Here is a 72,089-nt window from a genome sequence, read left to right as displayed (position 1 = left end):
AGGTAAGCGTTGGGGACATGTTTACGTCCAGTGCTAATTAAGCGTCCAGTAAACACCTGAAGGCTGAGAGATGGGTTTACAATGGTCTTAAAGGGTAGCTTACGACATTTAATCCATGTTTATCCTGGAAACTATACAACCAGCTGGGACACGTGGCTGTGCTTTACCATTATCCACCACATTATGAATGAGTGAATACATCGCTTCATTTCAAAGCACGGTATACAGTTGTTTTCTTAACAGGAACCAGCACCAGGTAAGCCGGCTCTCAATATCCCTCCAGGGTGGATCAGTGGCCTGTCAAGAACTATAGCTTCTCTGACCTGAATATTAGGTTCACTCGACATTTATGTACTGTATATATATATATATATATATATATATATATATATATATATATATATATATATATATATATATATATATATATATATATATATATATATATATATATATATATATATATATATGTGTGTGTGTGTGTGTGTGTGTGTGTGTGTGTGTGTGTGTGTTTGTATGTATGTATGTATGTACAGTATGTGTGTGTGTGTGTGTGTGTGTGTGTGTGTGTGTGTATGTGTGTGTGTGTGTGTGTGTGTGTGTGTGTGTGTGTGTGTGTGTGTGTGTGTGTGTGTGTGTGTGTGTGTGTGTGTGTGTGTGTGTGTGTGTGTGTGTGTGTGTGTGTGTGTGTGTGTATGTATGTATGTGTGTGTGTGTGTGTGTGTGTGTGTGTGTGTGTGTGTGTGTGTGTGTGTGTGTGAATTTCAGACTTTGCTGCATCAACAGGCTTTCCTACTTTGGGGGAAAAAATCATGATCACAAAAGTGTCCACATACCAGTACAACAAAAACTACGTACACAGAAACCCACTTCTCATACAATGACTTCTTTTTTACCGCTGTTGAAGTAAATGTCTGTTTCATGTCAGATTAAATGGCATGTGTGTGTTCAGCAGCAACAAATTCATGATCCTCGTCTCCAGCGAGTGTTATCTTGACCCTGATCCCGTCTACGGCCCGTTACGCTGCCGTTGACACACCTTGTTGCTTACTGTACATGAACAAATATGCAAATACAAAAGTGAAGCTGCCAGCGTGCGAGCTACCGGTGCTGCCGTGATCAGCCTCAGTCATGTCTGAGGGCGGCCATTGCGTAAGAATGAGCAGGAGCCAGATGCAGGCATGATTCGGAGTACATGGGGCGGAGGTTACAGGAGCAGTCTCTAATTTCCGTGTGTGCGTCATGGAGGCACCGTGTCTTGTTCTGCTTAAAATCACAGCCTTGCCTGTGCTGTAGCGCCACACATTGCGAATAGTGAGGCAGTGAGGGCAGGCTGGAGCAGTGTGTGGTGTGCGTGGCGGCGGCTACTGTGTTTACAGTCTCGAGATGTGATGTGTGCCTAGAAAACAGGTTTTGGCCCCCGCCGCTTGTATCCTGGTGCAGCTCAGCGCGATCCCTCGCTGCCTCCTTCCCCATGTCAGAAATGCCTAATAAAGTTTCATTATATCAACACAATGAGTAAGTTAGTAACTTACAGCTGCCTACGGCTAGGTTTAGTAAAAAATCATACAACTGCGAGAGGGAGCGGAGGGTCAGTGTTCCATCTCAACAAAGAAAAATTAATAGCGAAAACATTTAAGAGTGAGTCAGTTTTTGCTCTTGAAAGGCTACGGCCATTAATATTCTTTTTTCTCATGTAATGTACCATTCAACTAAGTAAATTTTAGTCATGGATTTACTTGAGTGTGTGTGTGTGTGTGTGTGTGTGTGTGTGTGTGTGTGTGTGTGTGTGTGTGTGTGTGTGTGTGTGTGTGTGTGTGTGTGTGTGTACCAGGTAGACTGTGACATGCAACACCTAAAATATTGTTAAAACTCAATGAAGAGCACAAAATCTTTACATTGTTGCCCTCCAAGCACGGTGACGTAGCCAAGGACTGTAGGAAAGGGGAGCCTACCACCCAAAACCTATTCAAACAACTGGGAACATTGATACATCAGAGAAACGGCTTAATATATTTATACACCGAAAGTTGAAAATACACGAAAGGTCTAAGCATTGCAGATAATATGACTGTGACGATAGTACCATCACAGTTTAATGTTTCGATAGGTTTCACCCTCCCACCCACTTATCCCCCCACAATCACTTGTAAACTCACCTCAATAGGAAAAATCCTGGCTTACGTCCCTACCCAGGCATTGTTAAGTGATATATGAGGCCCTGTTATGTTTTTCTAACCCTGTACAGTAACACCCCGGGAGGTGGGTCCCATAGTTGGTGCTACAGTTGTCTACTCGCCTCTCACTGATACCTGACCTCCTCCCTATTGTTATTATGGCTTCAGACTTACAGGGAGTCCCGGCGAGGATGAGGGAAGTGTGCTGTTATCTTTATGGGCAGCCGAGCCACACGCTGCGACCAGGCTGTTACCACCACCACCTGGACCAGTGACCACTCCGCCCTCACAACCTAACCTCACCACTCTCACCAGCCCTACCTCAATAGCACTTTCATCGCCACCTGCTCTTAGTGACGAACCTGTCTCATCAGCACCACCATCCACACCGTAAGAATAACCATCTTTCCCATTCATTTTCAGCTTCCGTAAGCATCTGTTCTACAACCACTATGCCTTGCTGTTCTGCAGTCTAATAAACAAATTCTGAGCATGCACATCTCTCCCTTCAATTTTCACATCACTTTTCTTCAAGTATATCACAGAACTAAATTATTCGTAAAGAGAATCGCGAAAGAACCTCGAAAAAAAGAACAAGAAACAAGAGAATATCCATTGAATTTGTGAAAGTGTCAACGTGAGGTGAAGGCGGTGAGTAAGCAGAGATGTGAGTGAAATAATTCTCTAAGGAAAAGGTGAAGTACAGAGACGATGGACGTAATGAAAGTGCAGGTGAGGTTGAGTGGAGTGGAGTGAGGGTGTAGGTGAATGGAGTCGAGTGGAGTGGAGTGAAGGTGTGGCTGAGTGGAGTGAAAGAGTGAAGGGGTGGGTAAGTTGAGTGGAAGAGCGAAGGTGTAAGTGCGTGAAGTGCAAGAGTGTAGGAGTGAGTGAGTGGAGTAGAAGAGTGACGGTGTGGGTGAGTGTAGTGGAGTGAGGGTGTAAGTGGCGTCGAAGAGGGAAAGTGGGGATGAGTGTAGAGGAAGAATGAAGGAGTGGGTAGGTTGAAAGGAACAGTGAAAGTGTGTGTGATTGGAGTAGAAAAGTGTGTGCAAAAACATGAGTGAATGAATGTGTGCAGAGTGGATGGGTGGTGTTGGTGGGTAGATGTGATGAATAGGTGATACTCTGGGTGTATTACTGTGTAAAACTAGTGAATGCAGAGAAAGATGTGGTAAATTACTGGACCTGTAAAGTCGAATGGATGTCATGAGGAGATATGGATGGTTGACGATGCAGTGAATGGGTTTTGAACATGTGAAAGGGATGTGACAAATAGGTGTGTGTGTGTGTGTGTGTGTGTGTGTGTGTGTGTGTGTGTGTGTGTGTGTGTGTGTGTGTGTGTGTGTGTGTGTGTGTGTGTGTGTGTGTGTGTGCAATTATTGAATTGAGTGGAGAATATATGTATGTGTCCATGTATGTAGTATGTTTTTATGTATGTGTGTAATATATGTACGGGATATGGATTTAGTATGTGGGGATGAAGGCAGTATGTGGGTATGTGGTTACCGTAGTCTGTGTGAAGGTGTGGTTGGAGTATGCAAGGGTGTGGATGGAGTGTATAGGGGTGTGGGAGTAGTATGTGGAGATGTAAGCAGATTATGTAGGGGTGTGGGTGGAGTATGTGGGGGTGTGGGTGAAGTATGTGAGGGTGTCATTACAGTACAGATTATATAATGAGACTGGATGTCGATCAGATACAGACTAACCAAAACCTGGAGCAAGCTGAAATATTTTTGGAGATTAGTACAAACTAGTATGCTGAAAAGAAAACTGCATAACCTATTTATGTTCATGTGAAATTGATTAATGATGATGATGATGATGGTGGTTGTGGTAGTAGTAGTGATGATGACGATGATGATGGTGATAGTGGTCGTAGCAGTAATGATGATGATGATCTGTACTGCCATGTTATCCTTTTCTTATTTTCATAGCACAGAAATCAGTCATATCCCAGCCTATTGACATGCAACCATATAAGGACCCACACACTTGTTTGATTACCTATGTAGCCTACTAATCACGATGGCTTACGTTTTTCTAAATAAACCCCCTTCCTATGAGAGGTCTCCCGTGTGCTGAATAAAATTTTCTGGGGATAATGAAGAACAAATCAATTTGGAAATAACTTTAAAAAAATAAGGGGGGGGGTGTTACTAAGACGGTTTTTGACCTCTTCACCACGAGATACGTTCCTAAATATACGGTAAATAATCAGGTGGCAGTCAGGATAAAAATGAGTAAATATGTTTTCAGTGATGACATTTTATCCTTTTTTTCAGTCATCCCGAGACGACTTCATTTAAGAGAATTTCGCACCGGAAGAGTTAGATTTGGCTTTCATAAACACTCACTACGAGGTGCTTCTCTCTAGGTTATCAAAAGAGAATGGAGACATAATCCTAGTTATGGGACAAAGAAAGAAACGATAATCAGTAGGGTAGGTTTATATGGTCACCGTATGCATGGGGTATTCACCAAAGAGCATGGAATAGCACATCCTCCTCCACAACGTTAGACGGAATGAGAGAAAACGTGATCGCCTGAGGGAGGAGACTGTGAAGTTTGCATCAACGAATCTCTGCTGAGAGAGAGAGAGAGAGAGAGAGAGAGAGAGAACTAATGAGTCTCCATCACTTATTACCGTGATATGACTAGGTAAGCACTCGAATTTTACCTCAGAATATAAACCAGTATTAATCGTTTTATACTGGTTAGTTATTCATTGTTAAATAAAGAAAAACCTAGATCTGGATGACAAGGAACTCGACTCTTCACCCAGACTTACCACATTATGCTAACTAAATCTTTACTAAAGAGTTAGGGTCAGATGCTAAAGAGAGCTGAAAAGATGACAACTGTTACATGGTCAACTAACCTGAATAGGCGACATCCTGTGTAATGAGGGGCTGCTTCTGACCACACTCAGAGATTCCTGATCATCGTCCTCATGTGCCTCAGGACGCTCGAGCAACTCTCCCAGTACCTGTCTCACTAACTAGGTCTGCGATTTAAGACGATGAATAACGAGGGCCGCACTGTCACCAACTCACTCCTGGTCAGTCATCGAGTTTGGGTGATGAATGACGTGCTCAGTGCTCGTGAGACAGGCGCGAGGAATAATTAATCACTGAGTTAAGTTTTTCACTCTTTGGCGAGACTCTCGGAGCCACTAGTCCCACAGCTCACCCAGCTGCCACACCTCCACTCAGCTGTGCTCCAGGAAATTCCTTTGCCGATGGATATGACTGCCTCCAGTGGCCGCACGACGTGAGAGGAATAATATTATGTGATGTCACAGAATTGATAGTTAGCGTTTGTTTTGTAAGTGTTGTGTACACACCTCTGTATGACAGATGCATAAGTTTTGCTTTAAATCAAGCCACAGTAGTCACTTCACTTCAGTAATATATGCTAAGGAGTTTAATTACTTTTAATTTTCCGTTATATAGGGACACTAATTACTAATCCACAGAGCTGTTTTACTTCAGTTTCTGAAGTTTAGTGATAAGATCGACGCTGTCAATGCTCATTTCACTATTGAAATGTGTCAGGAGGTACCGGCGCCGGCAGCAGAGCTGCGATGGTGAGCAGACACGTGTGACTGGCGAGAAGCGGCGGTGGACACAGCCAGGAGCCGCGTCCTCCCTCCAGCGCGAGCGATGAGGGACTGTGAGCCAGAGCCCTCTCAGCCCAGGTGAGAAGACGCGACCAGTCCTGCCCAACACTGGCTCAGGCAGGTCCACGTCCACCTGGCCTGGCCTTCACTGCACTGGAATTTCTTAGTCAGCCAGATGGCATATCACGATTATGTATGTTTAAGCACTAAAGACATGTGTGACGTTATGCTAAGTAATAATGATAAAGTTTAATGTTGAACGAAATTAATCATACCATATTATCTATCCTCGTATTTCCAAACATCGCCCACCCCACTAGGTTCATACCAAACAGTGAGGCATCACAGTGTCTTTGAGTTGTGTGACTCAGTAACTCATTGGTCCCCTCATTCTACAGTACCTCATCATTCTAACGATCTCTGACCGTGTCTAACTTTACCCATCCATCCATCCATCATCCAATCCTACGTTGCCCCATGAGGAGCGTAGGAGCCCGGGGCTAGGCAAGTTGGTCCTGATATTTAAGATGAGAGTGACAAGCCTCATTCATCCCTGAGTAGCATTATGTGAGCAATAAACCCCAACCACCCCTTGGATATAAACCTACACAGGCTCAATCCGATTGGAGTGCTTTAATTACCCACTAACCACCAGGCGCCACAATTAATGGTTACCACCCAGCGCAGTAAATGGTTTCCAGGTGTACAGGAAACCATTTGGCTTGTCACTCAGTGTAGAGTCTCCCATAGGCAGAAGGAAGAGGAAAGAATGAAGGAAAGGAAGACAGAAGAGGGAGTGTAAAGTCACCTGTAGGCAGAAGGAGGAGGAAAGAATGAGGGAAAGAAAGACAGACGAGGGAGAAAGGAAGAGAGCAAAGGGCAGGCACCGGAGAGCAGCACTACATCGAGTGAGTGGATGGTGAGCCTCCCTACCAGTCATTGTTTTCTCTGAATAAATGGAGTCTGATGGTCAAGTGGGAAAAACGTCCCATTTTGAATGACGCCCTACCAGCTCGCATGGGTCTGTCTTGAGTCTGCCTGGGCAATACTGCACGCTGCAGAGCAAGAGAAAGATTATTTGTCCATTTAGATCAGTTGATCGGAGACCAGCCAAAACATTCAATATGGCAGAAGCCGCACTCTTGCTTGCTGGGAAGGCACTGGCTGAGGAAATCATCGAAGATCCATTGTTAGATGTCGTGGGTGCTTTTGCAAAAAGAAATGCAGTGTGTGTGTGTGTGTGTGTGTGTGTGTATGTATTGGGGTACGAGAAGGTTCATTACACACGACTTTTCTAAGTACTGTAGAATGGAGTCAAAGATTTTGTTTCATCAGCTTTCCTTCTCTTACTGACTCCCTTCAGCATCTCTATTTGCTGCATGGGCGGCCGCTCTAACAAGCATAATCTAACCGGAACGATCGCTTGTGTGAATGTTAGAATGAGTGTCAGTACATCATGCTTTCTTGCAAGAGCCCATGAAGGAGAATAATCCCAGCACATGGGACTACCTTTCTTTCCTCAACATTATGGTATGTAAACGACAGTAGGAGGAATACTGAAGCTTCATGCACTAAAGGCCTCAGAACAAATATGAACGCTTGCGGGAGCGTATGCCATGAACGCGAACATTTGTGACTGCGCTCGCTCGGCAGCGTTCGCGTTCTCTTTCCATACATTATTAATATATTCCGTGATGAATAAGCTGAAAAGTTAACAAAATTTTCCCGAATACATTTTTATTGTTAAGTTATAATTAAATTATTGAGCATTTTATTAAGTATTTAGACCCGTGGTCTCTATTTTCTTCTCGTCTCGCAACATCGCCGTATTGAGGTTAGGCGATGTCGCTTATTTACTTATATTTTTCCTTTTTGTGTGTGTGCACTCAAACAGGTGGAGTACTTATACGTATTTCAGGAATTCTGCAGAATATACTGTATTTGGTAATCTTTATATACCTGTGATTTTTGAGTACGATGACAACATATTGTAGGCTTACACTTGGGAGGTAAATCAGTCCACAACAGATTGCATTTCTAATTTTGGTGCTGGAGAGGGACGCCTTCTTTTGGTAACACTGATATTACCGGGAGATGGATCAGCCTGGTTATTCAAGCTTCCCGCAGGCTTCTCCCAAACCCTGAAAAGAGGAGGAGAACAACTTTGGCCGGCAGATCAGCGTATCACTTAAGCACGACTAATTAATATACTGCCATTAATCAGTTGATACAGCTCAGTATTCTAGAGCAAAATGAGAACTACGTCATAGAGAGAAAGGGTTATATATCTAGGATGATAGGGGTTTAATGATTCTGGCCGTGGGTTCTCTTAAAAAAAAAAAAAATCTGATGGTGCTCTTTGGCTAGTGATTAGTTGTCCTTAAATGACTACTGAACAGTCCACTCCCCAAGCCTCTACACTCCTGATGGGGTACTGAATGGTTTAATCATGTATGGATGGATGAATGAAGTTGTTTATCCACAGTGGATTTCCTCCCTGAATATCACATCTTAAAACTCTGCTTTGCCTTTGAAGATATTTGTTTTATGATGTTTTTATTTATAGCTACAGTAGCTGCCAGTATTCATTTCAGATTATACCATGATGAAGGTGTGTGTGCAGTATCACCAAAGTTTGTAGTTGCATTCATACATATGGCAGCAACATAAGACAGCTACCAACAGCTCTGTATATATATATATATATATATATATATATATATCCTCATGGGGCAACGTAGGATTGGATGGATATATATATATATATCCTCATGGGGCAACATAGGATTGGATGGATATATATATATATATATATATATATATATATATATATATATGTGTGTGTGTGTGTGTGTGTGTGTGTGTGTGTGTGTGTGTGTGTGGAACAGCCCTGTAAGGATGGTTGCTTGCCTGCGGTTGGTGGGTCTTTGACCGGACAGAGTAGGGTTGATCAACAGCAACAACAACAATGTTTGTTTCATTTGTAAAGGCTTGAGCATGCTTGCATGCATTGGCCTTGGTCACCAAATGGCTGCTCTCCATGCTGCTCAGTCTTTGGCAGCCTCCTTATTCAGTCCCCTATCCTAGTGGTCACATTATGACCTCATTCCAGGCCTTTTATGTCCTTCCTCTTGTAACCCCATCCCCAACATTCACACCTCTCACTTTCTGCACCCAGTTGTCATTCTCCAAACTCTCTACATGCCCAGACCATCTCAGTCTACCCCTCCTCATCAAAACATCACTACACTCCAGTCCCATCCTTCCTCTCAACATTTCCATTGTAAACCCAGCCTCCCCAGGCCACGCATCCAAGGACGCACTGCACATCCACCTAATCATTGTCATTTCTGTATGTTTGAGCCTTTGAGTATTCCCTTTACAGCCCAGGTCTCACTACCATACAGCATTACACCCCTAACATGCTGCATACAAAGATCCCTTAGCATGGAGTGAGAACCCTCTCAATGTCAGGAGGGGCAACAGCTCCCTGAACTTCTTCCAACCACTGCTCACTCTAGCCACTAGCTCCAGCCCTGCCTCCAGCATATAAGAGGTCTCCCAAGTAACAAAATTCTTCCTCACACTCAAAAGACAGCAAGAGCAATCCTTTCATGCCTGACAATCTCCACTTGACCTCCCTGGCACACCAAACACATGAAATCAGTATTATCTTGGAGTCTACATCTAATACTGCAACATCTCTTATGCACCCAGTTATCACAAACACTGCACAGAATGGAAGTGTTTCCCACACTCTTGAGGCAAGCCACACATGGCCACTTTCCCCCTTCCTTGACAGTACCACCACCAACCCTAGATACCATTACATTTGCCTTATCTGCATTTGTTTTCCAGCCCTTGTGCCCCATTATCCCATACCATCTCTCCACTTCCTAAATCTTTTCTCTGCCCACCTTCCTTTCATTCTCATCAGTCAAAACCAAATCATCAGCATACATCTTCCATGGGAGTCCACCTCTGAAGTCATGTTAGAGGGCTCGAAGCACCATGATAATAAGAGACTTAAGACTGATCCCTGATGCACACCAATATTATTGGAAAACTCATCACTCAAATCTCCATTGACGCTCACCTGGGTGCAAGCACCCACTCCACAGTCTCAAGCCACTCCCAACAGGTATATAGAAATAGCACTGTGGTAGTGATTTTTCTTTACAAGAATGAATATCTGCAGTTTGAATTGGGTGTGTACTGTACACAAGTATGGTATACTGTATTTTATTCCCTGATGTAGGTGAAGACAAAGATAACATAGATACCATGTACAGTACTGTGTAGCTTTCTCTTTGCCTCATCCTTGTAAGCCAAGCATGTTATTCGTAACTTTGTGTTTGCCATGTACTGAGGTGAATGTTCCAGGTAGTGTCGCAAGAGGTGGACTGAGAAAGACTGGACAAGGTCATATAGTGTGAGCTCATGGATGAGGGACTGATTAGAAAGGCTGCTAGATATTGAGCAGCTTGGAGAGCTGCCATTTGGTAATCAAGGCCGATACATGCCAGCATGTTAGAGGCTTTATAAACAAAACAAATCAAGGAGAATTTAATTATTCTGCAATACCTGCATAGTTTTTATAAGTACAGTGATCTTTGGGAATTGTGCACTTGGTTATAGCAGTATGCATTAACCACTGCAACATGAAAATTTGCACTGCTGCTGTTATCACACATCTGAGCTTGTTTCTGCCGACAGTGATGGTGCAGTGTCTGTGGTTTCTGATGGCTTTAAGGGATTCAGAGGTTAGGTCCTGCTTAAGTGATGGAGGCCACTATCTCTCCACCCCGTAGCCCCATATCCCTTTACCTCGAGCCCATCTCAGGTTTCGCTGTGGTATATGTTTCTTCCTTATTGTGACCTTTTCATCACTTTCTGTTAATATAATCATGCCAACGTGTGTTCCTGACACTTACCATGACAGTATGTACTGATGTGTATTTTTGTGTCTGTATATCAGTCTGTTGCCAGACGCTTTAATCCCACAAGGGATAGCCACAAACAAATCGCCTCCATGGATGCCCTGTCTCCTGCAATTTCACTGCCCTTCCCCCAACTTACACCCCCCTCTCTCATATACTTTTCTTCTCCAGCCCTCTGTTTCATTCTTGGTCTCCCCCTTCCTCTCCCCCCTCCCTACCTCATTCACATACCCTCTCCTAGTTAGTCTCTCCATCCCCTCCACATGGCCAAAACCACCTCAGTGTGTTTCTGTAGATATTTTCTATCACATACACAGTGGGTCTAAATTGTTATAAAAGGGAAAATTTGGGATTGCACTGAGGATGCCCGGTACCAACTAAGATAAATCCCCTAGGTTCTGTGCCTTTGTTATCATGCAGTTTTGTGATCATGCATCATGCTCAGTATCAGTTATTTTCAATTCATGCACCATTTACCTTCAGTGCACTAATGAAGACAACCCTAACCAACCGTTTTTCAGAGGGGGGCATGGAATAGAGAGGTTTATGAGAGAGGGGGAGTGTAAGTAAGGGGAAGGACAAAGAAATGGCAGGGGACAGTGCAACATGGAGGCAAGTGTTTGTGGCCATCCCTTATGGGATTAAGGTGTCTCACTGTAAGTACATAGATAGACCTATTTCTTAGGCTACATCATGGAAGGAGTGCACATTTTACACATGAGTAAGTGAATAAGACTTGGGTGGTGAAGAAGGATATTTATCTTTGTAAAATTGATGATGGGTGAAGATGTACAGTATTGGCGAAGAATATGGCATGGTGTAATGAGTGACTGAGAACTAGAAATAAGCTGTGGGAGCTGATGAAATAAAGGAAGTAACAAACTATGGACTAAAGAAGAGTGTGGTTCAATGCGTATAATGGTAATTATGTGAAAAAGGGAGTACAGTACTGTTATGGAACTTGAGAACACAAAAGAAGTAACAACAGAACAGAACTTGATGAATAAAGTGCAGTGCTATACAGCAGTAGATGTACTACAAAAGCTTCATACATTTTTAAAAAGTAGACTTAATTGAATGATTTAATGCATTAGAAATTTTATGTGGTATACTGTCAGATCAAGAATGAGATGAAGGGACAGAGTAGAGAGGTATATGAGAGAAGTAGATGTAAGTTGTGGGGAGGGCAGCAAAACTGCAGGGGACAGGGCAGCATGAAGGTGATTTGTTTGTGGCCACTTCTTACAGGCTTTAGGGCTCAGGTGTCTGGCTGTAGATAGAGAGATTCTGTCAAATGCCTTCCTCAGATCCACTTAGACACATTCTACTCAACCCTCTCTCTTGTGTGTAATCTCCATAACTCTCTTGTAGAAACTTAACAGGTTAGTATTGCATGTCAATCCTTCTCTAAATTGAAATTGTTTTGTTGTTATTAACATATTCCTTTCTAGAAACTAAGTCCATCTTTATCTTTTTTTTTTTTTTTTCCATAGATTTAATAAACACCACTAGTAATGGATGCAGGCTTATAGTTCAGTGGGTCTTCTTTGTGTCCTCCTTTATGTACTGTAATGGAATTACATTTGCTTTTTTTCCATTTTACTGGTAATTCTCCCCTTTAATATGTAAAGAGTTGAGAGGAAGGATGGATCTGGAATGTATTAGTGCTGTGATGGTGAGGGGGAGATTGAGATGGTTTGGGCATGTAGAGGGGATAGAGGATGACAGTTGGGTGAGGAAAGTGCGCATCTGAGGTAGGATTGCAGGAGACAGACAAAAAAAGACCTGAAATGAGGTTGTAGTGTGTCACTTCAGAGATAAAGGACTGAAGAGGGATACTGCTAGAGATCAAGCTGCCATTGGGTGACCAAAGCAGATGCGCCATTGTAAACGATACAGGATGATGATTTAATGTAAAAACTGTAGCCAGTTTATGTGTAGGATTTGTTTTTGTGGCCTCAGGATCATCTGAAATGTGAACTCAATGGGCTACAGACTGGTGTTTCCCTTATGCTGTCCACCATTCTCTGGGGATGATAGGGAGGGAAGTGAGGGATGCATGTACAACTAGGCAGCCTAGCTATCCAGTCATTTGTGCCACCACATGAAGGCATCTCTCCACCATCATTCTATGTATTGAAAGGCAATTATGTTCAGCATACATATATTTTCTTTTCATTCTTTTTTGAGGAAGCTTTATATCATAGTTGCTGGTGACAAGTGATAATGCTGTTTATTCCCACCTTAATATTCTTACAGTACTGTCACCAGAGAATGTTACGGAGCTTAAACCAGGTTCTGAAACTGAAGGGTTCTATCTATCTATCTATTCCCAGACGCCTTAATCCCGTAAGGGGTGGCCACAAACAAATCGCCTCCACATCACTCTGTCCCAGCCATTTCACTGCCCTGCTCCCAGCTCACACACCCCTCTCTCATATACTCCTCCACTCCATCCTTCCATCTCATCCTTGGCCTCTCCCTCCCTCTCCCCCCCTCCACCTCACTCACATACACTCTCCTCATCAGTCTCTCACTCTCCATCCTCTCCACATGGCCAAACCACCTTAATGTGTTTCTGAAGGGGTTAATATATAATTTTTATTTTCATGTGAGAGTTGGCTGAGCCATGGAAACTGCCTGAAGAGTGTGTGGAAAGAGTGAGAAGAAACCCGGCTACCTTTCTTGACTGTCTTGTAAGAACCTGAATGTGATTTGCATTTGTTGTGGTTCCAGTCCTATATAGACAAAATCTGGTGATTAATAGGCTGAAATTGACCCTCTGCAGTCCACCATGTTTTTATATTGGTGCCACTGCACTATGGCATGCCTCTGCAGTATCAGATTGCTGTTGATTCTCCATATCATTGGCTCTGGTGCTCATTAGTTCACTTTATCATATTTTTCTCTCTTCCTGCATTCTTAGTCCTACCTTAACCTATCTTTGGATAGAAATAGGTTGGGATGATGGTTATTCTTCATTGATAACATCTGCCAAAAATCTTGTCACATCAGCTATTATGTTAGAAGGAATACCAGACCTGTATCATGTATCTATATGTAATATAAGCCACCATTTTCACCCATCATTTCTCTAGCCCCATCAGCTTCCATGCCTTGCATTCTTACATGATCATCTATTGTATCCATCATCTTGTCTTACCATGCCTCCTCCCACTGCTAAACCCACTATATCCTTTTCACCACCATATCTGCATCCATTCTCTCCATGTGATTACTTCTGTGTAATGGCACTCTCATAAATACTTATGTCTCCAGATTTCCTCACGTGGTATATAATTTTTACCTTAGTTGTTGGCTACTCTAAGAAATGTTGTCTAAGCTCCTTCATTGCATTTTTTTTTTAATTGGCTTTTCACCACTTTTTTTTTTTTTTTTTTTTTAATGAAGACTTTAAGACATTCTCAGGGTCAGTAGTGTGTACTGTAGCAGTGTATTTAAGAAGAGAAATGGTAGAACACTTAAGAGTAGATAGGAGTTAGGTCAGATCTTCTGTCTACGGGTGACTCTACACTGAGTGACAACCCAAATGGTTTCCTGTACACCAGGAAACCATTTGCTGCACTGGGTGGTAACCATATAACCAAATTATGGCACCTGGTGGATTAGTGGGTAATTAGGGTGCTGCAGTTGAATTGAGCATGTGCAGGTTTATGTCCAAGAGATGGTTGGGGTTTATTGCTCATGTAATGCCACTCAGGGATGAGTGACGCTGGTCTCTCTCTTCTCAAATGTCAGGACCACCTTGCCAAACCCTGAGCTCATACGCGCCTCATGGGGCAACACTGGATTAGGCAATGAATTAATGAAAAAAAAAAATGACTCCATGTAGGGTAACTTCCTTGGGTCTGTTGTGCAGCAGATCAACTGTGCTGCAACATACTGATAGTCAGAATTATAAATTGAAGACAGAAAACTTATATTTATGCAGAGGTAACCGGTACCCATAAAAACTAAACTATTAGTGAAGATACACTGTTGAAAAACTTAGCCAGTAGGTGGTGTGACTCATTTGAAGCAATCTTGTTTTGTGATTGAAAGTATTAAGAGAAATACTTTCAGATGGTTTGGTCAAGAGTTGAGGATAGAGAATGAGAGACTGGCTAGAAGAGTGTATGAAAGTCAGGTTAAGGGGAAGGGAATCATGTGGAGATCAAGGACAGTATGGAGGGATGGAGTGGAAGATATTGTATATGAGACAGTGGGGTGTGCATTAGAGAAAGACCAGCCAAATAGTGGAAGACAGGGCAACATGGAGATTTGTTTGTGGTCACCCTTCATGGGATTAAGGTGTCTTACAATCAATAGATAGACATCAGATGTGCTAAAGCTAAGGACTGTTGTAACCCTCTGGTGTTCCACAAATGAACCTCATTTTATGTTGCAAATTTTCAAGATATAGATAACTGAGAAAAAAATCTTGCTGTATAAACACATCAGCATGCTGCAAATTTTCAGGGTATAGATAACTGAGAAAAGAAATCTTGCTGTATGAACACACCAGCATGCTGCTTTAGTTGGCTAAATAATACCCAGCAAATAGATATCAAAGTGATAGTTAGTTCTGCACATACTAAGGAAATAATATAGAAATAATAATCGTCATACTCAGTCTTTGAATGTTCACCATGCCATAATTTGGGAGTTTTTGTTTTTATCATGTAAGTTGACTAATGTTGCAACAGGAGGTAGGGTGTAAAAATATACTATATGTGACAACATTGTTGTAATGAGGATTGGTAGGTTGAGATGGTTTGGGCATATTGAGAGGACAGAGGATGACATTTGGGTGTGGAAAATGATAAGTGTAAATGTCGGGGATAAGGTTGTGAGAGCAGACTGAAAAAGACCTGAAATGAGGTCATAGTGTGTGACCTCAGGGATAAGGGACCAAATAGGGAGACTGCAAGAGATCAAACAATGTGGAGAGCCTCCATTAGGTGACCAAAGCCGATGCATGCAAGTATATTTGATCCATTATTATTTATACAATACGATATGAACTTATTGCACTCGCACTTATCCATATTATTAATATTATATGTGATTAAAAGAAGTAAAATAAATGAGTATTTTAAATTTAGTCATGAAGAGTCATGAATTGTTTTAATCATGAAGAGTCACCTAAATAATACAGGTCTCATGTACTGGTAGTTGTAGTTGCAACCCCAGGTTCATCAGAGCATGAACCCAGTGGACTGCTGGCTGAGTTACGGTACCCTTCTGTAGTCCACCATTATCTTGTTGAGGTATAGGGATGGGATTGAGAAATGTTATTATAGTCAGGCAAGCTGTCCCTCCCATCCTGTTATTGCAATTAAAGATCTATACTGAACTCCTCCACAAACAGAGGGTTAAATTATCAACAGACCTGAGATAATCTCCTAAAAACGTGCCATATTTTCAGGGGCTACCTGTGCTTATCTCCTAAAAACGTTCCATATTTTCGGACTATCTGTGCTTATCTCCTAAAAATGTGCCATATTTTCAGGGGCTACCTGTGCTACTTGTGCTGCTGTTATTGGTGTTCCTGATACTGCTGTGTTGGTGCTGCTGCTCCTGTTGCTAGGATTGGTGGTGGTGCTGCCATCACTGGTGCTGCTGCTGCTGGGTGTGATTTATGCTGCCGCTGCTGTTGGGTGTGGTTGGTGCTGCTGCTGTTGCAGGGCGTAGTTGGTGCTGCCACTGCCGCTGGGTGTGGTTGGTGCTGCCTCTGCCTCTGGGTGTGGTTGGTGCTGCTTCTGCCTCTAGGTGTGGTTGGTGCTGCCACTGCCGCTGGGTGTGGTTGGTGCTGCAGTTCTATCTACTCATCTACTAGTACCACTGCTGTACTACTGCTACTACTACGGCTACCTTTCTGAAAAATGTGAGTTAGACATTTTTTGGTTCGTCCACCCTGACTTTGTGGAGAGTTTTGTCCTTTTACAGCCTAATCCCCAAAGCTCAGAAGCAGAGTAAGACAAGGGTAGCAATACTGTGGCTCTGCATCATTTCCAAATCACTTCTAAGCCAAGTTGAGGTGGACAGAGTATGTTAACAGCTGCTTCCCTACTTACAAAATTTTTATTGAGGATTCCTTACCCTATCCTTAGGTGGGAAAAAGCATTAGAACTGATGATGATAATGATAATGCCAAATGATGATGATAATTATCCACAGCAGCGGTGCTAGGCTCCATAGCTAGATTATTTCACCACTAGGGTAGCTATACAAAGCTAGTTAACTGAATGTAGGTACTCAGTTTACTTGCTTGCTAATCAACGTCAATGATGGTGATGATGATGATGTTGATGACGATGATGATAGGATGATGCCGTGCCAGGAATCAGTCCCTGGCACTGTGGCTGGCAGTTCATAGGAACGCTGCTAAGCACAAGGCCTAATATAATCTCAAGCTGGTAAGTCTTTTTATTCAATAATAATAGTTTGTAGCTTAAATGTTCGTAAGTGGGAGAGCAACTGTCTTTATTCCAGCTAACACCAGATGGTTTTATGCAGCTGAGAGTAATTCATGGGGTCTAAGGATAATAATGCTCTTCATTTTTAACTTATTTATACAAGTCTATGCTCAATTGTCATAGTTCTTGCACTTCAACTTGTCCCAGGATTTGTCCATTCACCAGATTTTTTCTGGTACCGGTAGCTCAGTGGTCGAATAACACAATACCACAGGTCTACATCCAGCCCATTGCACTTCTTCATGACTAGCATTCTTCTGTTTGGTTAACCATTGCTGAGGTGGTATTTAATTTTAAGCCATGTTAGAGTGACGAGAGTGTAGTAAGAAAATCCCCCAAGTATACCAGTGACAGGTAGGGCTTAGTTTTGCAACCTCTCCATAGCTTAGCAAGGAGACATGATTAACATGTCTCCTTGCTAAGCTATTGCATCAACTCAGCAATATTTCCAAGTTGATAGACAGGTAGATAGACAAGTACGCAGATAGATAAATGAACTACAGATAAACGAATATTAGATAGATTGCTAGATAGACAAGTACACAGATAGATAAACATTACAGATACACATAGTAAATAAATTGCTAGATAAGTGTTAGCAAGATAGATATATTGCTAGAAGTCTGAGATAGATAGACAGGAAGGTTGACCAGATTTTTTATTATCCTTTTGACTGCTAGTACAGTATTTCCCTTAGTTGGACAGTGTCTGGTGTTAGTTAAATGAAAGTGGCTTGTCTTCTTTGTGGCTGTGGTGATTTCCTATCATAATTTCTTAGCAAGCTTCCTATGCCACCACATCCCAGTGAATTATGCATGTGATTATTGACTGGCTATTATTATTATGATGTTTGTATTGTAACTGTGCTAGATGAACAGTGGACAGATTTTTATAGCCTGTGGTTTGCCTAGTTGTTTCATTTAAAAAGATTTGCATACTGGATTATCATACTATACCAGTGTATATTGCAAGGTCCCAAATCTGATGATCACTTTTCGAAAACCTCGAATTACCAATTATACTTTCCCACTCACATTTCCCTGCATGTGTTATCTATGTTTGAGATTATTCCCTGAACTTTCTGCGGTTGCTGTTGTGTTTTCCATTTCACTCACCAACATCTTCAGACCCTGCGATCTCAGCGTTGCTAATTGTTTACTTGGGTCCTATCGATTCCCATATACTGTATCTGTAATTAGCCTTATTGTTCCATTAAATTGAGTGTGGCTGGAAAAGTGATTGTATATGGTATTCATAAAATCAAGAAGAAATTGGACGTACTTTTATAAATGTGCAAAAAGTTTGAGTAAGAGTAGTAACAAGTGGGATGTAAAAACAACTACCATTTACGACATAAGGCAGCTGAGTAATATATGAATTATTAAAGTTTTATGCTGGAAGTTTGAACACTAAGTACACATGTAAAAAAAAAGTGCCAAATCAGACTTGGAAGATTAAAGTTTAGTTTTACGGTGGCAGTAAATGAACGAAAAATAAGCATCTTAAAAATAAACTAAAAGTTTTCTTATTAAATTATATGCTGTATAACTGTATAGCTTGCCCTCTCAATAAACTATGTAGCATGGCCCCACATCCCTTTGCTACCAGTGGGGTTTTGGGGGATCAGGGAATGAGTTGAGGGGGGTAGGGGGTAAATCACAGGCTATAAAATGTATACCAAGACCCTGTCCATAGCATGAGTAAAAGTATGTAGACATTTCTCTGCCAGCTGTAGCAATGGAAGGTGTTGTTTGAAATATGTGGTATGGACTGCAGACCAAAGTTACTGTTCTTTCATAGTCCACCATTCTCCTTTAGGGTGATTGTAAAAGAACTGCAGGATGTTAGTATAATCTGACAACTTCAGTATCAGATCAGTGCCATATGAAGTGTCTGTTCCAAGCATCAGTTAAATAACAATACGAGAAGGAATGATTCTCACTTGTCATATGAGGAAGAGTGATAAATGTGAATTACAAGTTAGTGCTGGTAGAGTATTGTTGGCATACTTTTGCACATGCCTGTGCATCACAGACATATACAGTAAGTCCTCATTATATGCCACAGGTTCTAAAAAATTCAGGGTGGTCCATATATAACATGTCTGATTTGCCCTTGATGTTTGACTCCATCCTTTGGTGGGAAGAAGAGGTTAGGATGATGATGTTGATTGCAGTGATGAATATAATTATAATGACTCTGATGTTGATTATGATATTATAATGATTATGATGATTATATTGATGATGATGATGATGGTGATTGATGTGGTGAACGGCTCAGTCAGCGTTACCATTGTCAGCCCAGCATCATTTTGTTTCCTATAACCCTTTCATACTTCATAGTGATTGCTTGTTTGCATCAATTGTTTGCATTATTTTTTATAAATATCTCCTCTTGCATTTGCTTCCAGTAATTGCATAGTTAATTCATGTTGAGTAAGAAGATATTTTTGTCCTTCTCTGTCTTTTTATTTATCTATTCCCAGCTGCCTCATTCCCATAAGGGGTGGCCACAAACAAATAGCCTCCATATCACTCTGTCTTCTGCCATTTGACTGCCCTCTTTCCAGCTCACACCCACCTCCCACATATATCTCCATTCGTCTATCTCAGCTTTGGTCTCTCCCTCTTCCTCCCCTCCACCTCACTCACATACACTCTTCTAGTCAGTTTCTCATTCTCCATCCCCTCTACATGGCCAAATTTTCTCAGAGTATTACTCCTAACAGCACAGTACTGGTACGTCTACTTTCTCATTTGTCTGTCTGTCTGTCTGACCATAAAACCCCACACATTCCTCCTTCATTTCCACTGCTCTCACTCTTGACTTGTGTCCTTTCATCAAGATCCATGCTTCACTTCCATGTTCACTTCCACCCCCCTTCCTCATATAACTTTCAGCTCCATCCTTCCATCTCATCACTGGTCTCCCCTCTCCTCCTTTTCCCCTCCACCTCACTCACATACACTCTTCTAGTTAATCTCTCGTTCTTCATCCTCTCTACATGGCCAAACCTTCCCAAAGTATTTCTCCTAACAGCACCACAATGCTTCTTTACTTTCTCATATGTCTGTGTGTTCATAAAACTCCACATGCTCCTCATTTCAATTCCACTCCTCTCACTCATGACTTGTGTCCTTCCAACAGGATCCAAGCTTCACCGTCATGCTCACTTTCCTATTCATTATCATGGCCTTCAGTAATTCAGCAACCTTTCTACTCTGCTGTACTCTTTCAAGCACTTCCACTCATACTCATCACACTACTGAAGTACAGTACTTGGATACATGCTTATTCTCCATTTGCTCACCATCCAGTCTCATAGTGTATATACCCTCAAAGACCATAACCTTACTCCTATCTACATTCACTTCTAGATTCTGTTTTCTACGTACACCCACAAACTCATTCACCAAGCTTTGCAGTTCACAGTCTTCCCCACTTTACAGTATCATCAGCAAACAACAATTCAGGAAGTTTCCACACTTTACCCTCTCTCATCAGATCTATCTATCTATCTATTGCCAGACGCCTCAATCCCGTTTGGGGTGGCCACAAACAAATCGCCTCCAAGTCGCCCTGTCCCCCGCCATTTCACTGCCCTGCTCCCAACTCACACCCCCCTCTCTCATATACCTCTCCACCCCATCCCTCCATCTCATCCTCGGCCTCCCCCTCATCAGATACTCCAGTATATTCAGTTCCCTGCATATTATGTCTCGTATAGCTCCATTCATATACAAAATGAACAACCACAGAGACATAACACAAAAACGTGATACAAGTTGATATGACATGCAAAAAACATAGAAACAACACAAAGAGATATGACACACACACACATACACACACAGAAAGATTTTTGTCCCTATGCAGATTTATTTCTCTTACCTCACTGGCAGAATACTGTGGCTCAACATCCTTTCCCTAGCACATCTTCATGATTAGCACTGTATTACAGTAGCTATTGTTTCAACTAGCATTTCCAAAGGAAAGATGATAATTTTGTCCCCAGTTAAAGAGAACGTAGTTTCATGGCTGTTGCTGTTTTTGAAAGTCATCAAATCACCAGCTGCCCCCATACCAGGAGACTGAGCCGACAACACAAGCTATATGTGGGCAACCCTGTATTGCATTACAGTAAATTGTGGGTTGTTGCTGTGGTCCTGTATTCCTCTGCAGTAGTGCTGTAACCAAACCATTTCCCTGAACCAATATAGTGTCAGTTTCAGCATTTTTGCCATTACAGTATTTGTTCTCTGACTAAGCAGAACAGTGTCGCTTGTTTTTATATCTTATCTATTTGTGCTGATCATCTAGCTTCTTGAATGAGATGTTGCAAAATGAACTGAGAAATTTTCTGTCTATATGCTATATACCCAGGCTTATTCCCCCATAGGGGGATAGCTTAGAAATTTTGATATGGATATATGCATGTCATTTTCCAAAGTTGACTGCTGTTTGTAAGATGCACACATGTGTCTGGAAAGATTTTTAGAGGATAATCCATGGTGTGAGGGTAATTTTGGAGCTTAACTCTTGTATATTTAAAGGTCATAGTGCCTCATTTCTTTCATAAAATTTCAGTATTTAGTTTCTCTAGCATTGTGATTCTGTGGAGTCATTAAATTGAGCCAAGGACCACCACGACAGCAAGTATTATCAGCCCAAAATATAATAAATAAATGTGGCATATAAAAGAACGTACTGGTAAAAGCCACTGTGCTTTTTTACCGAACATTAAAAATAGACGTTTGCATGTATTGCCTTATCTTACCTGAAGTATTGATATTGGTTGTACTACATTTTCTTGTGCTGATGTGTTATTTTTGCATTTGTATTGGCATGTCATAGTTATTTACTGTACAGTCTGCCACAGGAAAAAATGTACTGAAAAATATGCACCTATAGTCCTTGTTAGGAAGGTTGTGATTGGTAGCAGGTCGACTATGATTTTGTCTTCCTCAGTCTGAATTTTCCTCTTTCTGTAACCTTCAGTCATTTAAATGCAACGTCTTTCTATCAGTCTATTGCCAGACACCACAGTCCCATAAAGGGTGGCCATTTGACACTGAGTTAGTTGTTTTACAGGGAGGTGCACCAACCCTCCACCAACCCACTTGACACATAGGGAGCACGTATGGTTTGGTTATATGGTTACCACCCAGCATTGTAAATGGTTTCTTGGCTTACAGGAAACCATTTGGCTTGTCACTCAATGTAAAGCCACCTGTAAAGGAAAGAAAAGGAATAAGAACTGACAGGAAAGATAGGAGAAATAGGAAGAGAGGAGGGCAGGCACAGAAAAAGAATGATAAAAGCTAAGGAAGTAGGCAGCACTACATCAAGTGAGTGGATGGTGGTCGCCACCACCTACCACAATGTGATCTAGAAATTAACGGATCTTTAATTTGAATTTCTCGTTTATATATATATTGCAGCTGTCAGTTTTTTTCTCTGCATAAAAAAAAATTACTGCCCTGAACTGCACTGAGAAATTAAAAACTTTAGTAAACATCTGATTCACTTCATTAAATATCCCCAGTTGATTCCCTTCATTTATATCAGAGGTTAATGAGAATCTTGTTGTTTCCCATCATTTATACAAATATTTTTCGTTATTGTGCTTTACGTTTTTTGTTAATATCTTTGTTCCTGTGGTCAACTGTACGTTTATATAGTGACGTGGGTATGATTTTGTGTGACTTTTTATTTCCATTGATTTATACTGTAGTCAGTTTGCTTTCACCTGACAGAGATTCACAACCTCAGAGCTTGGTTGATGGCCAAATGCAGTCAGAATGGAGAGTTGATTTGACTAGTAACCAAGGAGTCTTATCCTTGCCTCATCACTAAGGTGTATTGAATTTATACACCAGTGATTAAGTACTGCAGTTATAAAAATTGCCTGGTTTTGTCAGATGAAAACACACTGCATATAGTTATGTGTTTCATGTTTTATTTCTTGTTACATGTAATACAGTATGTTCTTTATTTGTTCATGTCTATTTTTATTTTCAATGATGTTGGAAAATGTGTCTTTGTCTTGTCATCTTAAGTTGTGTTAAATTGTTAATTGATCTTGTGCGTCACCATTGGCCTGACATATTCTCAGATATTATGTGAGTTCCAAATCAATTACGTTGTAGAAATTCCTTCTTCAAGTTTAATGTTTGCCATGTACTGTATATATTTTTAAGCTTGTGAAAAAACTAGTTTGCCAGTCACATCCCTTGCTATGTTCTGTTGATTCTGGATAGCTCAGAAATCTGCATTGATATGTTTAGCAGAGTATTTTATGTAGCTAGGAAGCAGTATTAGGCAGAGCATACTTTATAAAGCTAAGATTTGTAACAGCACAGGCAATTGTTTTTATATTTTAAGAGTTATCATCATCATATATGTGAGGAAGAGTAGGATTCCCACAGCTGTTCACTGCATACTGGGTATGTTGTTGTACTTTGTTGCTTTTTCTTGGTTTGTGGATCTTAGGTGTAGTAGTAATAATAATAGTTGTTCCCTAGGCAGTCTGGCCAAACGGCCCCGAGTCCTTAAGGAAGGCCATGGCCGAGACCAGGCTTTCTCACAGAGCACTCAAGGAGTGTATGTTGTGTTGTTGGCATATGTGATTGTGTGCAATGCAGTTTTCCATAATGTGCCTAATAGTAAGGGGTACTGTGTTACATTTTGGACAGGCATCAGCGACGGAGTCATCCAGCCTCTTCTGGTAACTTGAGAGGGCTGGATGATTTCCACATCTCAGCCTGGCCAGGTGGACCCTGTACTCACGAGGGAGGATATCAGGAGGCTGTGCATGCAGCTGTGTGTTGTCTTTAAGTGACTTTAGCAGCGAGTGATCTGAGTATGGATATGCTTTTGGAAGCTGGTCTGAGGGAGAGATGACAGTATTTGTGTATGATATCATGTGCTAGGTGTTGTTTTGATGTTCCTTGGTGTGTGTGGATGTGCTGCCATGTAATGTAGTGGCTGTTGTGGGTTTGTGGAGGCTGCAGCGAGAATTTGGGTGCCTCTCATGTGTAGATGGTCTTTGACTTTGAGGACTGGTTTCTTGATGTAGGTGGTCTGTAGGTGTAGTAGCTGTGCAGCCTGTGATTATTTTTAGAGCCTTGTTCTGTATGATCTGTAGAGTGTTGTAGCGTGTTTTAGTGAGGTTAGAAGCCCAAACATTGGCTTGCATAATTCATCACTGAACATATTATATTGTTTGTATACTGTGGCGATGATTTCTTTGTTGTGTCCAAATGTTGTATAGGCAAGTGACTTCAAGGCATTTAGTCTTGGTGTTGTTATTTTTAATGTTTGTGATGTGTTGCATAAATGACATTGATGTATGTTACACCAAGAATTTTGGGTGTGTGTTTGTGTGTGGTAGGGGAGTGTTGTTTATGGTGAGCTGTGGAATGTGACTGTGTTCTGCTGTCCAGTTTGTGAGAAGAGTCACTGTAGATTTGGGATAGTGGTGATGTGTGTGTGTGTGTGCGTGTGCGCTTGCTTGCATCTGTCTGTCTGTCTGTGTCTGTCTGTTCATCTGTCTGTCTGTCTGTCTGCTGAAGATTCTGGAATTTGAGTGGTGAGAGAGTGAGTGTATGAACCATTTCTATGGCTTGCAGGTGGCTAGTTTCTCCCTCTATTGGGTTTCCTCTTTGCATTATGACCCCTGTACATTTCATCCATACCAGTATGTACAAAATTAAATAAATAATAAAAAAAAGGAATGGTAGTGGTAATGAGTGCTTGAAAAAAAAAAAAAAAAAAAAGGGGGTTATGATGATGATTGAAAAAGAATTGGTTACAATGATGATGGTGGTGATGATGATCATGATGATGGTGATCATGATGATTAGTCCACTTCACTGGGCATGGCACTGATAGTTCTCCCACTTGAATGCTTGTTCATTCTTTGTTCCTGGCTCCTACCTCAAGTGGTTCTAGTTGGAAATAAAGGTGGAAGAGAGAGAGAGAGGGAGAGACCCTAATACTAATAATCATCACAGGCCTCTGACCTTCACTCAGCTTTACTGACAGTCTTTCCCCCCACCTTCACTTAAGACAGACAAATTAATTCTTACAATATACTTTATTCCTTTGTCACAAGATGATAAACCTATTAGATCAAGACTATACAGTTCTCAAGAATATTCGCTACATATTAGTAAATATTGGCTTGGTTTGTGGGTCTACTCTGGGCTCAGGCTTCTGTGTTTTGGCACCATTAGCATCCCCCTCTCCTGAACCCTGGATAAAATAAATGTAAATTGGATGATGGTGGTGGTGGCAACTCCAGGTTCTTCTAGACATAAACCCACAGGACTGACTATAGAAATCCTGGCAGTCCCAAAGATGTATGTTGAAGGATTGTCTGTTGTGATTGTGTTGTACATGAGGTGAGTGTGTTGTGGTAGTGTGGTGTGATACTGTACATGTGGTGATTGTGTTGTGATAGTGTGGTACACATGGTGAGTGTTGTGGTAGTGTGGTGTGATAGTGTGGTACGTGAGGTGAGTGTGTTGTAGTGTGGTGTGATAGTGTGTTACATATGGTGAGTGTGTTGTGGTAGTGTGGTGCGATATTATGGTACATATGGTGAGTGTTTTGGTGGAGACACTACACTGTGGTACATATGGTGAGTGTGGTGTGGTGTGGGAGGAGGCATTACACTGTCAGCATAGTGGATTGTCTGTGAGTTGTATTTTATGTTGACACTGAAGCAGAGAAAGGTGATGGTTTTGTTGGAGTCTGGTTATACTCATTTAACATGGCACAGATTTTCATGTTTTTGCTGCATGTTTCACATTGCTCAGTGGTAGAAAAAGGAAGTGTTACAGACCTGCATTCTTTCCATAACATTTCTTCTTGACAAGCATCATATTTTAGTGCATTTGTACTGAATTCATACAACTCAGCATTCATGAGAGAGCATAAGGCATTTTTGGACCAAGTAGCCAAGAGAGAGAGAGAGAGAGCATAGGTGTATTCATGTTTCTCAGGGTAGGGTTGTTTGTGAAGGATGGATGTCTATTGATGGTTTTTGAAGGCTTCAGTGTGGCAGGAGATTTTGGGTGGCTGTTGTGGCTTGTGTGGGTAGGTAATGGCTAAGTAGAGTCTGAAATAAAAAGAATAAATTAAAAAGAAAATAAGGAAGAGGAGGTTGACGACCACAGTCATTGGCGGATGGTCGGAGCCGATGACATCAACTGTGAAATTCCATATGCCTTTCAGAGCACAGTTCCTTTTGGATGGAGGATCCTTTAGGTTGGGTTATTCATTTGGAAGTTTTGTATGGCTGTAGTGGCCATGTATGTTTTGGTACTGGCTATGTACAGTCTGAAATAGAAATCAAGTACAGTAGTGTATGTAAAAAAAAAAAAAATGGATAATGACTGCAGTCATAGTCAATGACCTGTACTGTGAAACTCTAAATGCTTTTCACAGCACAGTTCCTCATGAATTTTTTTTTTTTTTGGGGTGGGGGAGGGGGGGAGAAAATGTCTTTGAGAAATTTAGTGTTGGGTGTAGGATGACAACTGATGTTTTTGAAGCACTTTCTGTGGTGTAGGTTTTGAATGGGTGCAGTTGCTGGGTAGTGACTGTACACAGTAGCTAAAACAAGTATCTGTGCAGGAGAGTGTTTCCAAAATTCTAAATGGAACAAGTAGTGGTAGATGGTGGCAGCCATCATCCACCCACTTAATATAGTGCCGCATACTTCTTCCTTCACCTTTAGCACTCTTTTTCTGTGTCTGACCTCTTTCTTCCTATTTCCCCCATCTTTCCTGTCACTTTTTATTGCTCCTCTTTCCTTTTCAGGTGGCTTTACATTGCTTGACAAGCCAGATGGTTTTCTTTAAGCCAGGAAACCATTTACACTGCTGGATGGTAAACATATAACCAACCCATGTGTGTTCCTTACGTGTCAACGAGTGGATTGGCAGAGGGACATTGCCTCTCCCCATAAAACAACTGACTCTTAAGACAAACAACCACCCCTTACAGGATTATGGCATCTGACAATTGATTCATTAATATCTCTGGTGGGTTGGTATGCATGACTCACCCATCTCTGTTTATTGTTGCCATATAAAAACTAAGCTGTGTATGGTTGCTGTTCCTCAGTATAGGGTGACAATTCCTACCACATCTAATATTTGGCTTATATAATCTGTCTGCAGCCAGATGACATAATCCTGTAAGGAGTGGTCATTTGTCTGTGAGTTGGTTACTTTACGGGGAGGAGCATTAATCCTCTGCCAACCCACTTGTTGACACACAGGGAACACATATGGGTTGGTTATATGGCCACCATCCAGCATTGTAAATGTTTCCTGGCTTACAAGAAACCATTAGGCTCGTCACTCAATGTAAAGCCACCTGAAAAGGAGAGAAGAGTAAAAAAAAGTGACAATAAATTTACATAGCCCTGGATTTAGTGCATACAAATTGCCATGATACTGAATGCCACATAATAATTGAATCTTAAGACCAGGTTTGTTATTCAGGAACCAGATTCACAAAACATCCCACTGTGGGACCAGCTTGTGACATTATCACATTTCACAGTAATAACACTTATTTAGGAAGCCATATCCGATGCTCATTGATTTATATTTGTCTGTCTATAGCCAGACTTCATAATCCTGTAAGGGGTGGCCACAAACAAATTGTCTTCTTGTCACCCAGCCCCCTGCCATTTTGCTGCCCTCCCCCCAGCTTACAGCCCCTGCCCTCATATGCTTCTCTACTAAATCCCTCTATCTCATCCTTGGTCTCCCCCTTCTCCCCCCCTCCACCTCACTCACATACACTCTTCTAGTTAATCTCTAATCCTCCATCCTCTCTACTTGCTTATCAGTTCAAGGAGAAACTATATACCAATACTGATTAGAGAGAGTGGTTACCATTTACTGGAAGATATGAGCCAATACTTAATTGGAAGGTCAGGCTTTCATTAGTTTATTGTCATCATAAAATATACTAGTGTGAATAATATCATAAAGCTGTTTACAGTATTACAAATTTGATGACCCAGAAATTATCACCCTATATCTGAAATCTTTAACACAGTGTGACCAGGGATCACAGAATGAATGGATTGTGCATTTGGCTGTTTTGCCTTAATTTTTTCTTGTAGGGAACAATCTTGTGGGATTATAGCCTTTGATTCATTCTTCCTTGCATTAAAAAAAAAAAAAAAAAAAAAAAAAAAAAAGAAGAAGCATCAGCCCTGGCAGTTCATTAATTTGTTCGTTCGTTTTTCAAGACTTCAAAATGCTTGCATGTGTCAGCCTTGGTCACCTAATGGCAGCTTTCCATGCTGCTCGATCTCCTGCAGGTTCCGTATTCAGTACCTTATCTGCGAGGTCACACTCATGACCTCACCCCGGGTCTTTTTCGGTCTGCCTCTCACAACCCTACCCCTAACATTAACACTTCTCACTTTCTGCACCCAGTTATAATCCTCCATCCTTTCCATATGCCCAAACCATCTCAATCTACCTCTCCTCATCACAGCACCAATACACTCCAGTCCCAACCAACCCCTCAGTTCTTCCATCATAAAACTACCCCACCCCAGGCCTCGCATTCAGGGACACACTGTACATCCACCTAAGCTTTGTCATTTCTGAACATCTGAGCCTGAGAACCTCCTCTTCCTTTACTTCCCAAGTCTCAATACCATACAGCATTAAACTCTTAACACTTTGCTACAAAGATCCCTTAGCAAGGTAAGAGAGCCCTCTCAGTGTAAGGAAAGGCAACAGCTCCCTGAGCTTCTTCCAACCACTCCTCACTCTAGCCACAGAGCTCATTCCAGCCCCACCTCCAACACATAACATGTCTCCCAAAGCTTTGTGTCTTTACACTTTCCTCTTTCCAGGGCATCACCCTTCCCCTTGTACACATTTACAATTACACTCTTCAGCCAGTCATCTGGGACAACAGTTATATATACTGTAATCATATTTATCAGGTCAGTGGCTAACCTCACTCCTATATCTCCTGACGCTGCAAAACATTTCAGCAGTTCACCCAGACACACCTGCTGCCCTCCCCACCTGCCTTCTTTCTATAGCTCTGCTAACAGTGTTATTGTAGCCTAAATTGTATTGTCCATGGTCTCATATTCCTTCTCATTTAGTATGCACAGATACCTTTTTTGGCTACTCTCCATTATGAACTGTGATTATAAATAAAATTTTATAATGAAGTAAAAAAAAGAAAAAAAAAAGATGGTTGATGACTACAGTCATGTGCGGATGGTCGGGGCTGGTGACATGTGCTGTGAAGTAATATCATATGTTTTACACAACACAGTCTTTTGGATGGAGGTCTTTTAGGTGGGAAAAAATAATTTGTGCAGGGTGTTATGTCAAAACAGGAGGAAGAGGGATGTGTAGCACTGGGTAGAGGAGGAAGAGGGATGTTGTTGAGGGAGTACATGTAGTGTTGTAGGTTTTGAATGGCTGTAGTGGGTAGGTAGTGAGTATGTACAGGATTAACTAAAAAAAAAAAAAAAAAAAAAAGAGAGAGGGAGGCAAAATAAAACACACAAAAAAATGGTCACACATTTCATTTGGATGGGGGTCGCCTTATTATTAATTTAATTGCTCTAGTACAAGTTCCTTGGTGGTTTGAATAGCCATAATGTGGTTATTTTTCTCTGACAAAGTGCAGTCAGACTGGAGGGTCAGTTCAACAAGTAACCAAGGAAACTCATTCCTGTCTCATATCTAAGTTTCACTAGGTTTAATGGGATTGGTCAAGTGGTGTCAGAAAAAAAATGAACTAACTTGTGAACAGGTTCATAGTGAGGCTGGGGGGAGGAGGCAGCTTCATAAGTCTGTGTAGAGGTCTTGTTGGGGTGTGGTGATTGTTTACGATGTTTTTGTGTTCTTGTTTTTCTGGATTGAGAGTCCCATGGTTGTCCTGTGTCTGTTTGTTTAGCCACGAGGGATCTCTGGCATTGAGAGCACCTGCTGGTATTACTTTGATGTTGGTGTGGAATGAAGGAAGTCATGGAGTTGGTAATTATGAAGTGCTTATGTAGAGAAAAATATATGAGACAGTTAGTATTCCAGGGGCTTAAATGGTCATTGAGTGAGCTTCTGTCCCTTTTCACTGGACGTGGCCTAGTTATATCAGTTCCTCCACATGAAGATGTCTCACTAGCACCACATTTTTATAACAATTGGATGTGGAAGGTGAGAGGTGTGAACGCTGGGGGTTGGGTTGTGAGACGCAGATAGCAATGACCTTGGATGAGGTCTTAAAGTGGTTGCCAGGGATCGAGCAGCATGGAGAGCCACCATTAGGTGACAAGGCTGATGCATGCCTATTGTAGTCTTTATAAACAATTCAGTACAAGCGATACAAAAATACTGTACTGCTTCTACAGGCCCATCAAGCTCTCTATATCTGAAACACATTCATCCGAGATCTGAAGGCACATTTTCCACTCTGTTACAAACTGAATATGTAAAAATTGTGAGTTTCATTTGTGTATAATGCCAGCAAAAAATAATTCCTCATTTAATAATTGATATACAGTATATTCCTGTAAATTGCTGAGAGTTGAACATTGCTTAAAGTTAGGGTTAGGTCTCAGCAAGAGGGACTTTTTCTCAAGTATTTAAGGACCATATGCAAGACAGTTAGTAAGCATCAAGATTCTTATTAGTGTTAAATTTAAATTAATAATATTATTAGATGAATTTACCATGATCTTTGAAAGCACACTTTTGAGATTAATTAAAATGTATATTATGTGAAAAGTGTTTGTATTTTTGACTGACAGATTAATAGAGAAACTGTGCTTAGTGAAAGTACCTTAAATGAGGAATTATTGATATGGGGTTCTTAGTTAGTTTTTATTATTGTAATTTTTTTTTACTATAAAAAGCAATTTCTGAAGCATAAACTAATGATACCCCTTGTTGGCATATTACTACAAATGAAAACAATTATTCTCTTTGTGCTTTAGTATTTCATATGTTTACTGTTATGTAGCACAGTAGGCTCCCTCCCTCCATCTGCGTCCTATTCTTCTCCTCTTCTTCCTTGTTCTTCTCTTCCTTCCTCTTCTTCCATCCTCCACTTCTCTTCCTTCTCCTCACCATACCACCCATCCAGCCTCCCTACCACCACTTCCCTGCAACCCACCATACCACTTACACCACCTTGCAACTTACCCTACCACCACCACCCTTCATCCCAACCAGACACCACCACCACCCTGCATCCAAACCAGAAACCACCACCACCCTGCATCCCAACCAGACACCACCACCACCCTGAATCCAAACCAAACACCACCACCACCCTGCATTCCACCCTGCATCCCAACCAGACACACCACCACCCTGCAACCCACCCTATCACTGCCACCACCACCCTGCAACCCATCCTATCACCACCACCCTGCAACCCATCCTTCCACCACCACCCTGCAACCAACGCTACCACCACCACCCTGCAACCCACCCTACCACCACCACCACCCTGCAACCCACCCTACCACCACCACCACCCTGCAACCCACACTGCCACCACACCCTGCAAACCCCCTTACCACCACACCCTGCAGCCCCCCTTACCACCACACCCTGTAACCCAGCTTAACACCACCACCACCCTGCAACCCACCCTACCACCACCACCACCACCCTGCAATCCACTCTACCACCACCACCCTGCAACCAACCCTGCCACCACCCTGCTCTGCTATCTTTCCTGTCCTGCCCTTTTCCCTTCCCTTCCCTTCCCTTCCCAGTCTTTGCCCTGGCCTGCCATTCCTTGCCCCTACCCTACACTGCCTTGTTCCTTTGCCTCTACTCCGTCCTGACCTTCATTGCATCCTTTCCCAGCCTTGCCCTGCACCCTTTCCCTACAATGCTTTGCCATCCCTTCCCTCATGGACTGCTACCTTGCCATCATTGACATGCCCTTCCCTGCACCCTTGCAATACACAGCCATGCCCTCCCCTGCACCTTTACAATACACGGCCATACCCTTCCCTGCACCCTTGCAATACACAACCATACCCTCCCCTGCACCCTTGCAATACAAAACAATGCCCTCCCCTGCATCCTTGCAATACAGTCATGCCCTCCCCTGCACCCATGCAATACACAGTCATGCCCTCCCGTGCACCCTTGCAATACACAGCCATACCCTCCCTGCACCCATGAAATACACAGCCATGCCCTCCCCTGCACCCATGCAATACACAAGCATGCCCTCCCCTGCACCCATGCAATACACAGCCATGCCCTCCCCAGCACCTTTGCAATACACAGCCGTGCCCTTCATTCACCCTTGCAATATAGCCATGCCCTCCCCTGCACCCTTGCAATACACATTCATACCCTCCCCTGCACCCTTGCGATACACAGCCATGCCCTTCATTCACCCTTGCAATATAGCCATGCCCTCCCCTGCACCCTTGCCATAGACTGTCATGCCCTCCCCTGCACCCTTGCAGTATAGCCATGCCCTCCCCTGCACCCATGCAATACAGCCATGCCCACCCCTGCACCCTTGCAATACAGCCATACCCTCCCCTACACCCTTGCGATAGACAGTCATGCCCTCCCCTGCACGATTCCTTTGCCATCCCTAACCAGTCCTGTCCTGCCATCCCTGTCCTGCCATCCTTGCCCTGTCCTGCGAACTTTGTCATGCCGTTACTTACTTGCTCAGCACCCTTGCACTGTCCTCCCCACCCTTGCACCTGTGCAATACACAGCCATACCCTCCCCTGCACTCTTGCTCTACAGCCATGCCCTCCTCTGTACCCTTGCAATACACCCATGCCTTCCCCTGCACCCTTGCAATACAGCCATGCGCTCCCCTGCACCCCTGCAATACACAGCCATACCATCCCGTGCACCCTTGCAATACACAGCTATACCCTCCCCTGCACCCTTGCAATACAGCCATGCCCTCCCCTGCACCCATGCAATACACAGCCATACCCTCCCCTGCACCCATGCAATACACAGTCATGCCCTCCCCTGCACCCTTGCAATACACAGTCATGCCCTCCCCTGCACCCTTGCAATACAGCCATGCCCTCCCCTGCACTCTTGCAATACAGCCATGCCCTCCCCTGCACCCTTGCAATACAGTCATGCCCTCCCCTGCACCCTTGCAATACAGTCATGCCCTCCCCTGCACCCTTGCAATACAGCCATACCCTCCCCTGCACCCTTGCAATAGAGAGTCATGCCCTCCCCTGCACGATTCCTGTGCCATCCGTAACGTGTCCTGTCCTGTCATCCCTGTCCTGCCATCCTTGCCCTCTCCTGCAATCCCTGTCCTGCCATCTTTGCCCTGTCCTGCAATCCCTGTCCTGCCATCCTTGCCCTGTCCTGCAATCCCTGTCCTGCCAACTTCGTCATGCCATTACTTACATGCCCAGCACCCTTGCACTGTCCTCCCCGCCCTTGCACCCGTGCAATACACAGCCATACTCTTCTCTGCGCCATTGCAGTACTGCCATGCCCTCCCCTGCACCCTTGCAGTACAGCCATGCCCTCCCCTGCACCCTTGCAGTACAGCCATGCCCTCCCCTGCACCCTTGCAGTACTGCCATGCCCTCCCCTGCACCCTTGCAGTACAGCCATTCCCTCCCCTGCACCCTTGCAATACAGCCATTCCCTCCCCTGCACCCTTGCAGTACAGCCATGCCCTTCTCTGCACCCTTGCAGTACAGCCTTGGCCTCCCCTGCACCCTTGCAGTACACAACCATGTCCTTCCCTGCACCCTTGGAATACACAGCCATCTTTTCCCTTACACCCTTGCAATACATATCCATACCCCTCCCTGCACCCATGCAATACACAGCCGTACCCTCCCCTGCACCCTTGCAATACAGCCATGCCCTCCCCTGCACCTTTTGTAATACACAGCCATGCCATCCCCTGCACCCTTGCAATACATAGCCATGCCCTCCCCTGCACACATGCAATATACAGTCATGCCCTCCCCTGCACCCTTGCAATACAGCCATGCCCTCCCCTGCACCCTTGCAGTACAGCCATGCCCTCCCTTGCACCCTTGCAATAGACAGCCATGCCCTCCCTTGCACCACAACCATGCCCTCCCCTTCACCCTTGCAATATAGCCATACCCTCCCCTGCACCCATGTAATACACAGCCATGCCCTCCCTTGCACCCTTGCAATGTGCCGCTATGCTCTCCCCTGCACCCTTCCAATACATAGCCATGCCCTCCCCACCCATGCAATACACAGCCATGCCCTCCCCTGCACGCTTGCAATGTGCAGCTATGCTCTCCCCTGTACCCTTGCAATACACAGCCATGCCCTCCCGTGTACCGATGCAATACACAGCCACACCCTCCCCTGCACCGTTGCAATACATAGCCATACCCTCCCCTGCACCCTTGCAATACACAGCCATACCCTTCCCTGCACCCTTGCAATACACAACCAATCCTTCCCTGCACCATTGCCATATCCACCCACATCCTACCTTGCACCCTTGCTATGCTGTGCCACGTCCCCCTTGCCCTGCCATCCCTGCCCTGCCCTGCCCTTCCACTACTGTCCTGCCATCCCTGCCCTGTCCTTCCGCTACTGTCCTGCACTTCCGCTACTGCCCTGCCCTGCCCTGCTATCCCTGCCCTGCCCTTCCACTACTGTCCTGCCATCCCTGCCCTGTCCTTCCGCTTCTGTCCTACCATCCCTGCCCTGCCCTGCCCTGCCCTGCCCTGCCCTGCCCTTCCACTACTGTCCTGCCATCCCTGCGCTGCCCTTCCATTACTGTCCTGGCATACCTGTGCTGCCCTTCCACTACTGTCCTGCAATCCCTGCCCTGCCCATCCATTACTGTCCTGCCATCCCTGCCCTTCCCATCCATTACTGTCCTGCCATCCCTGCCCTGTCCTTCCACTACTTTCGTGCCATCCCTGACCTGTCCTTCCATTACTGTCCTGCCATCCTTACCCTGTCCTTCCACTACTGTCCTGCCATCCCTGCCCTGTCCTTCCACTACTGTCCTGCCATCCCTGCCCTGTCCTTCCATTACTGTCCTGCCATCCTTGCCCTGTCCTTCCACTACTGTCCTGCCATCCTTACCCTGTCCTTCCATTACTGTCCTGCCATCCTTACCCTGTCCTTCCACTACTGTCCTGCCATCCTTACCCTGTCCTTCCACTACTGTCCTGCCATCCTTACCCTGTCCTTCCACTACTGTCCTGCCATCCTTACCCTGTCCTTCCACTACTGTCCTGCCATCCTTACCCTGTCCTTCCACTACTGTCCTGCCATCCTTACCCTGTCCTTCCACTACTGTCCTGCCATCCTTACCCTGTCCTTCCACTACTGTCCTGCCATCCTTACCCTGTCCTTCCACTACTGTCCTGCCATCCTTACCCTGTCCTTCCACTACTGTCCTGCCATCCCTGCCCTGTACCTCTACTACTGTCCTGCCACCCCTGCCCTGTCCCTCCACTACTGTCCTGCCATCCCTGCCCTGCCATCATTGTCCTGTTGTGTTGTCCTGGAATGTCATCTCTTACCAGTCCTACACTGTCCTCCCGCTCTCCCCTACACACTTTCTGTGCCCTGCCATAACATCACCTGCACCCGTGCAGTACACAGTCATGTCCCCCCCCCCCTGCACCCTTGCTATGCCCTGCCATCCTTGTCGTGTCCTGTCCTGCCAGCTTTGTCCTTCAACCCTGTGCTGTCCTACCGTACTTTTCCCGTCCTCTCCTGCAGTCCTTTTCCTGTTCTCTCATTCATTTCTTGCCGTTCTTGTCCTGCCATCTCTACCTCCCGGCACCCTTGCTATGCCTTGCCGTCCTTCTCCTGCCCTTCCATCTCTGCTATGTTCTGCTGTTCTTGCCTTGCTGTCACGCCCTGCCATCCCTGCTATGTACTATTGTTCTCCCCTTTCTGTGTCCTGCCCTGTCATCTCTGCTATGCTCTGCTGTTCTTGCCTTATAGTGTCTTGTCCTGATGTTCTTGTCCTGCCATCCCTCTGCCATACTCACCTTTATCTGCCCTTCTCTCCTTCCTCTGTGCTGTCTTCGTTCCTCCCTTGCCTAGCCCCTTATGTAATTTAAGTCTTTTTTCATTTATTTCATTTATTGTAAGTCCAAAAAATTTCAAGTGCAAATTTTTTTCATCAGTCTGCTTCTCTCTCTATATATATAGTTCAAAGTGATCTCTCCATTGTGTGTGTACAAAATGTGGACTTTGGAAAAATATCAGAATAATACCAAGACATATGTGAATAGTACGAAGTGATGTCTCCTTTGTACTATTCATATATGTCTTGGTAGTAATCTGATATTTTTTTCAAAGTCCACATTTTTCAATACATGTATAAAATATATATATGTGTAAAGAAAAGGTATATAGTAAAGACATTGTAATAATACATTGGTTTTATTTCCATTAGATATACACAAGTGGTGGAGTAGCAGCAAAAATAACCTATCTCGATAAATCGGCCAAGAAAATACGGACTGATAACCTAAAGGGTTGCCAGTCCGTATTTTCGTGGCCGATTTATCGAGATAGGTTCGGTGCCCTTCCCCAAGATGCTTCCAAGAGCGTGCCCTTCAAATCACTTGTAGATACCATGTCTTGTATTGCTCTGCCCAGCTAATGCCAGGCAGAGCTATACAAGAACACATGGCATACAACAAAGTGATCAAAAGGGCTACTTAACATGCATTGCTAAACACTGTGTGCACCACGCAACGTGTGTTTGCTAATGCATGTTAAACATCAATACAAAATAATTTCGTGCACAAAAATCCCATCCTACTTATTGGACATATGTCACAGCTTCAGTATCAGTGGACTAAACAATAATCCCCTTCAGTACGAGGGCTTATTGATGCTGGCACACTTTTATTCAGCTTAAGGGTGACATTCTGGAGGGGTAGGCCTGGGCAAGAATAGCAGGTATGGCAGGACATGGTTGGGTAGAGCAAGGGGGTAACTTCATGCTGGGAGGGGTAAGGCAGATATGGGAAGGCACGGCTAGGTATAGCAAGGATGCAGGGTAGGCCAGAGCCAGGAGAGGAGGGCAGGGATGGTACGAGAAATCCTAAGCTGAATAAAATAGTTTGGCAGCAGCACGAATATACCTTCATATCTGGGATGTGGCAACAATAAAGTGAGTAAAAACATCACGATACTGAAAGAGTTTAAAAATACCAACATGCACTGATTGTGATTTATGTTAATTATCCATCAACATAATCACATTGCACTAAACCTATAAATTTTTAACACTTCACTAACTTGGCCCATTGTTCCATTCTTTTCCAGCTGTGTCAACTCTAGGCATAGAAAGGCAATGCTTTGGCTCAAAATTTTCATTATGACTAGCGTCATGTTCTAAGACTACTACAACTCGTAATTCAGGCTGGAAAAGTGATTTTTAGGCGAAGTTAGTGTTTTTAGTAAAATCTCAAACAAAATCTTTACAAATATGTAACTCATGGCATTATTACTATAACCGAAAATGTGAAGGTGTGGACAAGCTAGCTAGCTATACCTATAGCCACATTCCTTAATCCTGTAAGGGTACAAAGTGCCTCCCTGTACCCTGTTATTTTGCTGCCCTTCCTCCAACCCCTCTCTCTCATACCTCCCCACTCCATCTCATCCTCGGTCTCCCCCTTCCCCACTCCACCTCAATCACAAACACACTTACTCTTTCTTAGCCACCTACTTTCCATTCCCCGAACTTACACCCCCCACTCACACACATCTCTCCACTCCATCCCTGTCTCATCCTCAGCCGCCCCCTGCCTCACCCCCCATCTCACTCACTAATTGGTTTGTCACTCTCCAGCCCCCCTAGCTTACACCCTTGTCTCATATACCTCTTCATCCTTCCATCTCTCACATACACCCTCCTAGTTAATCTACTCTCCATTCCCCCAACTTACATCCCCCCTCTCTCATACTTCACTCCATCCCTCATTCCCTCCCTTCCTCTTCTCTCACAGTCACCTCACTCACGTACACTCCTAGTTAGTCTAACTCTTCATTCCCCTAACTTAGCCTCCTTTCTCGTACACCTCTCTACTCCATTCCTCGGTCTCTCCCTCCACCTCGCTCACTCTCTCCTAGTTAGCTCTCTCTCCATCCTCTCCATTCTATCCCTCCATCTCATCATCGGTCTCCCAAATCTAATTTTTTGGAGCAAAAGGCAACAGAATGACCTACCATTTCTGACTAGACTCGTGGAATGCCGGCATAACATATCACTAACCGCGCGTCCTTTAAGGAAACACCTTCACTCCAGTGATAAATACGGCCACATGTTACATATGTAACATATAAAATTTTTCGCTTTTAAGACTTGTTCCCATAAAAAAAAAAAAATAAAAATAAATTAGGAACAGCCTAAAGTTTACATCCCTTATTTATTAATTTATAGATCATACAATAAACCAAGACACGCATCGTCAACAGACAGGCTGAAACTGAAATTTGTCACTCGTGGTCTGGTGCAAGTAGGCAACTAATAATCTAAGATGCATATAAAATTATAAGAGCTTTTAGTCCGCTATTCCCGGCCTACCCAGCCGTTTCATACCAATGCAACTGGTCTTTAAGTCCAACATGATGGATGAACACTATGGCAGCCAATCTTAAGGGAACGTTGTTCCCAGAAAGATTTTAATTTTAAACTTTTTTTCCTCGCAAGGAAGACGGAACTTAAAGCTAGATATTCAGGCAAAAATGAAAAGATAAGAGCCAGATACAAGATCTATTCATTTCGAGATGCCAGGACACCTTTTCAAATACTGGAGAGTCATAGGCAGACAGTTTCAGAGTTGGGCTGTTATGTGCATGAAGGACAAAGTACCTTAACTCGTGTATTACAGCTGGTCAGGAAAAGGATGAGAAATTGCTGCTAGACGGGCACTACGTGCCCACCACAGTGGAGGGATGCATGCCAGACAGTTCAGAGTAGCAGTGACCATTTAAGTAGTGAAATAAGAGATAAAGATGCAACAGATGTAGTCAGAGCGAACAAAAACTGGCATGCTGCATCAGCATCACTATGTACCATTGTAACCATAATGTCAAGAAGTTTCAATTTTTGGTTTGTCGTTGCACCAGGAGCTTGGATTATTTTTAATCTGCAATTCTCGGATTATGTGTTTTGTATTTTGATTCAGATTCGCAATCTTATTGCTCCAAAATATCCAAAATTCTACCACGGCCTTGTCAAAATCAAGCCGCTTTTCATATTACAAGTCTTAAAAGCGAAACATTGTACATCACTCGATAGAATATTAAACCATAAAAACACTGAATCATTTATTGGAATAAGGAAAAAATGGTCAACACATCATATAGATAAGTATAAAAGTAATGGATGCGGGATCATGAGGGCTGCAATATACTAGATCTACAAGAGTGAAGAACTGTCGAAATATCCAAGGGTCTGACTGAATGGCCAGGAAATGCTCCCACATCCACAGATATAAAAACAGTGCATATACAGAGGTCCTCGTTTCAAGTCGCAGCTGTGGCCTAAATATGTACGTTATTTCCTTCCATACAAATGGTAATGAAAATTTTGTACCCTGCTTTAATAAGCTTTATAGGCACACTTTTCAACTGACAACTAGGCAAAAAAAAAGGGGGGGAGGAGTGGAAAGGGGTTGTATAGTTCGATGAACCTTTGTTACGAGGTACGCATTTGACTCATTTGTTACTTGGTTTAGTTTCGTATTGTTTATAAAGGCTCCAGCATGCTTGCAGTCGTCGGCCTCGGTCACCTAATGGCAACTCTCCAAGCTACTCAACCTCTGGCAGCCTCCCTATTCAGTCCCATATCCCTGAGGTCTCACTATGGCTTCATCCCCCCCCCCCCTTTTTTTTTCTGTCTGCCTCCCACATCTTTACCCTTAACATTCACACCTCTCGCTCTGCACTCCCACCTGTCATCTTTCGTCTTCTCCCCATGCCCAAACCATCTCAATATACCATTCATCGCAATACATTCAAGTCCCATTTTTTCAATTCCAGTCGCACTTCTAACGTCCCTCCCCAGGCCTGTCATTCAAGGATGTACTACACATCCAGTCACTTATTTCTGTACATTTGAGCCTATGAATATCTGCTTCCTTTACTCCCCAGGTCTCGCTACCATACAGCATTACACTCCTAACACATGCCGCATAGAAAGATCCCCCAGAACTTAAGGAGACCCCTCTCAGTGTGAGGAGAGGCAACAGCTCCTTGAACTTCCTTCAACCACTCCTTACCCGAACCACACTCCAGCCACACCACCACCACATAAAATGTCCCCCAAGAAAAAAAAAAAATATTCCACACACTCACGAGTCTAGATCAGTCCTTTCACACCTAAATCTCATGCTCTCTTTGACACCGGACAAGCGAAATCAGCATTATTTCGCAGCCTACCTTTAATATCACTAGATCTCTTATGCACCCATTTATCACAAACACTGCACAAGAAGTTACTTTCCACACCCTTGTGGCAAACCGCACATAACCACTGCTTTGACAGTACCACCACCAGCCCTGGATATCACTTTGGTTTACTAGTTACATCAACCCTTCAGTCTGACAACACACTGTCCCATCAACTGAGAAAATGGAGTAGGGATCTGTCAGGTTTGAAAACATCCTATAATAATGAAACTTTACTGGCAATGGAGTGGAATGCCTTCATGATCTGGCACAGTCTCCTTGGTTAATAGCCTTATCAACGTGGTATAGCAATAAAATTATAACCACAGGAATGTTGCGTTTACAGTATGAGTCTCTTTGGTTACTAGTCCCTCAGGTGGTAGGTGGTGGCAACCATCAACCATTCACTCGTAGTTATGCCTACTTCTTCCTTGACCACTATCATTCTGCTTGTGTCGGCCCTCCTCTCTCCTTACTTCTCCCTTTCCTTCCTGTCACATTTTATTTCTCTTCTTTCCACTTCGGGTGGTTCTATATAGAGTGCCAAGCCTAACTTTTTCCTGCATCCCACGAAACCATTTACAATGCTGGGTGATAACCATATAACATGGTAACGGGATGATGTGGAACCCACTATGGTGCCCCCGTTAACAGGGTGAAGGGATGCTAATGTGGCATCCATCCAGGAACCAATCCTCCATACTTCTCCCTGCGCCTTGCTGTTGCGGGGCACTGTCAGCCATATATAAGGGAACATTGGTTCACTGCATGGGATGGCCCTGCAATGGGCAGTCACGTGCCTGTGGTTGATGGGTCTGTTCTGCGAGACAGACTGGGACTGATCAACAACGACAGTAGTCCCTCAATTCATAATCCCATAAAACGAAACGTCCCTCAGTTCCTTCCCTATCCTCCCTAAGGATAATGGTGGACTACACGAGTCTCCTTGGTTACTAGTCATATATCCCACTTCATAGGCAATGGAGAGTGTTGCCTTAACGTGTTTCCTTGGTTATTAGTCATATACCTTCCTATCCTCCCAAAGGATAATGATGGACTACAGATGAAGGGCAGTTTCAGCCTGCAGTCCACTATGTTCATGCTCACACAATTCTGGGGACAAAATTCAGCACTTATGACTTACATATAAAAGTCTGGGGGCAAAATGAGCAAACTACTTAGATTAAAGGGAAAAAAGTAAACGAGGACTTTCTGTATGTACAACTATAGTTCTTTCACCTTAACTTGGCCAAAATTTATCCTCTGACAGCTTATTTAGTTCAGCAACAAAAACAGCAACTGCTCTACATCCTTTCCATAGCACTTCTTCATGACTAGCGTATCTAATTTTCATCTACTGTAATAGCTAAATTCAAATATGGTAATTTTAGGTCAGAATTAAACCCTTCACAAAGCACATCTTCGTGACTAGCATGGTAATTTTACGTTTAAGATTCAGAGATGGTAATAATCCAGAGTTAAACTCTTTCCCCAGCACTTCATGATTAGTATGGATATTTTAGGCCAAGTTAAAGCAAAAAGATGAAATTTTAACACATTACCAATCTTCTTATCCTCCTTTACACAGCTGGGTTGATTTTGCTGTCTTGATACCATCTTCAACTGTCTTGTTAGGGACATCTCGCCTCCTGCAAATATAGACAAATATTAGCTGTGTTTTCATCATATGGAACAGAACAACTCCCAAAACAAATACTAGGCTGTTGTTGAGGCACCAGGCACCCAAACCCACTAGAGCACCAGGCACCCAAACCCAGTATAACACCAGGCAGACCCACTGAACCACCAGACACCCAAACACTAAACCAACAGATCACTTGGCACCAAAACCCTCTAGCCCTCAACCCACCAAACCACCAGGCACCTAAGCACACTAACCCAATCTAAACATACTAGCATACACAACATTCAAGCATCTGCCACGTGGATCATTTAAAGATCAGCCAAGTTTAAATTCCATACTTGAAAGACCTAATATTCAAAAGCACATCCAGCTGGACCACCTTATCTCTCTAGGCCACCAGGCATCTACACATTCTACAGTAAATAAAAGACAGTAGCAAACACACCCACTAAAATTCCAAACATCAGCCAATGGAAGCACCTTAACCCACTAAACAACGATGATGATGACCAAACTTTCAAGGATGAAAAAAACTGTACACATTGCTAATAAAGCTAGAGATAATTCACCATACTCCTCGTGTACTTGAACGGTCTATCTCTACTGAAGTAATCTAGAGACTTTTTAAGACAGGATAACATGAGAAAGCAAGAACAGTAAAAACAAAAACAAAAATTTCAAACAAAAATTGAACAAAGTCGAGATGCGTACACTGAAAGAAGCCTGGCTATTGCATTTAAAAAAACTGGCACTGGCAGAAGGAAACAGTCACAGGCACAAGGGGAAAAAATCACTGGCACAAGGAAAAACAACCACAGGCACAAGGAAAAACAGCCACAGGCACAAGGAAAAACAATCACAAGCACAAGGAAAAACAGTCAGGCACAAGGAAAAAGTCACAGGCAAAAGAAAAAACATTCTCAGGGGTTAATTCAAACAGGTAAACATCTAATTCCTTAACTCTCCAGGTCTAGCACCTCTAGCTTAGTTATTTTTGGCTTTATTCTTTCTACCACCAAGCAATATTACAACTCAGGGAGGATCTGCGGCTCTTAAAGAAGGCTATATCTTTCCAGTTCAAAATGTATATGATTAATATAATCTGGAAGCATCATATCGTAATGTTCATAAAGGCTACGACATCCTTGCATGCATCGGCCTTGGTAACCTAATGGTGGCTCTCCACACTGATTTATCTCTGGCAGCCTCCCCATTCAGTCCCTTATCCCTGACGTCACACACTGACCTCATCCCACGTCTTATCAGTCCGCCACTCGCAGCCCTACCCCCATCGTTCACACTTGTCAACTTTCTATACCCAACTGCTGTCCTCCATAAAAAAATAAAATCGAGCTATATAAGTAAGGAAGTTAATGTAACCAAAGTAACTTAGAAAAGCATATATATGCATAAAAGACAGGGCGTTACTATCAATACTGCTGCCCCTATAATAAACAGCTAAGGAAGAGACGTCTGGGAGCTTCTTGTCACGTTTTAATTCACCCATGCCAACACCCAATGGTTTTATCCAGCTTTGGGGATATTTTCTTTAGTGAAGGGGTAATAATGGCAACATCTAACCTATTCCAAGTCTTCAGAGCTTATTACATGTTTACAGAAAAGAATGAAACAGGGTGGAAGGGGTGAAAATTTCCAGATATGGCTGCTAACCTCATTTTACTACTACAGACCAACTGTACGTGTTTCCATTTAGCAAGTTATAGTATAAAATTTCAGAAACTCTGGTTCCTTCTTCCTTGCACAAAAAAGAAACTAATAGGCAGATAAACTGGTAGGCAGGTAGGTTGGTAAAGGAGGTCAGTAGGAAGTAGGTAGGTAGGTAGGTTAAGGAGGCAGGTAGGTAGGAGGTAGGTAGGTAGGTAAAGGAGGTAGGCAGGTAGGTAAAGGAGGTAGGCAGGTAGGTAAAGGAGGTAGGCAGGTAGGTAAAGGAGGTAGGCAGGTAGGTAAAGGAGGTAGGTAGGTAAGTAGGTAAAGGAGGTAGGTATGTAGGTAGGAGTTAGCTATGTAGGCAGGAAGTATGTAGGTAGGAGGTAGGTGGGTAAAGGAGGTAGGTATATAGGTAGGTCAAGGAACCTTGTACAAATTTAACTTTCTCAGCTATTTAACTCTAGGCTTTGGTGCATTCGGACAAACACTTACTGAGGCAAGTTTGCATCCAACTGGCAAGTAACTGAAGCTAGTACTGTGGCAAAATAAAGAAAACTATACAAGATGATGTATACTACACTCCACTAGGCCTATCAATGGTTATTTCAAGAGACTGGCATCTATAAATGAATAAGTAGCTATAACACTTTTAAGGGTACTCACCATTCTAGTAGCCAGCCGAGTTGTTCCCCTGCATCAAAGGTGCTGGTGGTGGTGGTGGTGGCTTCCTCTGCTATCAAGTTGCCCCTCCCCCCAAAGTGCCCTGAAGTACAAATATGTTTTATCTCATTAATCCTTTAAGTACGACAGTGCTGCCTCAACACTAGTTAAATTCTATGCTGAAGGGCATAACTGAGGGCTATATCTAACCCATCCATCTCAAGGAGTGTCAATATCCTGTAAATATACCTCAGTTCTCATCCTCCAGCGTCTTCGCATTTCTAGACCATCTCAGTCCACCCTTTCCTCTCAGCTCTACCCTCAGTGTCCATACCTCTCACCCTCTGCACCCAGTTGTCATCCTCCATCCTAGCAACATTCAAAAACCATCTGTCAACCCCATCCTCTCAATTCTATCCTCAGCATTCACACCTATCACTCTCTGCACAGAATTGTCATCTTCCATTCTCTCTACATGTCCAGTAAAATGGACCTCATTAGAAATCTATGACTGCACCTACATAGATATCATACTGTACTTTGCCTCTTGCCTCTGCCCATACTGGATAAAACAGTCAAAGTCTCAGTTTCAGTCAACCTTTCTCTAATATATCTCGTATGGTCTACTGTATACATCATTTTGTTAACTTTAACAGTATCTAAATGAATTATGAAATTAATCATGCTACTCAAAGACGTGCTATGGCAAAAGTGAATAGGCAAGGTAGTGATATTTCGGCATTAAGCCATATTAAACTAAAAGGACAAAAATCTATAAATTAACGCTAAAAAAAAATGCCTCCATCTCAATTCAATTTCTTAACCGTGAGAAATTATCTTACCACTGGAAAATAATTACTTTATAGAACTGTTCCACTACCACGACTTTAGTAAACAACTGACTGCACAGTTTCATTAACTTTATAGTTAGGGAGATAGGAACGAGTCTCCTTGGTTACTATAACCTGTTTGTTTTCACTGGACAGAACTAACACTCCCACATCAATACTGTCGTTGCTTGAATTCAGTTATCTATCGCCAGACACTTTACTCCCGTAGGAGGTGGCTACAAACTGCCTCCACATTGCCCTGTCCTCTACAGTCTGGTTGCTTTCCCTCCCAACTCACCCCCTTTCCCATCTCTCCACTCTATCCCTACATCTCATACTTAGTTATAATGCCGAAATTAGTCCTTGGGCAATGCAGCCTTCCATAACTACCTGACTACATTAACATGTGAAAATGCTTACGAAAGTTGACATGTTAAAACAAATGCAGTACAGTACTGTGCTTATCTGAACAGCCTTCTGCCCCTCTCCTCCAAGCATAGGTCCCTCGCTACTTGAGTTCTCCAGGGCCTCTCCCATCGCTCCTCGAACCAGAATCAGGCTGCCCTTTCTGGAACCACGGTATCTTGATCCTTCGTTTTCACCCAGTTAGGAACACCCGCCTTAGGAACACCACTGCAATGATTGAAAAATTATTGCACAAATTATTTACATTTAGAATAGGCAATATTAAAGTAGATAACACTAGTACTTCTACCTTCTTACACTAGATTTTGCTTTACGCAGTCCATTTCACATAGGTCAGTGGCAGAACAAGATAATGCGACAGCTAGATTTCCTTTCCACAGCATTTCATGATCATATTCCAGTAATCTACTGTTACAACTCAAACCTCGAGATGCTGAGAATTTTTAGACCAAGTTAGAGTGAAGAGCATAGCGTTATTCTAAGTTTTTGTTACCACTAAGTATTCAAAGTAGGGAGTTGTCACTTTAGATCTCCTTTCGCCGGTTTTTCTGACAACTGGTCACTCCCACAAAAAATACTAGCCTGTGATTGCATGGGCTTTGTCGAGCTGTAGTTATAAATTAGGAACGTTTCCTTGGTTACCAAACTGCCTTTACTCTAAATTGGCCTAAAATGGCCATCTCTCAATCTTTAAGTGTTACGGTAAGAAAGCATAGCCCTACTGTTGTCAGCTGTTACAATTGCAATCATATAAGTAAGCATTAAAACTAATTAGAGAAGTTTACAATACAACCATCAATCAATATAATCTTCATAAATGCGCTTACGTGAAGAGAAATATATCTTACCAAAATCGTACAGCCTCCACCAGCCACAGATCAAACCAGACTGGCCAAAGCCGGCGAATTCCACGGCTCCACCTCCCCCCAAATTCTTTCCTTCCACGTCTTCCCTCCCTCCCTCCCCTAGTTCTCCCCCCAATCCTCCACTAACTTGCCTGTTTCCTCCACCTCCCTCCCTTCACACCCCTTCTTCCTCCTCCCCTCCTTTCCTTCACCCACCTCCCTCTCTCCCTTTTTTCCTTTTCCTCAATTTCCTTTCCTTCCTTGTCATTCCACCTCTCGTCTGTCTCCTTTCCTCTACCTCCTCCTTCTCCAAGACAGGCACGCTTCCTCCATCTCCGCCTCCCCCTCCATCCCCCCTCCTTCCTCCCTTACCTCCTCCCTCCCTCTCTCTTTCCTCCCTTACCTCCACCATCCCCTTCCCTCCTTCCCCCTTCACTTCCTCCCTCCCCCCTCCATCCATCTCCCTCCTTCTTCCCCTCAACCCCTCCTCCCCTCTCTCGTTCTTCCAATCCCTCTGTCTTTCTAGAACACTGACTATTTTAAAGACTTAGGCACACACACACACACACACACATTATCTAATGAATGATGATGATTACACCAATGTTAATTGTCGTATGATCTCAGACAGTACTGTCACCACCTCAGTTATTACCACCAACCACTATCATTACCACTATTAACCACCACCACCACCACCACCAACTACCACAATTACCACCACCACCACTACCACCACCAACTATAGGAGCACCTACCTTCAAACCAGCTTGGGCCGAGTATACCACCATTACCATCACCACCACCAACTACCACCATTACCACCACCTTTATCAGCAACTACCACCATGACCTCCACCACCACCAACTACCGCCATTACCAACATCACCACCAACTACCAATATTACCATCACCATCACCAACTACCACCATTACCATCACCATCACCAACTACAACCATTACCACCACTATCAGCAACTACCACCATTACCACCATCACCACCAACTACCACCATTGCCATCAAGTGTCCTGAATGTTAAGTAAGCCTAAACTCCAGAAGTGGAGCGAGGGCAAAAGGCTGGTGACACCCCGGCCAACACCCTGAACCACACACAAGCGGTGACGCAACTATGGAGGGAGGGCTGGGGGGCTGGGACTCACCAGTCAGACCTTTGCCCCCCCAACACTGTCCCCCATATGAAATTAAGTATCATATATTGTGTGAACAATATGTACCACTGTGCCCGCAAAAAGGTTTTGGCCTTACCTTGACCCTCTCATCCATTGAAACTTGGTTACGCCATTGCTCGCGCCCCCTCCACTATACCACTGACAATTATTGTATTCATCTTAATTTAGACCTCTTGCAGTCAAAAGGTTAATGAAGATTATATCTGAATTCTGGAGATAGCAAGAATGAAATTAAATAAGAAGGAACATTGACAGTGCAACACCTGCTCCCACCCACTGGTCTAAGGGCCAAAATATCTGACTTGGCCCTGCGACCTTGACCTGCGACATATGACTTATGATTGAATTCCATCATTATTGCCCCTAACCCTTCCACCAACTTCAGTTCAGATAAGATCAAAACCGTCTGAGCTGGCTTTACCCAGTTAACTTGATAATTCGCCTTTCCCTGTGCCTCTGATCTATGTCTGGTGGTTCTAAAAGTCGATTTTTTTGTGTCTTAACATGATCCTTTCGACATTTCTTGTCATGTGGCTTTTCCTATGACCTAGTATCCTAAAATAAAGCAATCAATAAAACAGCCTTTTAGGTGATCCTCGTTTCAACCACCAAGTATAATCCAAATCAGACAAAAACAGCATTATCTCGTCCACACAGAGATATACAAATTGAACTTTTACTTGTGGGCTTGGTTTTTGACCTACACTGTAACCTTGACTGTTTTCAATATCGAATCCTTTTATTCTTGCCTGATCCTCAACCCATCCACAAACTTTGACCTAAATCAGATGAAAATCGTCAAAACTGATCTTGCTGTGTGACCCTGACTTTCTCAAGATAGTAGGTTTACTTCTTGGCTGAACCCCTACGTATCCCTTCATCAAGTATGGCTATAACCGTATAAATACTGTTACAACTATACACTTCACACACACACACACACACACACACACACACACACACACACACACACACACACACACACACACACACAAAAGGCTTGAACTCTAACCTTCTCCTGTGACATTGACCTCTGACCTATTGTTCCCTAAAATAAACAGTTGTCCCACTAAGCTTGGTTAAAATCCGACAAAAACTGCTTATCTCGTGGCTGGAACCATTCTGACGGGAGAAACGCCCTCCTGTTCCATTCCATACCCCACTTCCCTCCTTCATCTTTCCCTTCCCGGTCCCCCATCTTCCTTAGCTTCCCCTTCCTTCTCTTGTTTTCAGGTTCCCGTCCTAACCATCTCCTGTCCCCTTTCTACCCTCTTGTTTCCCCTCCGATTCTTCCTTTCCCTCCTTGACCACCATTTTCTGACCTTTACCCTTCCCTTGGGACCCGTTTTTATGTTTTATTTCCTTACCTTAGTCTTCCTACACCCTTTATCATCACATTCCCTCCTTTACCCTCCCCTTCTCTCCTTTAGGCTACCTTCCCCTTACCTTCCCATTCCTTATCTGGTGCATCGGAGTTCAAATGGGTGAGGAGGAACGTCTCACTTAGCCTATAGTTATTTGCATCCCCCCTCTCCCCGCAGGAAAACAAAAACTACATGTGCAGCACTTAGTTTACCATTCTCGCACCTACTTCATTTCTAAAATTATCTTAAAGAGGACCATTACATATGCCGTCAAACCAGCTTAAAGGCTTCAAAGTTCTAGGATATGCAAATAATCATCCCACAATTTTCTTCTATCACTCGCACGCCAGGCAGGTTTCTTCATACTGTCTTGTTCTTTCTGTTATTTTGCTTAATCAAATGGCCTGTAAAGCTTAATGTGACGTTTTCACACATGCTATAGCAGGCTACATCACCACTACAGATGTTCGTAATAATAATAATAATGTTGCCCCTAAAACTTCGTTCTCTCTGAACATTTCACATCCGTTTTCTTTAATCTTTTTTCTTCATTCTCTAGTCATTGAGGAATAATAACTAGTAAATTCAATAGTAGAGTTTATAGGAAATATTGTACGCTTTTTTCGTTTTTACTGAAATGACATTTATACCAATAAAATAAATAATGTTGCCCTGCGGTGTGCAAGGAATCGAAGACATTGTTGTAAATAAACACAACACCTGTCAAGGAAGAAGAAGAGTCTTCTTTACAATGCCAGCAGCAGAAATGGAGACGAAAGTTTTAAAAGAACTAGCCAATTATATAGGAATTGGGGAGATAAAGGTTACAGTAGATAATATGAAGGTAAGCGATAACAGTAGTATTTTAAGGCAAGGAATGAAGTGACTCGACGACATGCATGACAGTTTTATGGCTTCAGGAGCTGCCCTACCGCAGCGTTTTGGGGTAAAATTGTACTTGTACAATCACCTTTTCTTTTTATTTTTTATTTTTAGGGCAATATGAAGAAAAGGTCCACAGGTTTTGTGTTGTTTCTATCATAGTAATTTGATTTTTTTTCTCAGATACCTTAATTTGGAGCCCTTACAGATCTTGGTAGTGTTTATATAACCATCTGTAAACCACTTGACTTGTAATTTTACCTAACTACACAATCATTTGCTCACCACATGGTCTAGTTGTTAAGTTTTAAGCAATTTTTTAACTGTAAACATCCATCGTGTGTGTAGTTGTATGGGTAATCTTAAAAAAAGGACAGGACTGCCTTACAGTGTGATTTTGTTCTCATTTTTCTTTACTGTAGCTCTTCTTGATGCCAGGGGTAGGATCAGTGAGTGTTGTTTTCACATTATAGTTCAAAGGATCGTTTATGAGCATTACACAAGCCAAACTTATCAGGACGCAGCGTACCTAAGAAAGCCGTGTACCCCAATCCTAACCTAAGTATTCTTCCGTCATAACCTTGACATACAAAAGAAGAAATCTTAAAATTTCATGTGTACCTGTATTTTCTGTTTTTGAAAAGTTTACATGACTATATAGTACAGTCTTTAGCTGTCACTTTACGGATGTTCATGTGTTTATTATACAGGAAACCTGGTAGGTTATATACTATAAACCACTAGAATAATAAAAAGAAAAAAAAAATATAGGTACAATACTGTAGTAACCTAATGATGAGAAGCTTTTGCAATTTTAAGTTAAGCCTCTTCAAGTTTATACTGTATGAATGTTGAACTGCTGCTGTAACATATCATATAGCCTTGTTGGTGGACATTTATCTTAAAGATATATAAATGTTTACCATTATGTTTCAGATTGTGATTGAAGTTGGAGGGAAAAAAACAGCAGGATTCGTAACCAGTGTGCTGAGCTTGGTTCGGTCACAGCATCAGCAGCCAGTAGGAGAGGGCAGCACAGTGTTGGAGCAGTGCCTCACCCATGACTGGCTTACATACTTTGCCACACAACTCTTCCATTGTCCCTCACATGAGGTTATTATGTGGCATAGATGTATTGTCTTTAAGCATGTGTAGTTTCACTGCAGCATTTCTTGTTATCTTGTGCTTAGCTACTAAATGGTGTTTTATCATTACAAAGGGCCCACTTGTGTATTGTACTCTCCCCTCTGATCACAAGTACAACCTTGATGAGGAGCTTTTATGTTATAAGAACTGAAACACTATAACACACTCAAAAACCACAATACCCCCACATGACTCCCCCCAAAAGTAGTTCATTCTCCTCAGACCCCACACTTTGCACTGTCGTAATTGTAGTAATTAACATACTGGTATAGAAAGTACGATCACCGAAAAAAAAAGTCAGTGCTGTAAACGTCATCCTCCTGTTCATTGCACCAAATAGTACATTTACCATAATAAAGCTATAGAAGGAGAATTAAATAAAAATATTGCAGTTCAACAATAAATTTACCATTCTTTTTCTGTGCCTGCCCTCCTCTCTTCCTATTTCTCCCATCTTTCCTGTCACTTCTTATTGCTTTTCTTTCCCTTACAGGTGGCTTTACATCGAGTGACAAGCCAAATGGTTTCATGTAAGCCAAGAAACCATTTACAACGCTGGGTGGTAACCATATAACCAGAACATACGTGCTTCCTACGTGTCAGCAAGTGGGTTGGTGGAGAGTTAGTGCCCCTCCCCGTAAAACAAATAACTCAAAGTCAAATGACCACCCCTTACGGGATTATGGCGTCTGGCAATAGATAGATAGATAAACATTAAATTTGACTATTATGTATAATTATCTGATAATTTCATCCTTGGCTTTCAGTACAGCTCAGATCAAATGCTCAGCATTCTGATATGAGACAGAAAGAGCTGGTATTATCACAGTAACTTATTACAGTGCTTAATAGTATGCCATCTTTGTGATGTCTTTGAGGTGAGCCATTAGCTTTCAAGTTAAAAGATGTCAGAATGTTCGGTATCATATGAAGCTACTTTACTTATATACTGTACTTTGTCTGTTCAAATCTTTTCTGTCTTTTCTTTCGTGTTTTTTAAAATTCAGAATCAACACTTCAATTTTTCAGACATTCACATACCATATTAGGTCTTTTTTTTTTTTTTTTTTTTTTTTCTTCTAACCCCTTTTTTTCATACCATGTATCTTTATCACAATCTTAGTTACAGCCGCACTCTCCTTTTGGCCAACCTATCTAAGTCAAGGACACTAAACCTTTTCTGTTAATGGGCTAAATTTTACATTCATAAATATATGGGCATGCCACGTTGAGTACACCGCTTCCCGTCCGATCAGCGAAGTTAAGCAACGTTGGGTCTGGTTAGTACTTGGATGGGTGACCGCCTGGGAACACCAGATGCTGTTGGCATCCCTACGTGTCAAGTGGGGTTGGTGGAGGATTAGTGCCCCTCCCTGTAAAACAATTAATTCTAAGCCATTGGCCACCCCGTCTGGGATACATGGCGTCTGGCAATGAATGAATGAATGAATAAATATATAATGGGCCTCATAGCATAGTGTGCGTAGTGTGAGATGAGGTATGACAGTAGACTGTAAAAGAATACTGTGCTTGATAATACATATGTTTGAATAGCTACTGTGCTTGATAATTCATTTGTCCATTTTCAGTGGTGTGTTTAAAAGTGAAGAGAGCTTTGAATCATGCCCAGGACCAATGATATATACATTCTGTTACACTGCTACCCCATTAATTTTCTCTAGGTCATACTTCAGTAATCTTAATTTCAGTATGGTAGTACAGTAAAAGGTGAAGTGAGCTAATGATGTTTCCATCATTAAATATGTCTTGCTAAAATTTGGACATCTGTGTGTCTGAAAGCCAACAGACAAACAGTGATGCAGTACTATATCTTGAAGATGGTTTATTGAAGGAACCTGAAAAAAAATTGCTAACAGACCAACAGTAGCTTGTGGGCCATTGGCTGAGTATCCCAGACCAAAGCACATTCTTTCATCATTTTGATAAATTCATTTTCCCAGTCCACAGTTTTCCTTTCATGGTAGTGAACACTTCAACAAAATTATAACCAGCAGCAAGTACCTCTACATTTCTAGTGGTAATATAATATTATATATGTTTGCACTAATTTTATCTCCCCAAGTCAAACCACCATTCACTACCAGTATCACTTGGGTAATTTCACACACACACACACACACACACACACACACACATTTATATATATATATATATATATATATATATATATATAATATAATATAATATAATATATATATATAGTGTATATATATATATATATATATATATATATATATATATATATCTATATATATATTTTGTCTCTCTCTCTCTCCATAACCTCCCAAACTTTCCACTCCATAACACACAGCTCCCTCATCTCCTTTGTGAAAGCTTTCTTCAGGTCATTCAAGAAGAAAATGCAGTTCTTATTATTTTTTTCTTAACCAAAAATTTTTCCTGGAGTTATGTAACAATTAATACCCTTCTGTAAGGCATAAAACCAAGTTGCATCTCATCACTGTCTTTCAGCCTGATCATACCCTACAGAACTCTTTTCATTGCTTTCATTATGCGATCTGACAGTTTCAGGCCTCTATAGTTACCCTGATCAAGAACATCACCCTTCCCCTAATAAAACATTCACACACTTCACACCTGACAAGTGACCCCTGACGTACCTAAATCTTGGCTCCACGGTAGTACTGCATACTGTATTTGTTTCATGGGAATAGCTCTTATTGATAATTAATGATGCTAGATGCAGAATAGATGTTTTAAGAATATGTTATGTCTAAAGAAAAGAGCTCTCACCAATCATGAGTTGCTGATCTAATTATTTACCCCCTGCTTTTAGGTGCTTGCCACCTGTCTGCGATACATTAACAAGGAACTGGAAAATCGGGAATACCTGTGTGGCTTCTGTCCCACTGTGGCAGATGTGGTGCTCTTCCTTGCACTGCACCCATTTGTTCTCTCCTGGTCGTACATGCAAAAGGTAATGGTAACATTATAATTTATCGTACCGGCATACATAATATAGAGTACTCGTACTAAAATGCAAGTTGATATAGAGAACGTCATCTTCTGCTCAGTACATACAGTATTGGCCCCTAGTAATTATGCAGTGGTATGGTGCTTAGCTATAGCTTGCAACCTAAATTTGTTTTTGAGAATTAATACTGCAATTATGGTCAAAATAGAGAACATGGAATTCTTACAAAATAACTGTTATAGTATATAATTGGTGTCTGGAGTAACCCTAACCTGATATGTGCTTGAGAATAGTACAGTCACTCATTTGATGATTGATGATAAATACAGTACTGTACAGTAAATTATATTCTAAATGTTACTTCTCGTAATTTTGCTGTGTTTATGAATAAGAGGATGATGGTAAGTGTCAGAAATTCAAACATGTAGATGATGTAAAACATGATAGTTGTATGTTTCTTGTCCTGCAGTGTTGTTCTAATTTAAGAATTTTGCCTTCACATGCATTTTTTGTAGAGGTTAAGTAGTGTTATTGTTAACATTATATACTTCTCTTCTTTTCAGCCATATAAATAAGATTGTGACAAAATGACATTTCTGGGTCACAAACATCAGACATTATCATCATCTCATTTTTTTCCCCACCGAAACGTGGAGTGTCCATACATGTAGAGATCCATTTTCCATTATAATAATCTCTTATTCTAACCAACCTACTGGCCTGACACTAGTCAACTTACTAAAGACCCTGTGACCCCAACTATAAACTTATCCCAAATGTAAGAGGGTTTTCTTGAAATTATGGCTGTAAACTGAAGTGCCATGATCATGGGAAATTAATATCAAAACTTGGTCTGTAGAATTTTTAATTTGCTTTTCATTAAAAAAATAAATAAAAAATTGTTTACTTATATATATATTGCTCTCCTTTGTCAACAGGAACAGTACCTGAATATTTCAAGATGGTTCTCAACAATGCAAAATGACAAAAGGCTAAGTCTGACATATTCATCAGCGCAGTTTTCCAGAACACAGCTTTACCATGAGGGCATCAAGTCTCATTAACATAGTGTTTCATATGCATTTATAATATCTTCTAATAAAGCTGTGAAAGAATACTGTATTTTTCCCACTTCAACAGAATCCTCTCCATCAAACAATTTGTGTTGGTACTGAAGCAGGGAAGAGTGTGGTCACATCACAGTCTGGCAAGTTTGTGTCTTTCTGGGAAGGGTATTTTCAGTGGGATGAATGTTCAGTGAAGACTGGTAAAAGATTAGCTTGAGGTTTAGGATAACTGTGGTGGCTGTGTGTTTTGTGTATGTGTTTGTGCATGGGCACAGCCAAGGCATGAGCCAGAGGTGCCTGTCCCATCCCCAACTCTCTAATAATGTACCTGAATATTCATTCAAGTATTAATAATTGTTTTCTGGGTTGCTTTATTTACTATTTAACACTGCAGTAGATATATTTTTATTAATCTCCAGATGCTATTATAATGCTTTCCAAGCAGATGTATCTGTACCTCAGCCCCTAATGGCAAAACCATGGCTGTGCCTCTGTTTGTGAAATGTAGTGCTGGATGGAGGAAGAGGGATGAGGCATTATGTTAAGGAAAAAAAAAAAAAAAAGTACTGTATAAGGAATAATGACGATAAAGTGTCATTTGACGACAGCTCCAAAAAGGAATCCATGAGAAGCTACCATAGCTAACTACTTCATGAAAATTTTAAAAGAATCAGATGATCTAACACCAACTAAAGCAGGTCAAGGACCAGGAGTGTGGACATGGCAACGATGATTCAGGCAGGCAATAGTTAAAATGAAAAACAGTAAAGCAACATGCCCGTTAGGCATCGTGCCCGAAATGTTGCAGGCTTTTGGTAAGCTGGGAATTGAAATGATGACTAACCTAGTAAACACAATGCGGTAGTATCATGTGGTGCCCAAGGGCTAGTGGTCCAGTTACATCATGAACTGCTCTAAGAATAGGTGTTTTGCCTCAGACTAAGAAAATTATAAAAGTCTGAAACTGATGGATCAGATAATGGAAGTGATGGAATGTATAATGGACAGATTAAGAGAGAGAGAATGCAATGATGTGACAGTTTCTTTCTAGGCTATGGGACCATAGATGCACTGTTTACAGTTAGACAATTGCAGGAGGAAGTACTTGAGAAAGGATGAGAGATTGCTCAGTGATTTTACTTAAATGGAAAAAGCTTTTAACAGAGACCCAAGAGAAATACTGTTAGTAAGGTGGGCAATGAAAGAGTTGGTGGTTGAAAAATGGATTTTGGGGTGGTGATAGCAATGAATGAAAATGTTAGAACCAGAAGGAAAGTCACTGGAACATACAGAGAACAGTGTCAGGGTAAATCAGGGATCAGTTTCTTCATATTTGTAATGGAACCAGTATCATGAGGTATTGGGAACTCTTAGATGGTGATTTTCTCATGCTGAAGGCAGAAAGTGCAAAAATTGGCAAAAATTTTCCAATAATGGAGAGAACATATGGCATTAAAAGGTCTTTGGGCAAACCTCAAGCTATTGAACCAGAGTGGATCCAGTATCTGGTTATGTGCTGTATGACAGTATGGAAGAAAAGTGCAGGTAGTAAAAGTGCTTTTATATTGGTAGTAAATATTGGGTACACAAGGAAAGTTGAGAAGTGAGTAGCAGACTGAGTTTGGCAGTGGAATTCTGATGTAGTAGATGTAGAGGCAAAACCAGACCACTCAACAAACAACCAAGATACAGTACGTGGTGTTAGGTCAGGTCACTAGAGACTAGGGACAATTTCTCTACAACTCAACTTCGTTTTACAATGAGAATGTTTAAGAGAGTCCACTGCATAATGATTTATAGTATATCGACTTATTATAACATGGGATCAATGGGGATACATTTTAGGCCAAGGGTCCCCCACCCAGCAAGTTTGCAACTCAGTTAAACTGATGGTTATTTCACTTCAAGGCACTTCACTTGCTGCTTGAACTCCAGCACCACACTACTGTTCTAGCACTGACATTAACATACTATCTATCTATCTATCTATTCCCAGACGCCCCAATAAACAGTAATTAGTTCAAAGGCCATCTTAAAACAAACAAATAACTGTAATCTTGCATGTCAGCAATTGTATAAGCAAAAATAGCAATTGTACAGGACTAGCGATGGGGTCATAATTATCGTATAAGCAAAAACGCTGTCAGATTGAAAAAAGGTCCAACTTTTTGTCACTGTATATGCGATTCATTGGATATCGGTTCATTGTTTAACAAGGATCTGCTGTACCTTGGTCATGTCATCAGTGCCAGGGGATAGTGCAGAGCAGAGCACCTTTGCAAGAGTGCAACTGGCTGGAAGATATTCAGAGATTTACTACCTTTACCTGACATTTTGAGAGTTTTCACTACCCACAAAAAGGAGGGAGTTTGGTACCTGTGTTAGGACTGTGTATGGCAGTGAAACATGGGGTGTAAAAAGCAGGGATATAATGAGATGGAACAAAACATCAGAATGATCCTTTCTACAGTATTTGTGAAGTAAAACTGGATGATGGGATATCCCCAGAAAAGCTGTGGAGACAGCTAAGAGTTGAAAGCTTGATACTGGAAGTAGGACAAAGGAGACTGAGATGTTTGAACATGTTGAAAGGGCAGACCAGGATAGCTGGGTGAGGAAGTGTAGAAGTATTGTAGTAGATCAAGGAAGACATGGGACGAGGTGGAGAGAATTGATCTCGGATCTAGAGGTTTAATTTTAATGCTGGTGCAAAACATAGCAAGTTGGAGGATTGCTCTCAGGTGAACCCACCTGACTCATGCTGCATAGAAATCAGATGTAAAACTAAAAATTATGATGATGACGATGGGGGATGGTGCAACATAAATTTACATAGGTAGGATGGATCATGTGCTGAAGTAATGAATTGTATGTTTTTCATGTTCATATGGACCTTCATTGAGTTTACTTTCGTTTCTTGGTGCAAGTGATCTCTGTCTGAGATCTTTGAAGATCCTGCTATTATTCTGAAAGCTTTATTTTATTATTATTTTTTTTTTATGTTTTCCATGTTTGTGATTATTAAGGTAAGAGGACTAGGGGCCCATTTAGGGCTTGTGTTATGTACTGCTGTTCAAATGAACTTTATAGACTATTTTCAATTGTCCTTTCTGTTGCCAGGTTTTTCTGATCTCATCTCTGTTAACTGGGAAAACTTCTGTATCGGTTTTTTCTCCATTTTCAATATACCGTTCTTCAGTCACCCCTGTCCAAGCTTTCTCTTTCCATACCAGCTTTCTTTAGTATGGAATTCTGTAATCTCAGTTATCGTCTGTCTGGCTGTCACCATCTGTGCAGCTCTATTCTACTCTTACTTCATTTTAAATGTGCACTGAAGCTGAAATTATAATTTGTTGTAATTCACTGCAGTGTCTTCCTGTCAGTTTGCAGACCTTAATTGTAGAAAGTAGGTTGTAGCTTCAACTGATTAAGACAGTACTCCTGAGGAGGATGGCAAAGCTGGTGATAGGGAAAGCTGGAATTTCCATTTCGCAAGCCCTCAGGACTAGTTCATGACCATCCTCATTTGGTAGTCTTTTTCAGGGTGTCACTAACACAAAGAATAGACTGGCATACTCTCCCAAACACATTTTTCTAAATATCCACTGTACACTACACTACATGCAATTTACACACAACACATCATATCCTACTGTGACACAGGTTGGTGCCAGCAAGCATGTGGCCAGAAAACTTTCCCTCCTGTTATGATATGAGGGGGGGGCATGGGGTGCGGTCCATCATGTGGGACAGGGGCCTTTCCCATTACCTCCATCTGGGTTCAGGAATTTGTAGACTGGATGTATGGTCCCTCTCCATCTTTTATTGATCCCAACTATGATAGAAAGGCTGCTACAGACTTGCCAGTGTGCAGGGTCGCCACTGTGTGACCAAGGCAAATGCAAGCAAGCTTGTTCAAGCCATCATAAATGTACGAACCTATATACTAACCTATTTACTCATCTACACCAACCGAGGGACACCCTGACCACTCTTTTTATTCGTCTAATCATACCTCCTCTCTCCTAGTGTCTCTCTCTGTGTCATTCTGCTTTAAAATTATCTTATATATTCCTACATGAGTGTAAGCGGAAAGAGACCACTTACTTTATTGAAAGAGGTTCTCCTTGCATGCTTAATGCATAGCTTGCCCTTCTAGGAAGACCACCTGCCCTGCAACATCCCAAGGCATGACCTTATGTTCACTGTGTCAGTGGTGGCAGAAGTGCTGCCATTCAGCTATCATACTGCATTATTCAGTAACTCATTTCACTTAGTCTTTATGTTTCCTCTGTAAAAGCAATAAAGCATGACTGCTTGTGTGTACTTCTGTACCTCATACTCCTCGAAGTTACATAATGTTTTCACAGAACTATCTAGTGTTGTGTTTGATACAGATCCACATGGCAGCAAGTTTGAAGTTTCACATCACAACAACATGGCCAAGATCTGCCATGTGCTGTGTCTCAACTCCCCAGGGATAATAATGGTGCTGGTCATCCATCCATCCACCATTCAATCCCATGTTGCCCCATGAGGAGCATAGGAGCCCAGGGCTGGGCAAGTTGGTCCTGACATTTAAGGTGAGAGTGACCAGCCTCACTCATCCCTGAGTGGCATTACATGAGCAATAAACCCCAACCATCCATTAATCCATCATCCAATCCTATGTTGCCCCATAAGGAGCAAAGGAGCCCAGGGCTAGGCATGTTGGTCCTGACATTTGAGATGAGAGTGATCAGCCTCACTAATCCCTGAGTGGCATTACATGAGCAATAAACCCAAACCATCCTTGGATATAAACCTACACAGGCTCAATTCGATTGGAGTGCCTTAACTACCCACTAAACCATCAGGCGCCATAATTTGGTTAGATGGTTACCCACCCAGCATGGTAAACGGTTTCCTGGTGTGCAGGAAACCATTTCGCTTGTCACTCAGTGTAGAGTCACCCATAGGCAGAAGGAAAGGGAAAGAGTACCGAAAGAAAGCCAGAAGACGGAGTGTAAAGCGACCCATAGGCAGAAGGAAGAGGAAAGAATGAAGGAAAGACAGAAGAGGAGGAAAGGAAGAAAGGAAATGACAGATACCAATCCAGCACTACATCGAGTGAGTGGATGGTGAGTGCCCCCACCTGCCACCCAATGGTGCTGGCACTAGTCAGAATGAAGACAAACCACAAACCAGGGTAGATGTCACACAGTCCCCTATCTAAGTTAAACTTGTATGTGTTAATACCGTATGAGAATGTTAATTCCCCATTATCAGAAATTAGTTGGCATGAAACAGGTGCTTGAGAGCCTTGATAACTAGTGATAGCCCAGCATATCTCTCTTCTTGGTCACCAGAATTAAATCTGTAACTTTTGTGGAACTTTTAAATGGCCACATTTTGAGTCACTTTGACGTCGGTTTAATTGACTACACAGTGCTATACAGTCATATTTAAAGTTAAGTATTCAGTGTCCTGTTACATCCATTCAGGCCCAGGTTCAGTTAGACCCCTATACGTAAAATTAAGCCCATCTAGATCAGTTTAGTTGATTTACAGAACTTACAATAGCATCCATTCTGAATCATTCATATCAGCTTAGAGCCATTCAAGTCTTCAAAAACAATGCACAGTGGGTGTGTGTGGGTGTGTGTGTGTGTGTGTTCATGGTCATAGTTTTTTTTTTTTTTTCCCAGGAATATGAATATGCACAGTAGCAGATCTTCTAATGGATCAGGTTTTAGGCAGGTTGAGACCACGTAAGGGGAGGAGGGAAGAAACGTCAATATGCACGGTCTTAGGTTTTTTGGCTTGGAAAACCAGGTTTTAGGCAGGATGGGTCCCCAGGCTACCACTCCCCGTCCTCTCCTCCCCACGGGAAAGGAGACGACCCCGGGGTCTTGGCCAGCATCCAGCACCTCTGCTAGGGTTAGATGATTCTAAAGTTTTTTTTTAGTTATTATCAGCTATGTTCCGGTTCTGAACAATGCAGGTCTGTTTGCCTAGATTCATTTTAGGCTTATTTGACAGTTTCAGCCATGTTCGGACTCCAGGCAATGTAGGTCAGTTTCTGTTAACTTAGGTTCAGTCAAATCAATGGCTGTTTATTTATAACTTCACTCTGATTTTTTCTTCAGCTTTCAGATTATTTCACTTAGCTCAGTGAAGATCTCCCCTACCAAAAGGGGTTAATAAAAGCCTTATATAACCCCTCAGGTTCAACAAGTCTTCAATAAGTTAATCATCTGATGGCTAGAAAAGAAAATATATCATCGGATTGAATGGACAATGAAATCGACTCGTCAGGTGACCTCCAGCAGTCTTTATGATATTCTTCCTAATCGGGCCGATTTTTCAATATCAAGTCACTCCACGTCCTTTTACGCCACTTTAGGACTGTCAGATGCATCAGGTTAAGTGTGATTCATAGTCCAGCCTAGGAAAACAAGTTAAAAGGACCGTATTCAGGGAACGATTTCGAAATAATAAAGGTTCATTTATTTATTTGATGAATGAGTGAATTAATTAGTTTATTTATTAATTTAATCCTAGGACACTGATAGAATGAAAGATAAAATAGTGTTGACAGGGAGCAAGTAAATATTAATACATTGTGACGCGGACTGACAGATGGAGGAAGTGGAAGGATCTGTGAAGCATGTAATGCAAATGTTGATTAATAAATGGGAAAAACATTTGTGCTTAATTGGCCTTTGAATAGATTTTTTTCCTCCGTCTCTGACTCTTGGCATAGACTTGATAGTTTCCGGAGGTCCAGCAGTCCTTCTACGTGCGACACACTTTCAAATGTCATTACTTCAGCGCTAATACTCGCCGTCCTAATTCAATACGTATTAGCCCCCTCTCATTCAGACCTGGTAAGATGGTAATATGGGGCGTGATTTTATGTAATGTCGACGGGTCTTGTGGACCATTAGTAACAGTACAGTCTGTTTAAATGAAATTTTTAGCATCAGACTTCTCCGTCCGAGGTCGGGATCGAACTCACATCTTTTGAACAGTGGACCTGTTCTCCAGCTACTTTACTATGACATAAATGCGTGAGCGACGAAGTGTGCAAGATATTGAGGAGGCTGGAAAGGCTGGAAGGAACAGAAAGGTAGCCCATGAACACGGTGAAGATAAGGTAGTTGATTATAAGAGATAAGGCAGTGTGCCAAAGGGTGACGGGTAATTACTGAGTATGGATAGAGAGATTTGGATTCGTTTGTAAAAGCCACTCCTAACAGAATGCGACATCAGCTGAAATCCGAGACAAAAACAATTTGATCTTAATTCACGAACACCTAAGATCCCCAGTTTTAAGAATATAAGATGGATACTCGGGGACTTAAGCACTCCATGAAGGGCCAGTTTTCCCTGCTGAATCCCTCCTCTGCTATGCCCCACCTACATTACAAGGCTGACCTTGCTTTTGCATAAGATATAAACAAAAACATGTCTCTTACTTATTCTTAAAAATTTTTGGTAAGTACCTTGAAGCATCAAACAAAAGGAAAAGAAACACGAATGGGGCTTTGCATAAAATTTACTTCCTAACATAAAATAAATAATTCTTACCAATATCCACACTGGAATGTATATTGGGATGATATAGTTTATCAGTCACGTCTCCTTGACTTACCCCGGAAGGAAATTAACTATTCCCTAATTCTCATGCACTTAGAAAATAATGAATGAGATGCATCACACTGCAAGGTTATCCGCAGTGCACAGGGTCTAGTATCTCTGTGTATGATGCTCTGTACACAAGTAAAATCGTGTATTAAAATAATGCAATATACACGTAACAGTTAATAAGACTGTACAGAATTATGCATCATCTCTGACTTGAACACAGTTTAGTTGTGTGTATGCGTGTGTGGGTTTGCGTGCGCGCGTGTAATTCACCTGGTTGGTCAGGATCTCGTGATGCTTGTGATTATCAGCATTTTACCCTCCCGGAAGAGAGCTGAGAGCTCATATAGTCCGATCTAAGGACAAAGCCTTGACCTTCACACACGCACACACCCATCCTCTTGCTCAAGGAGAACAGTGGCCACCCGCGTGTCAGTGAAACTTTTCGCATCCCGAGCAAGGCGCGAATCCCCGTCTTAGCAGGTGCTAGACGAGAGCGTTACCACTGAGCCGGCGAGTGTGTGTGTGTGTGTGTGTGTGTGTGTGTGTGTGTGTGTGTGTGTGTGAAAAATGAATGTTCCAAATGTTAATCGGTACATTTTTCAACAATTTGACAACCAGCATTGCCCATAGCTGAACAAAATCATCTTTTGATAGACTGGGGGAAAATGAGTCCAAAGAAAGCAAAATGGTCAAGGAAAACACACACACACACACACACACACACACACACACACACACACACACACACACACACACACACACAAATGCAGGTAGTTCTAACAGTGTATCCTAGCTTAAAAATACAAGACCAGATACAGAGACTGTGGAACCAGTGGCACAATCGTCGCTATCCTGGCATCTGCGTCATCTCCTCCGTCGTCAGGAGTAAAGTGATCGGGTCTACCTCCGACAGGGTAGGAATGTCATTGAAAAGATCGAAACTGTCCTCAAACACACAGCAAGAGTCGTCTGATAGAAATTCATTAATGTCACTGCCACTTCCAAGAGAACAGCTGAGCGGAGACAGCGAGGAGGAGCACAGCGAGGAGGGAGAGAATGATTCCTCCGAAGTACCGGGAGAGATCTGATACTGTCTTTCCTCCAGATTTGAACCATCCTGGGCTCTGTCTTCTCCGATGTGAATATCACCGAAGAGGGTTATGTTCCCTGGGTGTCCCTCCTGCAGGATGTGTGACAGCGCCCTGATGTAGCTCACGGCCAGCCTCAGTGTGTTGATTTTGGTGGTGGCCGTAGCGACGCGACTGGTACAGAAATCAGGCAGAATGCGACGGAGGGTTTCAAAGGCGTCGTTGATCTCTTTCATTCTGTGCCTCTCTCGAGCGTTGGCCGTCTTCCTTCTGTACTTCGATAGAGGGGGAGGCCTTGACTTTGTACACTTGGAGTCTTTTTTAGAGAAACCCTCCCGAAATCTGTCCTGCTGTAGACGGCGCACATTTGCACGGGGACGGAGGCTGTATTTCTCCGCCTTCTTGTCCAGCGCTCGGCACTGGTCGTGACTGTTGCCCGTGTAAGATTCTTTAAGCTGAGACATAATGTAGATTTCCCAATTGACAGTTCTAACACATTACTGACTTTTTATGTCCTTATCGTTTAAGAGATTAACAGCTAAACATGTAGTTATATCAGTTAAGAATTTACTGCATTATCATGTTCTAAGGAAAGCACCAAATGTTAATAACCTCCACTTGATACATATTTTCATAATGTGGCAAAAAAGAAGGGGACATATATACTTTCCGTTTGTAAAACTATGCTGCAAAGTTGACAGGAAGGCCGGACAAACCCGCCATTAAGCAACTTCTGTGACTTTCATTTCCCAGCCGTAAAGCAATCACGAACATAAGAACACTCCACACTTGCTACTGGATAGATGTGTTATGAGGTAGGAGGGGCAGGTGTGATGGCTCGAGAGGGCTTTTTCTTCTTCGGTCATGAACGTAAAACACTAATTTAAGTAAATAGATTGTTCCTTTGGGGCATCATATTCACCTCAAAATACAGCATATAAAAATGTGTAAAGTTCCTCTACTGGACACGTAATTCAAGCAAGTTTTTTGTGGTTATATATGGGACAACTTGAGCCCGTTGAGATTATCATCTACTTGCATTTTGTAACAGAACTGAACTGTGAAGCAACAAATTTATCTCTGTATTATTTGTTGCTAGTGAAACTTGTAGCTAATATTATCTACGTCAAAATAACACTCATAGACAAGACACTGTGCTGCTGTTCTACAGTAGAGACACTTATTAGCATAATCATCACAGGAGCATCTGTTCATAGAAACTCTTATTCATAACTGGAGCTCCCGTCATCAGTTCACACGAGCTATTTTTTATTTATTATTAGTTTATTACTGTTATTTTCTTTACTGCCAGAACACTATCAATCTCGGTCTCTACAGATGCCACGGTAATTTCAGAGACAGTACCCGACTAAGTAGATTTAATGACACTACACGCACCTAATGATGAATTTATCCATTTCACATATCACTCAGCTCGCCTCAAGGGTCGCTTGTTCTCCAGCCACGTCACTCACATCACGTCAGTCAGATGGGCGGGAGACACACCCTCTCACTCCGATGACCATCATTCACAAGTCCTCAGTATCATTGTAGTCATGGAATTTTTTGAGCAAAATGTGTGATTTTTATGGGTTCTTTCTTAACTGGGTTATAATGATTTTCCCATTTCCTGTGTATCGGTGAATCAGCATCGATGGCGATTCTTGACGATGAGGGTATCTGTTGAAGTATTGAAAAACACTGTAAATCACTCTTTGTTCTAATCTACTTACAGATAATTAGCGTCATGTCAGCATATGAATGTCACGGAATGAATGGCTTATTTCCATGGATTAGTGCATAATTGTATGATACAGACGATGGTACTGTACATTATGCAAGTACACTATTGCATTTCCCGCCCTGGATAGGTAATCAGTCAGAAGTAATGCTGCAAGTCAAAATCATACTGCACCATTTCTGAATTTGATTACTAGGTCTATTTTACAGTTGTCCACTAAGACTTTTCCTACATTTCAGTTCATTGTGACAAACTCTCCGACTCGGGCGGCAAATGCAATATTTATTTAGCAATGATAAACGATACGGGAAGCAGAGAAAGGTCGCAGCATCGAAAATTTCATCAATTCGTCAGAAAGAAAAGAAAAGAAAAGTAGGAGTGCGCTGAAGCTACCTGACTTGGACGGTACAGTAGATAATGATCCAATCCCTAGTGAGCGCCGCACCTCCACACCTCACGAGGGCAGGAGCCACACTGGCCGCTGCTCCTCCTGCTTCACCCACGTTCACCCCCGGCCCTCTGTGACGTCACGCATGTCAGGGCCAGACGTAAGTAAATAAGGGAAACAAAGCGAAAAGACTGAACTAAGAACGCTCAACACCCGTTCTGACAAAAAGAACAAAAACACACGACACAAGCCATACCTTGGTCAGGCTAGGTTAGGTGCTGCGTGTGTATGTATGATTGTGCAGTGTGTATGTATATGTGTATGGACTTTAATGTGTATGTGGGAGGACTGTGATGGCAGCATGGGTTGGTGTTATGAGTTAAGGTGCAGCAAAGTAATTGACCTCTATAATACGAGAGGTCCGCCAGGAGTGAATTAATCCACTGGTGAGAAAATAGTAATAGAAAAACGCCATGATGTCTAACCATGTCATTACAAGAAGTCCCCTTCAGAGTAAATATATTTGGCGGTAGGAAGAAGAAACAAATGTGTCATGGTGCTAAAGGGATCAAAGAAGAGTACCTGAACCCCTGCACTACGAGAAGTCTTCTAGAGTGGAAATGATAAAATGGTCTGGCAGTAACAAAGGGGAAAGCACACACACACACACACACACACACACACACACACACACACACACACACACACACACACACACACACAAAGTCAGTGTAACGTGGACAGACATTATAAAGTAGTGTGGGTTGTCAGTATGAAATGCTATGAGTATACAAGGGTGATGTAAAATGATATTAGGATAGTATGGAGTAGTAGTGAGCAGAATGACAGTTCGGAGTGGTGCTGATAGTATGCAGTGGTGTGAATGTACAGTGGTAGTATGGAATAAGATTAAGTCAGTATGGAGTAGAGTACATAGACAGAGACAGTATGGAGTGGTCTAGCCAGGCAAGTGGTACGGGATGATGAGGTGGACTGGACTCGTGTAGGTAGATTAGACTCCCATAGGTATAACAGACTCGTGTATGTAGATTGGATTCGAGTGGGTAGACTGGACTAGTGTGGCAAGGCGAATAAGTGACTGTAAGGTGGTCTGGATTGATAAGGATAAGAAAAGACTGCGATGTGGTATGAAGGTGGTATGAGTTACGAGAGTGGAATAACCTAGTGTGATATGCACTAGATAAACTTTAAAAATATTGGGTTTATTCTTTCCAAATAATACTTTAACTCCTTGAACCAGATGAAGTGATTTTTTTTAATTGATTCTTTCTGATGGCAGTTGTTTTTAGCTTAGGGGTGGTTTATCGAAGTGAGGGAATTAGATACTCCCTTCACTCCTTAATTACTAGGCATCTTTTTGAAGGTTACTAGAATCTTTTAGAATTTAGGGTCGGCAAGTAAAAGCAAAACTTATATGTGATCCTAGTGAAAGGTTAAAGAAAACGGCTCAGTATCATCTTGAAGGGCTGGAAGAGAAAGGCTGACCACAAGAGAATTACTTTCACATAATTTTCACGTTTCAGTTTCAAGGTAGTTCGATACAGTCATTAATTTGTAGACAAGGTAGTGTTCGTGGTGTACTGTAAACTACAAACATCATAAATGAACCCCCCGCCATCTTAGCCCAGGAATATTTGTGAGCAAAGAAGAATCCTCTCGGGTTATCAGCTCTCCAGGCGGGACAAACAAGAGTACAGCAGGCCGCTCTCAACTTGACAAGTACATATTTTCTACTTCAGCATATTTGGTGCTTTACATTTCCAAGAGATACATATAACAAGTTGATTTCACACACACACACACACACACACACACACACACACACACACACACACACACACACACACACACACATTTTATATACGATATGTATTTGATACGGTATGCAATTCATTATAGTGTATTTAAATTCGATATATATATATATATATATATATATATATATATATATATATATATATATATATATATATATATATATATATATATATATATATATATATATATATATATATATATATATATATATATATATATATATATATATATATATATAGGCTTAAGGCGGGCCGATTACACTTGGTTCACAGACTACACACACATCCAAAGCCACTACAACACTGCAGTCACACTCACAAGCACTTCTCACCCTACAAACAGTCTCTACCAGACAGCCTAAGCCACTAGGTAGAGATCCTGCTTCGGTAGGGATAGGTCGGTCCTGCGGTGGACTTCAACGGCTGATGATGATGATTGATATATATATATATATATATATATATATATATATATATATATATATATATATATATATAAAATGTGTATGTATGTATGATGTAAGCATGCATGTATGTATGTATGTATGCATATATGTATGCTGTATGTATGTATGTATGTACACGAAGACATGACTGCGGTAATTCGAAACCATGAAAAATAGTAACTTGCATCCTCCGCTCTCAGCCGAACCTTTCCCCGACACAGGACGCATGTAAATTGCTACACCTGAGATAAAGGTGTAATGAAGACGCTACACATCCTCACGAGCAAGTTCCTTATACATCACTGGTGGGGTGCACGGTGCGGCCACACCACAATACCGTCCACATCCTTGCTATGCCTAATGATGCTCTGGACGCTAACCTTCAACTCACAACGAACTTATTCTTGAATCCAGATTCTGAAGCAATTATTCTCACATTTTTAGTATTCTCCAAACAGGCATTTGGCTGATTTTGTCAACTTTTCCTTCCGAGCATCAACATCTCAGTCCAGACCTTCAGCAACAGCCAATCCGTCCCAGACCAGCAGCCGGTGAAGCCCCATTTAACTCCCTGGGTTATGATTTTTTAATCCAGATTCTGAAACATTGACTCTCACACTCTCTTGGTATACTCCACATCATTATTTGGCTGATCTTGTCATCCTTCAGAATGATTGTTATCTTTCCTTCTGAATCTCAGTAGTACATAGTCTTGATCCTCAGCAGCAGCCAGTTCGTCCCCCGTTCCCGTGCCAGAAGCCTGTGAAGCCCCAGTTAGCCTCCTGGGTCCCTGGTGCCTCTTGTCCCCTGTCCCACGGCCGGTGAGCTACGCTCCCAGCATCCCGGTATCGCAGCGTCCAGGTTGTCCCTCCGCTTGTTCCCGCACTTATCTTGCCGGCTATTACTCAGCCCTTGTACGCTGTCCCACCTCAGCCCTGACCTTGTAAGTTTGCTCTAACAGCTTTACCATGTTTCTCCCCAGATTGAGTCGTGTTAGACTGTGTTCTCATTTTTTTTGCCTTGGATTAAGGTTTTCTCTCCTACTTTCATAGGATTCTCTCTCTCTCTCTCTCTCTCTCTCTCTCTCTCTCTCTCTCTCTCTCTCTCTCTCTCTCTTTCTTTCTTTTTGTGTGTATATACAGTACATATATATATATATATATATATATATATATATATATATATATATATATATATATATATATATATATTGAGAGAGAGAGAGAGAGAGAGAGAAATGAATTCATCACCAAAATGCATTTTACAACTTACAATGTTAAAATCTATTCAACAATTTTCGATGTACTTGTCTTTTTTCGAGAGGTACCACTTCACTAAAGCTCAACACAGTCCTGGTTATATTCTTGACAGTACTCATAAACATGCTGCAGTTCACCTTTATATAATTGTGCCTCAACATGGATAAGGCAATAGTACATATACCTCTCAACAGCCAGATGCACAGCAGAGTAAAATACAAGCCGTGTAGCACGCTCCTCACCGCCTGTTTGTGTTTGGTTTTGGAGCTTCCCTGTCAAGCCACTGTCAAGGTGTTGCCTGCACGTTCACTGTCACCTCCTAGGTCCCGCCTGCCGTCCTGAGCTGACGGATGTACTTAAAACTTGAAATCGGAATGAGGAATGCAAGCATGTGACGAAGATAGGACGTGTCTAGCCTCTGTATCGTCGCTGACTTTTAAAGATTTGGCTGTGATTCAAAAACAGACTTTTCAAATCCACTCACTCGATTTTGCGCTGTCTGCAGGTGATTTCAGGTGACTCTGCACTGGGTGACAAACCAACTGGTTTTCTATAACACAGGAAACCATTTACTACGCTAGGTAGTATGCAACCAGCTGACGCCTAACGGTATTATAGGTTAAGGCGTTCCAACCGGATAGAATCTGCTAGGGTTTGCATCTCCCCTCAGGGAGAGTTGAGGATATCTCGCACTCCCTAACTGACGTAACTGAGTAGCCTAATTCTGGGTCCCTAGGTTTGTGATTGGGTAGTAAAGGATTATATGATGAATGGATCTAGAACGACTTCGGGGGGTGAGGGAACACCAGAATCTTTTCATATCTCGTGCTCTTTGTGCAAAACAAAATCTTAGTAACGAAAGAAAAACTATCGCAAGTTGTTTTGTGAGTCTCAGGCCTTAGCAGCAAAGGTGCGGTGTGGCTCTTGATAACGACACAGCCCAGCACTACCCCGCCTGTCCTCGTCTTGTATTATGCCACACCACCCATAAGTCAACGGGTGAAACTTGAACCTTGAGTCGGTGAAGCTAAAGCAGATTAATTGATAGTACTCAAGTGGATCAAATTTATACTGGTTTATATAATACACCATTTCCCTGAGCTACTTCGTCACAAACATAGGAGGAGAATTATTTTCAGTGCTTTGTTATTAACTACTTGAATTCTGCAGCGCTCGATGTTTTTGGTTAACTGTAAAGAGAAGAACAACACAGAAGCAAAATAAGGCTTGATTAGTACACAGTGTCATCAGTACGGTAACGCTGTTATTGTTATCATCATCATCATCATCATCATCATCATTATCACCATCATCATCATCATTATTATTATTATTATTATTATAATTATTATTATTATTATTATTATTATAATTATTATTATTATATGTATACCTGGAGAAAATCCTTCACTTTAAACAGAGCGTCTTGTCAACTAGGAGGAAAACTCCAGCTTGATATATGTTTGTTGAATCCTGTGAGTACTTAATTTTGTTAGTACTGCTTTTACTGGAAAGTCGTGGACCTATGAAACCAAATGGATTAGATTTACGGCGCCATGAATGTCCTCCCCGTTCATGATGTTCCATGACTTTTGGAACCTCCCACTGTGAGTCTATTTATGCAAATGGCGTGAGTGAGCGTTCCTGTCACCACTCTCTGACACCCTCATAATTGTAACCAAAAGGCCCGAGCAAAAATAATTCACTTAACCAATCTTCTCTCTCTTTTTTTTTTTTTCCCCCTTTATGTGATAACAATGTTTCTTGTAAGTCTAGTAATAGACTGTGTCCATCACAGGTTATCATACACTGCTTTTATTCAGAAAGGTTAGGCGGTGAACCAGGTCTTTTATCAATTTCTGATTCTGCTAAGAGAAAAATTAGGAGACAACTCCCTTAGATAATTGAGCACAGTTTCTCCACAATGACATTGTTGCCGCACACACTGTTTTCCCGTATAAGACTCTTTGACTATACCGTATTTATATTTCGCTCTCCATTTTCACCAAACTTGCTTGGCATGACTTTCTGTCTCTAAAAATCAAAGTGACGTAAATAGTCCAAGTAGACAGTCCAAAAATTACGTAAATAGCCCAAGATTTTTTGACACTCCAATGGTCAATCAGAATGTGAATGAAGAACTTGACCAGCTCGCAAATGAACGTTTTCAGCAATGCCTCCAGAGCAGCAGAATCGTTGGGACGCTTGCAGGTAATCAGAGGGAGGCATTCGGAGGAGACAGCTCAAAAAAAAAATATTGTTAAATATATACATCCCATTTGTCTTAGAACTTTTTTGTCGAGCCTCGAACAGTGCATTATACTGTCAGTTGAT

The 72,089-nt window shown here is 42.2% G+C and overlaps 2 protein-coding genes and 1 pseudogene across 2 annotated transcripts; 2 read left to right on the top strand and 1 right to left on the bottom strand.

Annotated features, from left to right (window-relative positions):
* Positions 1-50,026: 50,026 nt before the first annotated feature.
* AIMP3 (aaRS-interacting multifunctional protein 3) lies at positions 50,027-55,379 on the top strand. The gene is made up of 4 exons (XM_080267552.1): positions 50,027-50,156; positions 51,131-51,307; positions 54,159-54,299; positions 55,235-55,379. The coding sequence occupies exons 1-4, from the start codon at positions 50,064-50,066 to the stop codon at positions 55,358-55,360; spliced, it is 537 nt and encodes a 178-aa protein (XP_080123678.1). The 5' UTR covers positions 50,027-50,063; the 3' UTR covers positions 55,361-55,379.
* LOC145393561 (5S ribosomal RNA) lies at positions 52,551-52,669 on the top strand (annotated as a pseudogene).
* An 8,463-nt stretch (positions 55,380-63,842) lies between the features above and the next one.
* On the bottom strand, positions 63,843-64,547 carry LOC145393391 (uncharacterized). Its single transcript, XM_080267486.1, has one exon. The coding sequence runs from the start codon at positions 64,545-64,547 to the stop codon at positions 63,843-63,845; it is 705 nt and encodes a 234-aa protein (XP_080123612.1).
* Between the last annotated feature and the right edge of the window lie 7,542 nt (positions 64,548-72,089).

This window comes from Coenobita brevimanus, chromosome 24 (assembly GCF_032717465.1).
Source record: "Coenobita brevimanus isolate Jiangsu-jjx chromosome 24, ASM3271746v2, whole genome shotgun sequence".
NCBI lineage: Eukaryota > Metazoa > Arthropoda > Malacostraca > Decapoda > Coenobitidae > Coenobita > Coenobita brevimanus.
Note: the sequence above shows the minus strand (reverse complement) of the source record. Positions and strands in the feature narration are given on the sequence as shown.

What these genes read in the sequence shown, in the direction of transcription:
- AIMP3 (XM_080267552.1), top strand. Translation starts at nt 50,064, where the DNA reads ATGCCAGCAGCAGAAATGGAGACGAAAGTTTTAAAAGAACTAGCCAAT. An exon ending in TTACAGTAGATAATATGAAG is followed by an intron (nt 50,157 to 51,130) that starts GTAAGCGATAAC and finishes ATTATGTTTCAG; the next exon opens with ATTGTGATTGAAGTTGGAGG. An exon ending in CCTGGTCGTACATGCAAAAG is followed by an intron (nt 54,300 to 55,234) that starts GTAATGGTAACA and finishes CTTTGTCAACAG; the next exon opens with GAACAGTACCTGAATATTTC.
- LOC145393391 (XM_080267486.1), bottom strand. Translation starts at nt 64,547, where the DNA reads ATGTCTCAGCTTAAAGAATCTTACACGGGCAACAGTCACGACCAGTGC.